Here is a 72,089-nt window from a genome sequence, read left to right on the forward strand (position 1 = left end):
ATGTGGTGAAAGGAAGGGATCTAGTTTCAATCTTCTGCATATGGCTAGCCAGTTATCCCAGCATCATTCATTGAATAGGAGTCCTTCCCCATCGCTTGTTATTGTCAACTTTGTGGAAAATCAGATGGTTGTAGGCATGTAGCTTTATTTCTGGGTTCATTAACCTGTTCCATTAGTCTATGTATCTGTTTTTGTACCAGTACCATGGTATTTTTGTTGCTGTAGCCTTGTGGTGTAGTTTGAAGCTGGGTAACCTGATACCTCAGGTAATGTGATGCCTTTGTTCTTTTTGCTTAGGATTACTTTGGGTATTTGGGCTCCTTTTTGTTCCATATGAATTTTAGAATAGTTTCTTATAATTCTGTGAAAAATGACATTGGTAGTTCGATAGAAATAGCATTGAATTTGTAAATTGCTTTGAGCAGTATGGCCATTATAATGATATTGATTCTTCCTGTATATGAGCATAAAATATTTTTTCCATTTGTTTGTGTTGTCTCTGATTTCTTCAGCAGTGTTGTATAGTTCTCATTGTAGTGATCTTTCACCTCCCTGGTTAGCTGTATTACTAGATATTTTATTCTTTTTGTGGCTATTGTGAGTGGGATTACATTCTTGATTTGACTCTCAGCTTGGACGTTATTGGTGTATAGAAATAATACTGATTTTTGTACATTGATTTCTTATTCTGAAACTTTATTGAAATTGTTTATCAGTTTTAGGACCTTTTGGGCAGAGACTAGGGGGTTTTCTTTTTTTTTTTTTTTCTTTTTTTGAGACGGAGTCTCGCTCCGTCGCCCAGGCTGGAGTGCAGTGGCCGGATCTCAGCTCACTGCAAGCTCCGCCTCCCGGGTTTACGCCATTCTCCTGCCTCAGCCTCCCGAGTAGCTGGGACTACAGGCACCCGCCACCACGCCCGGCTAGTTTTTTGTATTTTTTAGTAGAGACAGGGTTTCAGGTATAGAATCATATTGTCTGCAAAGAGAGATAGTCTGACTTCCTCTCTTTCTATTTGGACGCCTTTTATTTCTTTCTCTTGCCCGATCACTCTGGCTAGGATTTCCAGTACTAAATTGAATAGGAGTGGTAAGAGTGGGCATCCTTATCTTGTTCCAGTTCTCAAGGGGAATGCGTCCAGCTTTTGCCCATTCAGTAAGATGTTGGGTTTGTCCTAGGGGGCTCTCATTATTTTGAAGTATGTTCCTTTGATACCTAGTTTGTTGAGCTACTAGCTCATGAAGGGATGTTGAATATATATATATATTTAACATGAAGGGATATTGAATATTATCAAAAGCCTTTTCTGTGTCTATTGAGATGATCATGTGGGTTTTGTTTTTAGTTCTGTTTATGTGATGAATCACATTTATTGGTTTGCATATGTTGAACCAACCTTGAATCCCAGGAATAAATCCTACTTGATCATGGTGAATTATCTTTTTGTTGTGCTGCTGGATTCAGTTTGGCAGCATTTTGTTAAGATTTTTGTGCCTATGTTCATCAGGGATATTGGCCTGAAGTTTTCTTTTTTCATTGTTTCTCTGACAGATTTTGGTATCAGAATGATGCTGGCCTCATAGAATGAGTTAGTGGAGGAGTTTCTTCTCAGTTTTTGGGAATAATTTCAGTAGGATTGGTACCAGCTCCTTCATTGTATTTCTGATAGAATTTGGCTGTGAATCTGGTTGGTAGGTTTTTATTACTGATTTAGTCTTGGAACTCATTATGGTCTATTCACAATTTCACTTTCTTCCTGGTTCAGTCTTGGAAGGTTGTATGTTTCCAGGAATTCACCCATTTCTTTTAGGTTTTCTAGTTTGTATATATAGAATTATTCACAATAGTCTCCGATGGTTTTTTATATTGCTGTGGTTGATGGTAAGTCACCTTTGTCATTTCTGACTGTTTTTATTTGGATCTTCTCTCTTTCTTTTTCTTTTTTTCTTTTTTGAGATGGAGTCTAACTCTGTCTCCCAGGCTGGAGTGCAATGGTGTGATCTCGGCTCACTGCAACCTCTGCCTCCCAGGTTCAAGCCATTCTCCTGCCTCAGCCTCCCGAGTAGCTGGGATTATAGGCATCTGCCACCATGCCCGGCTAATTTTTTGTATTTTTAATAGAGATGGAGTTTCCCCATGTTGGCCAGGCTGGCCTCGAACTCCTAACCTCACGTAATCCACCCGCCTTGGCCTCCCAAAGTGCTAGGATTACAGATGTGGACCACCGTGCCTGGCCCAAGGTAGATTTTAGAGGCAGACACAGAGGAGGATAAAATGCTCTTGTCTGGGACCCAGAGGCCTCTCTTTTTCTTTATTAATGCAGCTAGCAGTCTATTAACCTTGTTTATTCTTTTACAAAACCAACTTGTGGTTTTGTTTTTCGTTTGTATAGATTTTTGCATCTCAATTTCATTCAGTTCAGTTCTGATTTTGGTTATTTTGTTCTGCTGGCTTTGGGGTTGGTTTGGTCTTGTTTTTCTAGTTCATGTAGGTATGATGTTAGGTTGTTAATTTGAAATCTTCTAATTTCTTGATGTAGGCATTTAGCACTATAAACTTTCTTCTTGTCACTGCTTTAGATGTGTCCCAGAAAGTCTGGTATGTTGTATCTTTGTTTTCATTAGTTTCAAATAATTTTTTGATATCTGCCTTAATTTGTTTCTTTACCCAGTGGTCAATGATGAGCAGGTTGTTTAATTTGCATGTAATCATACGGTTTTGAGAGATGTCCTTGATACTGATTTCTATTTTTGTTACACTGTAGTCTAAGACGGTAGTTGGCATTATTATTTTCTTTCTTTTTTTTTGGAGGAAGTTCAACTTTGAATTGATTCAGTTTTTTCCCTTAAAAAGCTGAGATACCCCAAATGAAAAAAAAAATTTTTTTGAGACAGGTTATTGCTCTGTCTCCCAGGCTGGAGTGCAGTGATATGATCATGCCTAACTGCAGCCTTGGATTCCTGGGCTCAGCTGATCCTCCCACCTCAGCCTCCTGAGCAGCTGGGATGATAGGCATGTACCATCATGCCTGGCTAATTAAATTTTTTTTTTTTTTGGTAGAGATGGGGTCTTGCTATGTTGCCCAGGCTGGTCTTGAACTCCTGAGCTCAAGTGATCCTCCTATCTCAGCCTCCCAAAATGCTGGTATTACAAGTGTGAGCAACTGAGCCTGGCTGAAAAACTGTTTTAAGTCAGGAGGGTCTTAAGCAACTTTAAACAGAACGTTTAAGCACCCCTCCTCCTACTGCCCAGAGGGATTTAGGGCTCAATAATAAAACTAAATTTGGCTTTAAGAAAGGTATACATAAAACCTTTTTTTACACATCTGAGCCATACATATAATTTTTGTATTTCTACATATATCAAATAATAAACATAAAAGATACAAAAGGATGAGTAGGGTGAAAACAAAATAATACAACATAGTTAAGATGAATCAAAAAGTGGGTACACTATATGCCATAAATGTCTTCTCAGTTATGAAGTGGGCTTCAGTTTTGGCTCTGAACTTCTTTGCAGCTAGAATAAGAAGAGAACACAATTAGTCACAGGTGTCACATTTTTATGAGGTGAAAGAAAAATAGTTGCTCTGAAGAAGGTTTCCAGACACTGAAGACGGGGAGACCATGAAGTACTTAGTGATGCAGTAGGCAAATAACACCTGTGAGAAACAATGTGATGGGAATTTGTTAATTTTTTCAAGAAATATTTATAGAATGTGCACATTATGTTTATCATGCAGGTACTGGGAATGTGCAATGGACTGATGTTTATGTCCTCCCGACAGATTAATATGTTGAAATCTAACCCCCAACTGCAAGGTTTGAGCCGAGACCTCTGGGGATATCTGATAGGGTCTGCCAAGAGGAGAAACTTGAGCTGGTTCCTGGAGGATCAGGGACAACCACGATAACAAAAGCAAACTTTTGTTTGGTGCTTACTTTGTCTATTCTAGGAACTATTCTAAACACTTTACCATCAAATGTGTTGGTTAGCTTATTTTAATATTCACAGCAGCTCTGTGAAGCAGGTAGTACTATTATAGCCCCCATTCTACAGATGAGGAAACTGAGACACAGGTAAGTCTGGCATCGTGCTGTGGATTGCCTAGCTGGTAAGCAATGGCAAGCAATGGAGGCCCCCTTCCACTTCTCCGTGAGGGATTGACTTCTACTCATCCTTCCAGTCTTCTCTGGGAGACCTTTCCTGATTCCCTTGATGAGGCTGAGTTTTCTGGTTGTGTGTTCTAACAGCATGCTGTACTTGCCCTGCTTAGAACTTACTACGTTATATGATTACAAGTTTATCTATGTACATTATTCATTCAATTTGTCAAATTATTTATAACTTACTGTGTTATTATTCTTACATATTATGTTATTTATAACATATAAATAAAAGTTATTTAATGTCTGTTTCTCCCTGGTAGACCGTAATCTCCATGAGTGCAGAAACTATGCATACATTTTCTCACTATTTGATCTTTCGTGCAAGAGTTTGGCACACATAAGGCACTCAATAAATATTTTTTAAGTGAATGGAGCCAGGATGGGGCTTGAGCTATAGGAAGAATTCATGGTAGAAACCTAAGGTGGCTGGGAATGAGAGTGGGCATGGGGTTTGGAGATATTTTAGGACAAACCTTCCACAAATCATACCGTCTATGTGGATTCCTCCTTAGGAATCCACATTGTTGTTTGCCTTAAAATAAGCTCTGACCAGAATTACCCACCCAGGAAGGTAAGCTGTTTGCCTTTCTGGGGCAGAGGCAAGAAAAAGGAAAGGAGAGTTGGAAGAGCTTTTCCTTCTATGATTGCATTGGCCTACTGTATGTTTCCTGAACCAGTATAGCAGTGCAGAATATGCCAGGACACATTTTTATGTCTTAATTTTCCTTTCCTCTCGAGTCTCTAAGAGATAGAGGCATAGAGGATCTCATGCTGAGAGGCAGCTTGTGTTACATTTTCCTTTGTTCCCTGTTACCCATTTTTGGAAGGCCCCTCACAGTTTGGGGCAGGATAGTGTGAAGGGTGGCTCCCACTGTCTGTCTTGCTGCAGGGTTGGCGGGGATGGGAACCGGTTTTAGTCTTTTGACATCCTGTCACTCTTCCTCTGTATCCTAAGCTGCTGTCTCCCAGTTTTCTATTTCCAGGGGAGGATGGTGGCTGAGTCTATATATGATGGGATTTTCTACTTCTCTTTGTCACATTTGACTCAGTGAAGGTGAGTTAATTAGACACATTAAAGAGTCTGGCAACTGGTAACTGGAGTTTTGTGGCCTTTGCTACTTCTGTACCCCTGAGGCTGTCAGGAATAATGTGGCTGTTTTCAGCTCAACTCCTCCTACCATTTGTATGATGAGGAACTCAGCTTTTCCCAGGAAGAAGAACTGGCTAAGGAAAGAGTTTACTGTATGTTCCCTTACCTTGAATGCCCCCACTAGTTTTATGAGTCAAATTCATTTATTTGTTCATTGAGTAGATATTTACTGAGTGCCTTCTGGGTGCCTAGGTCTATGATAACAAGCACTTATAAAGAAAGTAAAAAGGGGTTACCTGAAAATCATGGACAGTCAGTACCAAAGCAGTTGAGAGGACATAGAGATTAAATATTTTTAGAGTAATCAGAATAGACTTTATAAGAGAGATGGAGTTTTAGTGAGCCTTCTAAATATGGATAGGAATTTGATCAAGGGTAGAGTTGTGTGGAAGGGGAGATGCTAGAATTCTGGAATTCTAAGTGGAGGTGATTGTGTGAGCAAAGACCAGAATAAAGACTTATTTGGGGTCTGGCAAATGAATCAATATTACTGTAGCAAAGAGTTCATATGGTATTTGTGGTGGCAGGGAGATGTGTTTAGAGATGAATGCTGGGGTTAAAGAGTAGGAGCACTTTGGAGGTTATGTGGGGAGCCATCAAAGGTTTTACAGCAGGGATGAAATAGAATAAAACTTAAAATTCAGGAAGCATCTTCGAAAATAATTATCTTCTGGAGGGTAAATTAAAGGGAGGAGAAATTGAAAGCAAGGAGACCAATTCAATTCAAGCCCATAATATTAGCTAACACTTAAATAATGTTTACTGTGTAGCAGGTACTGTTCTATGCACTTCACCTATGTTAAATCATTTAATCTTCACAACAACCCTCTGATATTGATACTGTAATAATTCCTGTGCTACAGTAAAAAAATGAATGCATAATGAGGTTAAATGACTTGTCCAAGATCATATAGCCAATGAACAAATACAATGAGCTAGTATTTGTACTCAGGCAGTCTGGCTCCAGCATTCCATACTCTTAATAATACACTATCCATTCTCTTTGTATTTATTGAAACCTAACAACGTGCAGGAGCTGCTAGCAACATATAAACATAAATAAAATGCACATAGTTTTGTCCTTTATCACTTAGTTAATGGGAAATTATTTTCGTAATTCAGATGACCATTAAGATTTTCACTGTAGTGATGGTAATAGAAATGGATAAAAAGGGAATAATTGATAGAACTCAGTGCTAGACTTGTTGTGGGATTTGAGACCACTTACAATGTGGAAGCTTGGGCTGAACCTTCCTTCAATTTACTTATTTGTGATATTGGCATAATAATAATGATAGAGATCTGGCTTCTGGCCAAGATGGAGCAGAAAGGAACATATTGAACTTCCCATGTGAAATAACCAAAAATCACACACAGTATATGAAATAAGAGTTTGCAAGATCTTGAACATCAGGCAAAAAAGGACAGTAATCTTTGAGCGACGGCAAGAACATGAGGTGAACTCTATTACTTTACTGTCTTGAGAGAGATTTCAGGCTGCATTGCAGGGAATAGAAACCCAGGTAGATTCCAGCAGACTTCCTGAATTGAAGAGACAAAGCTGAGAGCCCAGGGAGACCAAAGAGATTAGAGTTTACAGGACAAAGTGACAGACAGGAGAGACTTGTACACAGAGAGAACTCTAGAGATTTGGAAAGGATTCCTTTTAAGTATTCAGCTGAGTACTTACAAGTGCATGTATGTGAAGAAACTACCCAAGGCTGGGGAAATAACTGCCTGAAAGGATTAGAGGTAACAGTGCCCAGAATTCACACAGGGACATAAACAGTGCCTATTCTCAGTAGGCTGACTGGAAACCTCAAGATTCAAGGACACTTGGTAGAGTACAAAGAAAGGTCTTCTTCAGTAGTGGGGAAAAAGTATGTCTAGAGCAAACATCACTCTGGTTCTGCAAAACAAATTTTAAAAGCAAGACACAAAAGGACTGAAGTGTTTCCAGGTAATTACGTCTCAGAACAAGGCTCACAAATATTTATGGAGAAACAATTGCCAGCATCCAATAAAGTAAAATTCACAATGTCTACCATCTAGTCAAAAATTACCAGGCAAGCAAAGAAGCAGGAAAATACATCCGTAATGAGGACATAAGTCAATCAGAATTGAGGTAAATGTAAGAATTAGCAGACAATGACATTAAAATCATTATTATAACTGTATGAACTATGTTCAAAAAGTTAAGTAGAGACATGAGAAATAAACAGAGGCCAAGTCCAGCTTCTAAAAATGAAAACTACAATGTGTGAGATGAAAAATACATTGGATGAGATGAATGGTAGGTTAGACTCTGCAAAAGGAAAGTTTAGTGAACTTAAAATCATAGCAATAAAAATATGCAAAGTAAGACAAAGGAAAAGGAATCTGTTTAAAAAAAGAACAGAGCATTAGTAAGCTGTGGAACAACTTCAAGCAGCCTAGTATACATGCAATTGGAATCCACAAAGGAAGAGACAGAAAGGAAAGAAAAAAGTTTGAAGAAACAATGGCTAAAAATTTCCAAATTTAATGAAAACCATAAATCGACAAATTCAAGAAGCTTACAAACCACAAGCAAAATAAACCTGAAGAAAACTATACCAAGGCACATCATAATCAAATTGCATAATCAAGGCATATCAAATCAAAACCACCATGTTTTAGTCTGTTTGAGCTGCCTTGATAAGATATCACAAACTGGGTAGCTTATACATAACGCTTATTTCTTGCAATTTGGTAGGCTGGTAAACCTGAGGTCAAGGCAGATTTGGTGTCTGGTGAGGCCCCACTTTCTGGCTTATAGACAGTGCCCTTTTCATTGTGTCGTCACTTGATGGAAAGGACTAGCTAGCTCTCTGGGATCTCTTTTACAAGAGGGCTAATCCCAATCATAAGGGCTCTCCCCTTATGATGTAATCACCTCCTAAAGGCCTCACCTTCTAATATCAGATTCATGATTAGCTGTCAACATATGAATTTGAGGGGGACAGAACCATTTAGATCATAGCACATGATAAAGAGAAAATCTTAAAAGCAGCCAGAGAAAAAGCCACATTATGGATAGAGGAACAGAGATAAGGATGATAGCAGATTTCTTTTAGAAGCAATGCAAATGAGAAGGCAGTGGCAACATCTTTAAAATACTGGGAAGGTAGACTGTCATATGTATATATATCTACATGTATCATAAGGTAAATGTATTTAATGTATATTTAAATATAATATATATTTGATATCTATACTATAAATCCTAAATCAACCATTAAAATATCAAAGAGTTATAGGTAATAAGCCAATAATGGAAATAAAATAGAACAATACAAAATATCCAGTTTATCCAAAAGAAGACAGAAAAAGAGGAAAAACCATATTAATAAAGACCGAAGTTGAAAGAGACATTGTCAGATTGGATAAAACAAGACCCAACTACATCCTGCCTACAACAAACACACTGTAAATAATAAAGACACAAACTTTATAGTACTAAATGCTTATTTTGCAAAAGAAGAAACATTTCAAAGTGGTGACTTCAGCTTCCATCTTAAGAAATAAAAGAAAGGGCCGGGCGCGGTGGCTCAAGCCTGTAATCCCAGCACTTTGGGAGGCCGAGACGGGCGGATCACGAGGTCAGGAGATCGAGACCATCCTGGCTAATACGGTGAAACCCTGTCTCTACTTAAAAATACAAAAAACTAGCCGGGCGACGAGGCGGGCGCCTGTAGTCCCAGCTACTCGGGAGGCTGAGGCAGGAGAATGGTGTAAACCCGGGAGGCGGAGCTTGCAGTGAGCTGAGATCCGGCCACTGCACTCCAGCCTGGGTGGCAGAGCAAGACTCCGTCTCAAAAAAAAAAAGAAATAAAAGAAAGAAGAGCAAAGTAAACCCAAAGTAAGTACAAGAAAATAATAAAGATCAAGATAAAATCAATTACATAGAAGACAGAAAAGTCCAATAGCAAAACCAGACAAACGATATAATAAGAAAACTGCAAATCAATATCCCCCATGGACAGAGTTGCAAAAATAGTTTGTTTGCTGAAACAAAAGTTCAGGAAACTGAATTCAAACAAATGGCAAATAAGCACATTAAAATATACTCATTATTGTTAGTTGTTAAGAAATGTAAATTAAAACCTTAAGGCACCATTACCTGTCTATTAGGATAGCTAAAATTAAAAATACTGATAGTATGAAGTGTTAGTGAGGATGTGGAAGAAATGGAACTCTAAAACACTAGTAATAGAAATATAAAATGATAGAATTATGTTGGAAAACAGTTTAGCAGTTTTTTAAAAAAGTTAAACATATACCTACAAAATGATATAACCATTTTACCCAAAGTAATTTACCCAAGGGTAATGAAAGTATATGTCCATATAGGCTGGGTGTGGTGGCCCATGCCTGTAATCCCAGCACTTTGGGAGGCCGAGGCAGGTGGATCACGAGGTCAGGAGTTCGAGACCAGCCTGGCCAAAATGGTGAAACCCCGTCTCTACTAAAAATACAAAAATTAGCCAGGCGTGGTGGCGGGCATCTGTAATCCCAGCTACTCGAGAGGCTGAGGCAGGAGAATCGCTTGAACCCGGGAGGCGGAGGTTGCAGTGAGCTGAGATCGAGCCGCTTGCACTCCAGCCTGGGCAACAAGAGTGAAACTCCATCTCAAAAAAAAAAAAAAAAAAAAATGTGTCTATATAAAGACTTGTACACAAGTGTTCATAGAAGTATTTATAATAGCAAAAAATGAAACAACCCAAATATCCATTAACAGAAGCATAGATAAACAAACTCATATACCAATACAATGGAATACTATGCGGCAATAAAAAGGGATGAACTATTGATATGAGCTACAACATGGGATGGATCTCAAAATAAGTATGCTGAGTGAAAGAAGCCAGGCAAAAATGAGTATGTAATGTATGATTCCACTTATGTAAAATTCTAGGAAATTCACATTAATATATAGTGACAGAAAGCATATCAATGATTGCTTGGAGAAGATGAAGAAGTGGGGAGCGGTAAGGGAAAGATTGTCGAAGGATACATACAAAGAAGTGTTTTTGGGAAAATGGATATGTTCGTTATCTTGATTTTGGTAATGTTTCATATTGTACTCAATTCTACTTCAATAAAGCTGTTAACATAGTAATGAAAACTTCAGTGATTAGTGAGATGACACATGAAAGTCCTTTACATGCTGTACAATACTATAGAACAGTTATTCTATACAAGGAATTAATTACATATAACTGTGAGGTTGTAAGTTTATGAAACTAGAACTGTGGTGGTAGGATCAGCAGAAATAAGAAAGGAATAGGAACTGGTTTGTAAAAGATTGTGAATTCTATTTTCCCAAATCTATGTAGGGAACATATAGGTGGAAACATATAGGTGAGAAAATCCAGGAGCTAGTTGAGCATGTGGAACTACAGCAGCAGAGAGGTGAATGCTACCACAACAATGTGCACATGAGCATGGAGGTGAGAGCAGAAGGCAGGAGAGTAGATGAGATCTCTGGCCAGAAAGCATGGAGCAAGGGAAGAGACGCCTGGGGACAGCCCCTGGGCTGGAACAATAACTAGGGAGGGGGCTATTTGGGATAGGGCAATTAGAGGTCATGCAAAATGGTGACCTTTGAGCTGAGCCAACCATATGAAGACGAGGAGGAAAAGTGTTCCAGTCTGAGGAACAGCAATTGCAGAGGCCTTGAGATAAGAAAGACCTAAACTGTTCTTGGAACAGTTCAGGAGGGCAGTGTGGCTAGAGTTGGTAAGGGAGAGGAAGGTAGTGTGAGACTGGGTTTGGCTGGTAGGCTGTGGTGAGTTTAGATTTTATTTTCAGGACAATAGAAAGTTATCAATGGGTTTTTAGAAAAGTCAATCTGGCTTCAGGCGAACAAGTGCTTATGGAGTGGAGAGGAGTGGAAGCTGAGATCAGCTAAGAAGTTCTTTGAGTAGTTCAGGTGGGGCATCCAGTGACTTGGGCTAGGTTAATGGCAGTGGAGAGGAAGAATTTAAGGTAGAAAGAGCAGGATTTAATAAAACCCAATGTGTCTAGGAATTTTATTGATGACCAAATCATTTGGGCCTTGAAATTTTAAGAGTTGGAAGTGAGTTAGGGATGGCCTAATATTACTCCTTGACCAACCACCTTATTTTCCACTCTGCTCTGTACAAATGCCTTAGCAAATAGCAATAACGATCTTCTCTCAAACTTGTGTGGTCCTTTAAAGCTTTCCGTGTGCTTCGTCATCAATGCTTCCTTTAAGGACATGGCCTCACCCAACCCTTAGCTCAGCCCATTGCTCAGGTGCTCTGCTCCAGCTGATCTGGTCTTATCTTGCTAGTCAGGTGCAGGGAATGGTGGTTCCTGTGTTGTAAAGTGGGACTCACGCGGTAGGGGCAGAGGCTTAGGTGGTGGGATGAAGCTGGAGAAGTGACTCCACTCCAGAGACTGACTCTGAGTACACAACCAGCCATCTTGTCTTAAGACAAGCCCAGGACAGCTGCCTCCTTTTCTGGTGACCTCCTCCCCACATTCCAGCCTGTTCACTCAGACTGTTCACGGTCCATATTATAATGTTTTCTCCTCAATGGGATCTTTCTCTGCTTTCCTCTCCTGACCTCATCTCTCATTCCTTTGAACTTCCCCACTGTTATCTCATTTCAGGCATTTATCTCAGCCCAATTGTTATTCTTATTTCCAACTTTCCTTGAGGTATTGTGTGTTTCACTGCTTTATTCCCCACAGCCCCACTTACATGTAGCTCGTGCATATAGCACAGTCCAGTGAAGGTTGTTGAACTGAACTCATTCAAGGTCAAATACATCCTTTGGACATGGTAGGTGCACAGAAAAATTAGAAGGGAGCTAAGATTTCCTGGTGAATGCTGATTCGTATATCTCTACACAGGTGTGATGATGAGACAAGCGGGGGCAGAAAGGAAGCAGAAGTAGTAAACGGAGCAGTTGGGAGTGCTTAGAACTAAGAAAGTCTGTGTGTGGCAAATGCCTTTAGAAAACTCTGACTGAGCAGGAGCCTGACCACCATCTTAACTCTTCCTCATTTAAAATTTAAAACTGTCTGTGGGGAGATACTCTCCTTTTAGGATCATCAATCTGATTTTGTTCCAGAACTCAGTTGGGAAATTCGGTTTTTATTTTAGGAATTTGCTAGAATATACTGTAGCAGAAACTGGCAAATGCTCACTAAACCCATTTCCTTTTCTCCCTGTGCACACAGCTCAACTACATTTCCCTGCCTCTCTTACCGGGTATGAACATGTGACCAAACTCTGGCTGTGGAGTGTAGGCAAAAGGGATGTGTGGCACCTCCAGTCCTGACCCACAAAACCTCCTACATCGTCATCCAGGCTCTTTCTCTTATTTGCCTGCTGGCTGCATGCCAGAGATCTGGTGGAGGGCAGCACTGCCCAATGGAACTTTCCACGGTGATGCAACTTTCCATATCTCTGCTGACCACTGTGATAATCATGTGCTCACTGAGTGCTGGAAATGGAGCGAATGTGACTGAAAAACTGAATGTTGTACTTTATTTAATTTTAATTCATTTAAACTGCCCCAGGTGGGTACGGCTGCCACATTGGGCACCACAGCTTTTGATGCAAGGAGTCTGGTTCCTGAGTGACTGGATGGAGCAGAATTTCCTGTTTACCTGCACTGCACAGTGAAGTACATGAGAAACCAGTATGGTGTTAAGACACCAAGATGCAGTATCTATGCCATAAAGTGAGGGATACCTGCTGATTCACCTATACTAAAAATTCATGTAGTATACATCTTCAGCTGGGTACCAACGTGGCTGGACAAACCCAGTGTCTAATGTCAAATCCAATTATCCACTGTCATTCTTAGAAGGAAAATCTAATCTTCTTTTGCCTCTCTTGAGCTCCCAATCTTTCTTCACCCTATTTTATTGGGAAAAAAAATGGAGGCTCCCCAAGCAAGCACTACTTCCTTTTTCCATGTAGGGTAGCAGAGTGAACTCAGGGTTCTGGTTTCCCCTCCATCATAACTCACTGTGTGACTCAGGCAAGTTACAGCTCTTCTCTGATTATTGGCTTTCTCATCTTTAAAGTTGAGATTTCTGGTTTTGGTTATTTTTCTAAAATGCTCTTTTCAAATATTTGCTCTCTCTCTGCACCCTTTGTGCTTTTCCTCCTATCTTGGAAGGGACGATCCTCACTTCCAGTGTTCCTGGTACAAGCCCCTTCCAGACCCTGTCGTGTTCCATTCTGCCCTCTGTCTTCAGCCTTAGAAATCTTTCCTGCTTTCCTGCCTCTTTCCTCTTTACCAATGATTAAGCCCATTCCTGCTATCACTACTGCCTCCCATTTCACTCACTTTCACCCTTTCCAGCCTAGATTTTGCCCTGATGTCTCTGCAGAGATGAATTTTAGGAATATCACTGTAATTACCCTCCCTTCAGCTTACAAAGGGTGAGCTCTGGGGACAGGGTGAGTCTCTCCTGTCTGAGCAGAGAAAAACACTTAATCCTGTTGCATGGCTCTTCTCCCTTCATCTATAAATTCTAGACTTTTACCTCCTACACTGCCAGGGTGTCATGAGAATTAAAAGTTTGTAAATTGCCTTGAGTTCCTCGGAGATAGCTAGCGAGTGCAAGGAATAAAAATCATTTCATATAAAGCTGTTGAAAAACAGGCAGGGAACTGGTTCACAGTCTCCCCCATTGGGTTATGATTATGAATGTCTCCGATGGAATATCACATTACGGCAGGACAAGTGATGCCTGTGTTCAGCTGCTAATTGTAATAAAGAGCTTAATTTGCACTTCTATCTATTTTTCATGTCACTGGATTGGGGAGTGGAGGTGACAGGGATGGGGATATTCAAGGGAGCTTTATAAGCCCATCCTTGAGTTGGTGATGGGGAGATGATTGTTCTAGCATTGTAAACAGTCAAAGCTAGACGGCTTGCTGCCATGAACTCTCCAGCTATTCTTTTACTTAATTACTATTGTTTTTCCTATTTCCTAAGACAGAGACTTTAAATCCATCATTTCTGCATCTACCCCTTCCTTCCTTTTGTTTTCCTTACTTTTATTTCCTTCCCTTCTCCACTTCTTTCCTTTCCTTCCTCTCTCCTCCTCTCCTCTCTTACCTCCCTCCCTCCATTTCTCCCTTCTTTCCTTCCTTTGTTCCTTTCCTCTTCTCTTTACCTTCCTTGCTTTCCTCTTTCCTTCCCTCTCTTCCTCCTTTCCTTCATTTATTTTACTATTATTCCTCATAATTTTGATGATCTACCATATATATTGAAGACAGTGGAGATAAAGTAGTGAATGAGATAAATAAGATTTTTTTTCTCATGTAATTTGAAAACTATGATGGTTGGCAACCAACCACACAAGGAATTCTAACAAAGTGCTATTTGTTCATTCATTGTTTCATTCATAAATCATTAAGGAGAGCTTACTATGAGCCAGGCAGTGTTCTAGGCACTTGGGATACATCAGTGAACGACTGACTGATAGTGGAGCTCTGATGGTCAAAGTACAGACTCCTCTGAGGATGCAAAGCAAGAGGCCTCTTCTTATCCAAGGGGTCAGGAGGGACCCCAGGGAAGGGATGCTTTGATGGTGAGAAGTTAGCCTGAGAACAAAAGGGGCAGGGGAAGTGTTCCAGCTAGCTGCTGAAGGGATCAGCCTGTGGAAGGTCAGGAAGAAGCTCACTCAGTGTGGCTGGCACACATCACGTGTAAGGTCAGAATGGCAAAAATGAGTCCTGAAAGCAAGGCAGAGGCTGATCCCCAAGGGCTGTCTGAGCCACAGACAGTTTGAGGTTTATTCTAGGTCATCTGAAGGACACTGAGGGGGGTGAGGACAATCAGGATCAGAGCCTTCCAATGAAACTTTCTGCAGTGATGGAAATTGGTCTCTGGCCAACATGGCAGCAGCTAGCCATGGAAACTATTTATTGCACGCTTGAATTGTGACTGGTATAACTGAGGAACTGAGGTTTAAATTGTATTTTATTGAAATGTAAATAGCTCACATGACTAGCAGCTAGCATAATGGACAGTACACATCAGTAGAGTCTGCTCATCATATCCAGAATACCATCGAATTCCTCCTGCACCCCCATGTAGGCCCTTCTGCAACTTTTAAGCCTTCCCCAAACACTGACGCCTCTTGTACTGATTGAATCTCTCGGTTAATTGGGTAACTATGTGTGTTCCTGTTTCTCCTCAATGAGTGTGCACACGCTCTGAGTGTGGACCGCTCTTGGGCTTTTGTGTTTGCCCCAGGGCAGGCCACATAGCCTGAGTTTGTTGAATACATTTTGTTCAATCAATTGATTTCTGTTTTCCTTCTTGGGCTGATGGGTAGAAAGTGCAAGGATGCAGATAGCAGTGTTGCAAATGGGCTGCCCATGAGGTCTGTGTGTCCCAGCTCCCTGAGAGTACACAGGGGACGTCTGTCGGTGAGAAGCCAAGCCGCGTGGCCTCTGGGAGCCCTTCCAGAGTCTCATTTGCCCAGCCCTTGGGTGTTTCTGTGCTGTGAGTAGGATGAGGCGGAGGGAGTTCTCAGCTTTCCTGCAGAAAGGCAAGCACCTGTCACCACCCTGAACACTTGGGCTGCTCCTTTGAGTGCTTTACAGTGACAGGAAGCTTGCTTTCCATTCCTGTATTTTCTCTGGACAGTCAAATCACTTTCCCACTGAGGCTTCTAGTTTTAAAATGATTAAAAACGGGCCTATTTCCATGCTTATGTTTTAGGCTCAGCTAGAGGCATAAAAGGAAATGTCCTCATAGTAATTGCTCTGAATGGATTTGGGGGTAATAGATGATCTGCCTCTTCCCCAGCTCCCCTCAGCCACAGCAGCCAAATGTGTATGAAGCTCCTGCCCCGAGGGAGAGCTGCTGCTCAGTGCATTGTTTTGTGTGGCAGCAGAAGGCCCATGACATGGTGCCCAGGGCTCGTTCTCTCACTGGAAGCACAGATGGTGTCGCCCCGTTTTCAGAGTCCACAGAGACTGGAGACGTGGTAATTTTAGTGTTGGAACAGGGATCCTGCCCTGGCAGAGTCTTGGTTCCTACTTGGGGAACGTATTTTCGTAGAATAACAGACTTTCAAATGTAATTTAGTCAGTGCTTGCGTTTTTTGTGTCCTTTTCTGGTGGTTGTCACTTGCAGCGATGTGGACTACATTACCATATGAGGCTGCCCTCTTGACCTCAGGACTGCTAACTCTTGCAACACACTTCCCTAGGTTGAGCTAAAATCTGCCCTTTGCAGTGTTCACTCCTGGATCCCAACCTTCCCCCTAGGGACCCTATAAAGCAAGCCTGATCGTCCCTCCTTCATGTGAACACCCACTGGTATTTGATGAAAGGTAAGAGTTCCTTCAACAGTTTCTCCGAGGATAAGGTCTCAATTCCTGTGGTCACCTTGGCTGATAGGCATTCGTTTCTCCCCAAAGAGTGGAGCACCCAGCGGTGGTCTTAGCGGAGCAGCCAGAGCACGGCCATAGCTGGAAGTTCCACTCCTTTGACACAGCCTAAGAGAACCGTGGGAGACTACAGAGCTCCAGTTAATCAATGCTCCTTATCTGCGGTAACGTTCTAGAAGGTCGCTGTGAACCCTCAGTTAGCCTATGCTAAGCCATTGCTCCTAGACAAAAAGGAAATACAGTCATATGTCAGTTAATGACAGGGATACATTCTGAGAAAGGCATTGCTAGGTGATTTTGTCATTGTGCGTGCATCACAGATATACAAACATAAATGATATAGCCTATTACACACCCAGGTTATATGATATAGCCTATTGCTCCTAGGCTACAAACCTGTATGGCATGTTACTGCACTGAATACTGTAGGCCCTTGTAACACAATGGTAAGTATTTGTGTATCTAATAAACATATATAAGCATACAAAAGGTACAATAAAAATATGGTATGGGCTGGGTGCAGTGGCTCACGCTTGTCATCCCAGCACTTTGGGAGGCCGAGGTGGGTAGATCACCTGAGATCGGGAGTTTGAGACCAGCCTGACCAACATGGAGAAACCCCGTCTCTACCAAAAAAACATAAAATTAGCCAGGCATGGTGGTGCATGCCTGTAATCCCAGCTACTTGGGAGGCTGAGGCAGGAGAATCACTTGAATCTGGGACATGGAGGTTGCAGTAAGCTGAGATAGTGCCATTGCACTAAAAAAAAAAAAAGGTATTATGATCTTATGGGAGTATCGTTGTATATGCTGTCCGATATTGATGGAAACATTGTTTTGTGGTGCTTGACTGTATAGGGTTAGGTTTCTGTGAGCCTCTGCTTACAACATTTTCATCAAATGATCAATCCATAAGCTTGTTTCATGTATGTTTTTGTTTAAAGACATCTTCTTTAATATACATTGTTGATTCATTAGCATTGAACTCTCAGCCAACAGCCCTATGGCTCATGCCTGAACCAAGCTTACGTAACACGTATATTTTCTCTGTGAGGCACATTGCAGTTTTCTTGCACTTAGGAACACTAGACAGCACTCAGTAGTATGTTTGGGGCCATTTTAACAGCACCATCACCAACAGAAAGTGCAAAAATGCAAAAATCATGGCACTAAGTAGACCACAAAAGGGAACCTTGTGTACAGCATGAGAGCTGAAACAAGAAGACATCATGTTACTTGTCTGAATTCAACTGGTAAAGAATGTGACTAATTTTTTGCCACCCTGCATAGGTCCACAGATGAGCTGTGAGTGTTGGTCTTGGGGTTACAAATCAATGTTAGTGAGCAGGCTAATTCACAAGTACGGAATCTGCACTTAATGAGGATGCACTGTACCATGACCCTAAGGAAGTGGAAAAATGGAGGTTGGCTTAATGCAGAGATGTGGAGAATAGTGCCACAGCAGCAATTTCCTGCATGCATGTGTCGCAGGGAGGTCCCATGTAGGGGCCTGTGTCTGTGTGTGTTTTACTTTTGGTCCCGTGTCCTCAGATGGACTCTCAGCTCCAGCAGAACAAGCCTCTCATTTCCATCACCCATGTCTGGCACAGTGTTTCACCCAGAGTGGCACTTGCAGATCTTTGTCACTGTGGCTGCTGAGGAGGAGATCAGTGCTGATTTAGAGCAGAAGGAGCTGAGGGGAGAATGAAATGCGACAAGGGATGTGCATAGGTCCTAAGAGATACTTCAAGTGAAGACAGAGAAGTTTAGGTTAATTCAGAAAATCAATGAAGAGGTAGTGGAAGGAAGTGAAGGAGGAGACTGACATGGCTGCAGCCACAAAAAGATGATTTTAGAGGAGACTGACTGTGCATTGGCATGGGACTGGTGAGAAGGTTGTTTTCCTTTTCCTAGGAAGGGCTTTCCTTGTTGAGAGCATGAGACCTTCACTGCCGTGTGAATGATCACTGCTCTTCCTAACAGTGCCCCTGAGCCTAGGCAGGGCTATGTGTCCACTGTTCAGATGAGCAAAGCGGGAGGGGGCTTAAGCCACCTTCCCAGGGAACAGAATCAGTGATGGCGCCAGGGTTCCCACTGTTGCTAACCTGACCACCTTAGGAGGGGCATCTGCTGAAGGCAGTGATCACCCAGGAGAGGAGAGGAGACACCATTTTTTTTTTTTTTTTTTTAATGAGAGGTTAGGAAAGTGAAAGAAGTTGAGAGAACCTATAAAAGGAGAGGTGTTGTTTTTGTTGCTTGGTCATGACAGCTTGATTCAGTTCAATAGACGTTTGTTGAGCTTCTGCGTGTCCTTCCTGCCACAAAGGATGGAATCATGGGCTGGACAGAGAAGAATTCTGGGCATGGAGGTCAGTGACAGTTGCCTGTAAGTAGGAGAGTGGGTTTAATCCATGAGTCAGGGAAGCACATCAAGGACTGGTAGTGAGGGCTCAGAGTGGTTGCTGAAAGCCATATGCTTTTGTGTAGTACGAGGCTTGAGCCTGAAGTCTGTTGCCTAGAGATGATTCTGTTCTGTTAGGCTGCCAGCTCAGCTCTTTTGCCCTGTGGCTCAACATCCATAGGTGCTGTGGAGGTCAGAGAGTTGGAGATACGGTGAGCTATAACACATGGCACTCTAGCAGGGGAAAAAGTCAAATGGACATGTAACTGTATAATTATAGTGTGTCTCCAGTGCTGTGTGATTACAAAGGAGGCAGAAATTGCTTCCTGTTGGAAGGTTGCCCAAGGCTTCATGAAGGAGATGATTGATGTGCTGATTGGCCGCCAAACTGCCATTGCCCTTACCTTTCCATCTCTGTACTTTCCACCCAGTTACTTAAGCCAAAAATCTAGAGGAGTCATCACCAGTTCTCTCCTTTCCTTAATCTTCCCCACATCGAACCTATCACCAAATTGCTTAGCTTCTGTCTTAAAAATAGAGCTCAACTCTCTCAATTTTACTCTTTATTCATTGCCACCACTGGAGCCCTGGGCACATCACCTGTGGCTGCGACTACTAAAAGAGCCTCACCTAAGGGTGGCTTAAAATTCTACTCATTTTCCTCTTTTATCAGCAGTTTTTGCAGCGGCCAGAGGAATCTCTCAAAAAATAATCCAAAATCCTGCCACTCCCCTGCTCAAAAACCTTTGTAGATTTCTGTATTAGTCAGGATCCAGCTGTGAAACAACTTTAGGTATTTCAAGCAGGGAATATTAATACAAAGATTTGGTTGCATAGGTACAAATAGAGATGGAAGGCAACCCAGGGCAGACAGCCGTTACCACCTTTACACTGGAGGCACCTGAGCCCTGGAACCTGGAACTTACTCAACCATGGTGAGTCCTGCCTGAGGGTAGCTGGGAATTCAAAGGGAGGGGCTGTCTGGGTGGAAGCTGCAGTGGCAAAGGAGACACCCCCATGGCCAACGAATGCCAGCTAGAGCCAAGAGGGAGAGGGGAAATACTCTGGCTTCTCTTTTCTTTCTTCTAGTCTCCCCCTGCGGCCTCCCAGTGGTCAAACCTTGCCAGAGCCAGTTCTCTAGGGAGTCTGGGGAATGCTGAAGGGTGGAAACAGATGTGACAGGAGTGCGGTGCAGTAAATTTCAGGCACTGGTGGAACTATTTATGCAGACTGGGTTTGGCTCCTAGGTGGAATAGAAGGCTGTTGGATTTGTCTGTCAGAAAGTACCATAGCACAGGAATCTGCTCTGCCACTCCAGATCTTCTCTCTCTCTCTCTCCCTCTCTCTCTCTCTCTCTCTCTCTGTGTGTGTGTGTGTGTGTGTGTGTGTGTGTGTGTGTGTGTGTAGTGGAGGGATAGACCTCTTTTGGGCCAGGGATTGGTGAATGAGGAAGAGCTTCTCTTGGCCTCCTGTTGAGCCTGGGAGGACAAGCACAGAATATTCTTACGAGCGGTCTGTGGCAGATCAGCACGGAAAGTGTAAGAAACAGGCAGTTTGGTACCTCCAGAATATAATCCCAGTGTCTTTTAATCTGGCATCAAAGCCTTTTAGGATCTCATCCAATCTTACCTTCCATGTTTCTCTAACTGGAATATTTTTCCTGACGCTCAACTCAAGACTTACTAATTTCACCCTCCATGCCTTTGTATGCTTTCATTCAATTCCTGTCATTCTTCAAGAATGGTTCAAACCTCACCTCTTCCAGGAAGCTTTCCTGGTTTCCTCCAGCACTCAACGATCTTGCTTTCCTTCTCAGAGCTCCTAAAAAGGTTAAGGTTGCTTTTACTACTTGGTAAGATCATAGTTTTGCCAAAGAAGGATAGTTTACCTCTCCAAAAATATTTCAGGCTCTTCCGTGGCCAGGGCAGGGAGTCATTAAGTTTATTCACCAGAGATGTCATCACTGTGTGCAGAAACACAGTGGATGCCTGACCAACATCTGTGGAATGGAAATGTATTCAGTCCTAAAGATCAAGTAGTCAGTGTTCAATAAAACAAAGGAGAAGCAGCTGAGCAGGTAGAAATGTGTGATCAGTGATCCCACAACCCCACAAAAAGGTGCTTAAGAAATAAGACAGAGCAATACAGTCATTGGAACCAAATGTGAGACTGTGACTCATAAAGAGAAAGGAGGCTGTCCCTAATTAACAGGAAGCTGGAAAAAAAGACAGTGGCAAGAGAGAGGCTGAGATGGGGAGCAGGCTGAGGAAATTTAGCATGAAGGTATTGTGTGATGTTGGCAGTTTTGAAATGTTATGTTTAGCAATGAGTAATACATAACTGATCTAGTGGAAAATGTAGGGCTGCTTTTTCAGGGAGGTAAGAATGAGATCTGTGAAATGATAAGGAGTTAATTGCAGATATCTGTGTTGGAAGTTATACTGTCAGTTTGCCAATGCAGGCATTGCCATGAGTATGAATGGCTTTTCTTTGTGGAGTGCTGGAGGCATAAACAGCTGCAGGTGTTGTTTACATGTTCCACATGCTTTCATGCTGAAGTGTGCTTATCAGCTAAATGCATGCTGTGGGAGAAGACTGCCGGGGTTCAAATCCTGGCTCTACGGATTACCAGTTATGGGATTTTAGGAAAATTGATAAACCTCTCTGTGTCTCAGTTTTCCTCATCTGTAAGATGGGGTTAATAACAGTACCTTCCTTACAGTGTTATCATAAGGATTAAATGAGATATAAAGGATTCAAGAGTGTCTAGGTTATTGTAAAAGCTGATAGGATGTTAGTTATTATTACCATTAGTTGTCTTTTATGTTGTCTTCAAGGCTTTGAGGATGGAACTGATGGAGGGGCAGGTTATCTTTTCTTTTCTTTTTTTCTGAGACAGGGTCTCCCTCTGTCACCCAGGCTGGAGTGCAGTGGTGTGATCTTGGCTCATTGCAAGCTCTGCCTTCTAGGCTCAAGCTATCCTCCCACCTCACATCCTGCGTAGCTGGGACCACAGGCACGTGCCATCAGGTCCAGCTAATTTTTTGTGTTTTTGGTAGAGACAGACTTTTGTAATGTTGCCTAGGCTGGTCTTGAACTTCTGAGCTCAGGTGATCTACCTGCCTCAGCCTCCCAAAGTGCTGGGATTATTGGCGTGTGCCACTGTGCCTGGCCGAGAAGGACTATGATTTCTTCTGATAGGGCCAGTGAGTACTCATTTGGACTCAAGGCCTTAAAAACCATTACATTTCAAATATTTGGAAAAACGTTTGCAATTTTCAACAAGCAGGTACCAAGAACCTCTTCCTGGGTTTGTGCGTTTGAAGAGCAGCTGGGGTTATGTTGTGTGACTGTCAGCCACCGTGGGACTGGGTGGGACTGAGTGCCTGAACCTGGGGATAGCAAGAAAAGTAGGGATTGGCTGCTGGTCTCTAGACAGGGCCTGTAAGGGATCCTGCAAGAGTGTGATGTGGTGATTTCTGTTGGCCAAAGGTGGCTTCTCAGTGGACGGTTGATTGCTGACTCAGTCCAGGTGCACGGAAGGTGCTTGACACAAGAATGGGAAGAGCAGTGGGGGAGTTTACTTTGTTGCCAGCCAGACCTGGGTTCAAGTCAGAGTTTGGCTTCTCACCACTTATGTGACTTTCGGAAACCACTTAGCATCTCTGAGCCTTGTAAAATGGGAAGTTTAAATAAAATAGCATATTTAAAGTGACTGGCACATAGGAAGACTGAGAAATGTGAATTGCCTTTTCTCAGTTTCTTCATCTGTAAAATTTGGATAATACAGAATATTTTGTGAGGCTTTTGTAACAATTTCAGATAACTTATTCATTCACTAAAATATTTTTAGTGTTGCCTACGTGCCAGAAATCCTTAAGGGCTTGGGGTATCTCATCAAATAAAATGGACACAGATACAGGCCCTTTTGTAGTTTAGATTTTAGCAGGGAAAGATAGACAATACACTAATGTAAACAAATACAGCTTCTAGTGTGTTGAAAGATGATAAGTGCTATGGGGGAAAATAGGATAAGGGGGCTCGGGAGTGCTGAGGGTGGGGTAGCGTGCAGGATTCTACAGGATGGCTAAGACAGGCCATCATTATTAAGGTGATACTTGAGCAAATATGTGAAGAAGATGATGGACTTACCCAGAATGATATTTAGGGGAAGAGCATTCCAGACAGAAGAAACAGTGAGTGCAAATGCTGTGGGAGTGAGCCGGGCATGTTCTGAGAGCAACATAGAGGCCAGTGTGGCTGGAGCAGAGGAAAGAGAGACTAGAAGGAGTTGGAGTCTGGGAAGTAACAGGAAGCCAGGTGGTGCAGGGCCTTGCCGATCACTGGGAGGCCAGCTGTGGCTGTTACTCTAAGTAAAAGGAGGGTACATTGCAGGATGCTATGCAGAGAGGAATGATGTGCTCTGCCTATTTAAGAGGCTCACACTGCACATTGGCTACTGTGTTCAGAATAGACTGTAGAGGGTTAAGGGTGAAAATAGGGAGACCAGTTAGAAGGTTGTTGCTGTGTCCAGATGAGAGATGATGGAGGCTTGGCTCAGGGTGGTAGCAGTGGATGGTGAGAAGTGACTCGATCTTTTTATATATCTTGTAGGTAGATTCAATAGCATTCACTGATGCTTGGATATGGGGAATAAGAGAAGTATAGGAGTCAAGGACAGCCTGAGCAACCAGAAGGATAGAGCTGCCATCAATTCAGAAGGAGATTGGGAAGCAGGCTTGGATGGGAAAGGTTAGGAGTTCACACTTGAGCATGTTGAATTTGAGTTGTATGTTAAATATCCAAGTAGAGAAGTCATGGAAGCACCTGGTTATATGAGTCAGAAATTTGGGAGAAAGATCTGAGCTGAGATATATATTTTGGAGTTGACAACGTATATGGTAATTGAAGTCACACGAGTGCATGAGGTCACCAAGGGAGTGAGTGGAGACAGGAGGGAAAAGGATCAGCAGCCTGAGGTCCTCCAGCTTAAAGAATCAAGGCAGAAGAAGAAGAGTCAGCAAAGGAAGTTGAGAAGTAATCCATGAGGTCAAAGGAAAACCAGGAGAGTGTTATGTCATGGAAGCCAGATGAAGAAAGTGTTTCAAGGGGAGCAAGAGTGATCAATTGTGTCAAATAATGTGATGAGTCAAGTGTATTAGCTATCTATCATTGTATAACAAATCACTCAAAAACTTAGCAGCTTAAAACAACAAAAATTTATTATCTCACAAAGTTTCCAAGACTCAGGAATCTAGGAGTTGATAAGGTGGCTAGTCCTGACTCAAGATCTCTTGCAGGTTGAAATTAAGTTGCTAGCTGTGGCAGCAGTCATCTCTAGGCTCAATTGGGGCTGAAGAATCCCATTCCAAACTCGCTCTTGCAGTTCTTGGCACCCCAGTTCCTGGCCATGTGGGCCATCTGAGTGGCTTCCCCCAGAGCAAGTGGCCCAAGGGGAAGACAGACTGCAGGAGAGCACCCCAGACAGAAGCCACAGTCTTTTGTACCTAACCGTGGAAATGTCACGCCATCACTTCTGAATGTTCTTGGTTACATAGACCAGCCCTGGTACAGTGTGGGAGGGGACCACACAAAGGTGAGCATCCCAGGAGGTGGGGTCATCTTGGAAGCTGGCTACCACATCAAGCATGACAAGAACTGGTCACTGGGTTTAGCAATGTGGAGGGCATTGATAATCTTAACAAAAGCAGTGGGGAGAAAAGTTTGATCAAAGTTGGTGTAAGAAGGGATGAGAGGAGGAGAACTGAGACAGTGAATATAGATGACTCTTTTGAAGAGTTTGCCACAGAGGGGAACAAAGAAATCAGGTAATAGTTGGTGAAGGAAGTGGTTTTTCTAAGATGAGAGAAAGAACAGTATGTTTGCACGTTGATGGGAGTAATCCAATGCAGAAGAGAAAGGTAACTGCTGGAGCATGGTCCTGAGTAGAACAATGTGGAATAATTCAGAGCTCCACTCAACCCAGAATAAAGTTTATGCTAAAACAGATAAAACTGCCCACTACATTCTTTTATAGACAAGGGGTATTAGATCTCAAGAGTTTAAGGAAAATAAATTACAGGAGAGAAATCTTAAAATTGAGAAAATTCTTTCCATTAACTAATTCTTCTTCTGGGACTTGGGTAAAGACTGGAGCTACTTTATTTTAGGAGTAGAACACATCTATCCAGCCTGCAGAAGATGCCTGGTTTGAACACCTCTGTAGTGAACCTGGCCAATGGAAGAGCTGGGACTCCCTTGCAAGCTGCAGACCTGGGAGGGTCAAGAGCATCAGTCCCCACTGATGCCTCCCATGCTCCCAGCAGGCCTCACATTATAGAATCCTCTCCTATTACTATGTCTCACCACAATAAAGGTGGATGGGAACTCTGTCCTGAACCCTCAAGAAACCCAGGCCCTTGCCTGGGTGAGTTTTTTGTTTGTTTGTTTGTTTGTTTTTTGAGATGGAATCTCACTCTGTCACCCAGGTTGGAGTGCAGTGGCATGATCTTGGCTTACTGCAACCTCTGCCTACTGGGTTCAAGTGATTCTCCTGCCTCAGCCTTCCAAGCAGCTGGGATTACAGGCGTGCATCACCACACCTGGCTAATTTTTGTATTTTTAATAGAGACGGGGTTTCACCATGTTGGCCAGGCTGGTCTTGAACTGACATCAAGTGATCCGCCTGCCTCAGCCTCCCAAAGTGCTGGGATTACAGGCATGAGCCGCTGTGCCTGGCCAGGGTGGGGGGTTTTAGCCTCTCATTGAGGTCACTAGGAAGACTCCAGGATAAAGGAGGAAAGTGAGAAAAACTTTTGAATGGACTACATCAGTGATGCTTAGAATCCAGCTCCAGGACCTGGTGTCCCTCCCCCTCATCCCGTCTTGTCCTTCCCTCTCCCTGCTGAGCTCCCCAGCCCTGGGGCTTCCACATGCAGCCCTTATCCTTCTTGTACTCCAGTCAGTTCTCACTGGCATTCTCCTGGTTCTCAAAATGCTTTTACCCTATTGGCTAGGGCAAAAAATGACCTGAGAGATCCTGGACACTCTTCTAGCAACTGTGCCAGAGCTGGTGGCCATCGCCTTTTTGCGGAGACAGATGCTCCTGTAACAGGAACAAATCCAATTAGCCAGCCTGCTGCTAATGTGCAAATGTCACCTTATTAAGCCAGTGTCTGCCTGGATAAGCCGCCTCTTTCTCCTGTCCCCACTCTGGAGCTAAGCCCTCCGCTGTTGCTTCAACCTCTCTCTCTTCTGAGGTCAATTGTAAAATGAAACTGCTGTCATCTGAACATCTATGAAAGCCACATGCTCTACCCAGGTGCCTTGGCTGAGGGGAGGGGCAGTTTAATTTCCCTTCCTTCTCCAAGGAGTCTTGAAGTGCAAGGACCCGCTCTGCCTTTTCACCATTTCCAGAAAAACAGAAACAAGGCAAAACAAAATCAAAACAAAACTTTGGCACCTATTTTTGGTGCCAAAACCTTAAATTAGATTAAGATCACATCAATTTCTTCCATAAGCTTTGTAGCTTAGGATGTGCATGCTCACACTTTATCTTATTTAACCCTCATAATAAATCTATTGGAGGAAAGGACAATTATCTCCATATAACAGATGAGAAAACTGAGGCCCAGAGAGGTTGGCTGACTTGCTCAAGGATATTAAGCCAGTAAATGGCAAAGCCAGGGCTGGAAGAAGGGCAAGAAGGGCCAGAAAAGCTGATTCAAAGTGCAGGAACTCTGTAGGCACCTCCTGGCTGCTGGAGCAGGGCATGCGGAGTGCCCTCCCTCCATGAGCTAAAGGAGGACTGGGTTCCATGAAGCACCATCATTGCTCTGTCATCCCCACCCAACCTGGTCACTTTTCACTATGACCACTTTCCATCCCATGTCCCTTTCAGGAACGAGGTCTGAGCAGTGCAACTGGACCTACTATAGACGTAGTTTCCACTGGCTTTGACTTCATCAAGCGAAAGCCAACACCCCTTTGAAATCTGTAGCCCCATCCCTAAAAATCAGCCTTTCAGCTTGAATCAAAAGGCAAAAGGCAATGGAGATCCAATTGGAAACAGAGCTCCCTTCTTCCCTTCCAGGCAATGCTGCTGTGTAGAAGGTTGCTTCAGAAATTCTGTCTACACTATGAGGACATAAATATTAGAGAGAATCTCCTCTGCCTCACATGAGCCTGGGTCCTTCAGTGAGTCCCCCCACCACATCCCCTCAATCCTTTGGTTCTTCCCAGTATTGTGACCTTTCTGTCCTTCCTCTCAAGTTGTAGGAGTTGATTCTTCCCAAAATAACCTGAGTAATGGCTTGCAGGAAAGTTACAATTAGCTTTTCACAGGGAAGAAAGCTCAGAGAGTTTTTTTTTTTTTTTTTTCAAAGGAAAAGAGGTAGAAGAAAAAAAGAAAAAAGCAAATGAAAAATCTTGTGGTCTTCTAAGTCAGTTGAGAAAACACTGAGTTATTTCCGTAGAGCTATTCTGGCAGGAGATACATTGATTTTTGGCCTCTCTTCATTGCTTTTATTGCTGATTACATCCTCTTTTTCTAGATTGTCCCAGGTGGCCACAGGTGAATGAATTGCGTTTCCTTACAGACCATTGATTTCTGTGTTGACACACATTGATTTCAGCCCAGAATAAGAAAGATCATCCTAATAGAGCTATCTAAAGTTGGAATAGTTGCTTGGGTGGTGGGGGAAGGAGGGTGGTAATGAAATAGTGAAATCCCTGTCAACAGAGGTGTTCAAAGACTGAATGACTGTCACTCCAGCAGGACTAGGATAGCTCAGGGGATCTTTCATGTTCTCACCCCATGTTCCGCATTAACACCTGAGATGACTGTTTAATATTATGTAGATACTACATGCCAGTGAGGACAGTGGTTCCCAAAGTGTCACTTGTTAGATGTTTCCCACAGGGTGGTATGCTTGACGATTTTCTTTGGTGAGGAATTTACTGTTAAAATAGTAAAAATGCAATTAGTACAACAAATCACAATTTCATGGATATCATTGCCTGGGACGAAGCTAAAAAAACCCATGCCGTAGTAATGGACATTTAGACTGTAAAAATTACAGGTGAGGCCCTAAGTGGTGACCTTGAACATTTAAGACCTTTATTGCTGAATTTTAGCCCTAACTGCTCTGAAGGATGAGTCGTACAGATGACCCAGATAAATAATATGGAATCTGATCTACTGTGGTTCTACGCTGTATCTCAGTGTTCCCCGACCCAGGGGTACGTTGTGAAGCAGATTTGAATCTGCTTCACAAAACTCAGATTATAAAAATCTAGCATTCATTATTTCCAGAACCTTGCTAGATTTCTGAGTTTCTAGCCACTTTAGTGGAAAACAACCTCATCTTTTTAAATTTATGTTTTACCTTAGCTCTAGCCAGAGATTTTCTAGTTAACTGATGATTTACCATTCCTTTGATTACATATGTCATTCCTTTGATGTATATACCGTCAGCTGCCTGCTACTCCTCCTTTCCTGAAGCTTATGTAGCCTGACGTTGGGGTTGGGCATCTGGGCTGCAGACCCCTCGGGAGGCTGCAGACTGGCGGTGGCTGCAGGGAAGAGGGCCCTCCTTGTCTGTGGGCACTGACACCTCTCCCCCACCACATCAGTTGCTGAAGCATCCGCATGCCCTACCAAGCATGTCCTATCAAGACAAGAGTCTCCTGATACATGAACCCTGTCTCCTCCTTGCCCAAGCCTTGAGACCCCTTTAGGACCATTGGCAAGATCCCCGTGCCCCTCTTTGGCTCAAGATTGTGTGCTGAAGACAGGAAATCTTCACAGAGCCTCCTGCACCACTCAGGAGACACAGGAGCTTTAGGGATGGGAAGGGGCCATCTCAGGCCCTCTCTCTCTGCCTCTTTCCAGTCCTGATGTTCTGTGTTTTCCCTTGGGGTACATTGAGCTCCTATTGATCAGGCACTTTGCAAAGCTGTCTCTGTCCAGGGTTTGAGAGGGTCACGCTTTGCTGTATTATGGCTGCAATGGCTTCCAATTGGTCTCCCTGCCTCTTCCACTGCTCTCCCACAGTTTGTCCTCACCGGCAGCTACACAGGAGTGTCATGCCTGCTTAAAACCCTCTGAAGGCTTCCCATTTCCCTCAGAGAAAAAGGCAAAGGCCCCCTGTGATCTGCCTCCTAACATTACATCGCTGATATCATCTGCTGCTACTCCTGTTCTAGCCACACTGTCCTCCTTGCTGCTCCTAGCAAGGAACACTCTAGGCATGCTCCCTCATTAGGCCTTTGTGCAGCTTTTTCTGTCTTCCCTATATCAGAATTGCCACTTCCTCACTTACTTCGAGTATGCTGAAATGTCACCTTCTCGATGAGGCCTACTCTGACCTCACTGTTTCAGTTGCAGTCCACCCTAACTCCCATCCTTCCTGCCTTGCTGACCCTGACATGATGCACAGTTCTTTGCTTAAACACCCTGTCCTCCAGGCAGCTTCCCCAACTCCCCAAGACCCTCTAGGGCCTCCCAGAGAACCTTATTTGTTTTTTCCACTTGAGCACAAATCAAGGTTCATGCTAGAATCTGTTTACTTTTCTGTTTTAAACTCCGGTGCCTGGCACAATGCCGGGCATGTAATAGGTGCTTATTGTCAATGTATTGAATAAGTAGATGGTTGGATGAATGAGTGAATGACTCAGTTCACTTTAAAAAAAAAAGCTTAAAGATTGTTGAGGAGATTAGCTAGTAAGGCTTGTAAAACCTCCAGTATGGTGCTTGGCTCAAAAAGAGGAAGTTTATATTTATAATTCATACGATAAAGGAGGGCTTCTTGTCACACAGCTTCCCTATTGTCTGTGATTCAACTAGTTCCAGTGAAAATTGCACTGATTTTTATATAGGAAACATCAGGCTAAAATGCTTGAAAGATGTGTAGCAGGAGGAAGCGGCAGCCCTCCACTTTGCAGCACTGGGTCTTTCTTATACCTGCTAGCAGACGCCCCTCTTCTTGACTCCTCTTGGAATTACTGCCTGGCTGGTAAGTGGCCCAGCTCTCTAGAACACCAACACCTTAGAGGGGGCCTATTTATGTCAGCGATTTTCATCTCCAATGAAGAACGTCACCCTGGGGGACTTGTGTTTGGTCTGAGAAGTAGAAGAAAGGTAGGATGGGCCACTTTGGAGCTTGTGTGTGATGATTGATGACCCAGACAATCTCATACTCCCGTTTTGTATCATTATATATTTTCAAAGAAGGTGATCTGCTAACACAGCTAAATGTATACCAATTTTTGTAACCAGATGAGGTATTTCTTATATAAATTTGCAAATCAGAAAAAATATTCTTTTCAGACCAGTTAACTTCCTTTTTGGATCGAAGAGTAGTGTTGCCATCATCATGGTGGATTTTGTAGAATATTATGGTGAAGACAGGAATTTGGTAACAGCTAGAGGGTGGTGTAAAGACCCTGGTAGCTGGGGGACAGAGGTCTAAGGTGGTGAGAGAGAGCCCAGGGGCCAGGGAAAGAGGTGGGAAGGGTCCCAAGACTCATTTTTCCCGTTCCTCCTAGTTTCCTCCCAGAGCAGAGCCATCACTTGATTCCCATCAGGCAATCACAAGATCACAAAGGATGATCCACCCCTATTTCCCTTACCTCTTGGGGCAGTCTGAGAGCTTGCTCTGTGATGATGCTGCTTGGAGAGGCCCAGGACTGTTGTGCCAAGCCTGAGCATATTCCATTCCCATGCAGCGCTGTGCTTAGTAGAAAGTGCTGCTGACAACAGCTCTGCTTCTTCTACATGGACCTGCTTAAAGACAAGGAGCCAGGCCGTGGGGGGGGGGGGGGGTGGGGGGGTGGAACTGGCACAAACATGCACCTGGTACAAACATGACACAAACATGCATGAACTTATTACCCGCCCTGCACATACATGTACTTATGTACCTGCCATCACTGAAACATACAAACAGTCAGGACAGGACTATTTGAGGGCCCATCCAATTTCAAAGTACAGCCTATACTATCCTTACTTCAACTTCCAGAGAGACATTGGGTAAGGAATCAGATTTTGAATTCTAGGTACAGTGTTACTAGCTATGTAACCTTGGGTAAGTTTCTGTGCCCTGTTTTCTTATTTACTTAATGGGAAAGATAAAAGTACTCACCCAATAGGTTGGTTAATAAACATGAATTTCGGGTCTTGAGTTCAAGAAATGGAACTCATACCATAATTAGAGCCAGCACGGTGCAGTAGATGAAGGCATGGCATTTGGAGTCAGTCAGATCTAGATAAGAGGCTCTTGCATTTAATGACTGTGTGACCCTAACCTTGGGAAAATTATTTAATTCTTTTAAGTCTCAGTTTTTCATTTGTAAAATTGAGTTCACAGTAATAGTTATTTGTTAAGATTTTTTTTGAGAATTAAGTAAAAATTTAAAGGATTTGTTGCATAAAAGCCCCTTATAGTATCTAGTATAAAATTAAAAACCCAATAAATATTAACCATTATTTTTATTGATGATGGTGGTGGAGGTGGTGTCTAGTATGACCCCTCATTCTCATTCTATCCTACTTAATTGCAGAGAGGCCTTTTACATATAATCCAATGCAGTGTTCACTTCCCCACCTCAAACTTACTGCTTGCCCAGTTGAACTTAACTTTATTCAGTTTAGGTTGAGTCATTTTTCCATTATTCTGAGGATTGTTAGAATTAGAATACTGACCAAGAATTTTATGTAAAAGTGAAGTCCCAGTGTGCATTTATAGAGCATGAACTACAACCAAAAAACATAGAGAGGGATAAGAAGACTCCCCCCCTTGCTGTGATCAGAACAATTAAATGGCTTTGTAGGCTTGTGGAGTATTTACAATCTTGTAATTGTGCAGGTGAATATGGGAACTCCCTCAACTAATGTGCTTTGGGGTGTAAGTAACAGAAAACCTGACTCAAATGGGCTTTGGCCAGTAGGAGCTGTATTGGCTCATATTGCTGGTGGTCTAAGGTGGGGTGGCTTCCAGGTTGATTGAATCTGGGACTCCCTCTCCATTTCTTGTGATTTTCTTGGCCCTCCTCTCCTCCATGTGGCAGGCTTATCCTCAGTTGGCAGTGACATGGTGGCAGCGGTTTCACAGTTTGCATCTGTGCAGAACCCTGTCCAGAGGCAGAGAGGGACCACTTCTTTTTCTAGCCTTCCCTTAAAAGCTGGGAGATTTTCCCTCCAAAATCCTAGTACATGTTACCTTATACTTCATTGGCTTTAAATGAGTCACATGCCCTTTTCTCAACTAATCACTGACAAAGGGATGTGGTTACCTTGACTGGATTAGTCTAATTAGAACCCGCCATGGAGCTGGAGCCCATCCCCCAAACTGTATGCACGGTGCATAAGGTTGGGGGATGGAGTGATCTTGAGGAGGTAAACATAGTGCCTACTAGAGTTTTCCTTCTTAGATCATTGGAGAGATGTGGGCACTTTCAATTGGATTGTAATTGTTGGTCTAATCTTACAAGTGCCTTGTGTCTTATTGCAGAATGTCAGGGAACACCAGTCTGTGTTGTGCACCTGGAATTGCCAACATCGTGCTCAGTATGCATTTATTGAGTTAAAAATCCTTTGGGCCACATTATCTCTAGAAAAGTGAATTTTGTTCTCAATGAATTCTTTGGCTTAAAAAGCAGGTTAATTATAACATCATTATTGGTAATCATGTGGTAAAATATGTAATAAATGACCAGAAAGAAAAAGCACAAAACAGAATAATCAGAGGGCACAGAGAAGAGAGTGGAATGAAGAAAAGATCCTAAAAGCTTTCAGAGATCAGATATGCTTTGGAGGCACAGGTATGCCCTTCTTCCATTTCTATCAGCTCCTGTGTATCCAGATACTAACCCGAGATCTTCCCACTCGTTGTCAAGCTTCTTTGTAACTTCCCACGTGTTTGATCACAGCTGAGGTGTGCACAAAGGCTGGGTTCTGAGATAGGTCAGATGGAATCTGACTAGAAGGGGCCAGACTTGGCAGCCAGATGGGGAACAGCTCAGGCCACCAGCACAGGAGTTCACAACTGGCCAACATGTGAGGTACTTGAGGGCTGTAAGGTGTCCTCCATGAAGACCACATTGTAGGCCCCATATGCCCGGCTTTGGGCTTTGTTCTTGTTTCCCTAGGTGGCAACTCAGACTGGCTCTCCTAGTCCAAACCATGTTCCCTGCTTAGAGCTGCAGCATGAGGGAATGCCCCTGGGCTAGTACCTGTGAAAGCCTGTGCTGCTGTTATGACCCTGCTCAGAGAGGAGATTTAATCTGCCAGCACAAACAGTGCTGTCCATAACTTTACTGCAGTAGCAACATACTCCCTTTAAAAGACAATTACCTCCAAGAAAATCACTTCAAGTAATCTTGGTCTGAGTGGGTGGGAGGGATATTACGAGACTCTAACTGGAGATCCCCAGTGCTACTGGGATTGATACTTGAGAATGTTTTGATAGAAAAGAGGCTATTGGAGAAGATTTTGCAGCATTGTAGATACCATTGTCTGAGCCTGCTGCTGCAGTGGTTTGGACAAACACCCTTCAGGGACTATATAGAGGCTTCTGGAAGTTAGCCTCTAGCCCTTCTCTATCCCAGTCTAGATAACTGTGGAACTTCAATTTGTTTCTCCAAGTCCAAGGGATTGTAGCATTTTATTTTCTTTCCAGTTATAACTATTACTGACTCCTAGTGACTTTTCCTTCCAGAGGCTATCCGAGGAATAGTTTTCTGTCCTAAGTTTTCTACCTCCCTTAAGTTCCTTAGAAAAGTATGGGAAACTGCAACATATCTTCCCTCCTCCGTACCTGTTTATCTTCCTCCCTCTCTCCTCCCCTTACTCTTTCCTTTCATAAGCACTTACTGAATGCTTACAATTGCAGCTGCTGGGGATACAGCAGTCAATAAAGCAGAAGGTGTCTCTGCCTTCACGTAGCTTCAAGGCTAGCTGGGAAGGGGTAGTCATTAATCAAAGGACTGCAGAAATAAATATGTCTGTGATGTAAACCTTCTATATAATTGATGAAGACCCACCAACACTTAATATTTTTGAGGTCTTGTTTTCCAAATCATCAAGATCCTTTGGTATATTGATTGCCGCAACATTTAGAGTTTCTCCTTTTTCTTTTATGTAAAAAAAAAAAAAAAAATCTGATTACCTATCTCTCTACACATTATGATGTAGCAATTTTTTGGCAATCAACTAATTCCCTTCCACAGGTAGACTGGCCAATATTCCATGTATTTGACATATTTGTAAGTGTTTGCATTTGTATTTGCTTTTGTGATTATAACACAATGCAAATAGCAATAGGGTAATAGAGATTGCCAGTGCTGATATTGGTTTTCTCCTTTTCTTCCTTGGCATGCATGTGTACTACATTTCTGCTCTCCTGTGATTAAGCAGGACCAGGTGACTGAATTCTGGCTAATGGAATGTGGAGAATTGATACACACCACTTCTAGGCCTTGCTCGTAAGCCTCATGCAAAATCTTCCAAGTGCTTTTTTCTTTTTCTTTGTCTCCCAGCTGGAGAGAAAAAGAGCTTAGGAAGACTCTGAGGTCCAAGGCTTGGGTGTTAGCAGGACCAGTTGCCTGTTTTTGTAAATAAAATTTTTATTGAAATATAGCCATATCCATTTGTTTATATATTGTCTATGCTGCTTTCACACTGAAAGCAATGTGAAAAGGCAGAGTTGTGTAGTTGCAGCTAAGACCTCATGGCCTCCAATGCCTAAAATATTTACTATCTAACCCTTTAAGAAAAAAATTTGCTGAACCCTTCCCCAGGGGATGGCGGAGCCACTGAATGAAAGGAGCCTGGTTCCCTGAATGACTATGTGGAGCAGTCTCTCTTTCCCATCTTCCAGGGCAACTTGCATCATTAGACAGTGATATTAGAGAGAAATAAGTTTTTATTTTATTAAGCTACAGATATTTTGAGATGTTTTGAGGTTGTTTAATACAAACATAAGTTATTTTATATAATAGAAATGGTAGCTAATTTTTATGGCCAGGTGCTGTTCTATGAGCTTCTGTATTTAATTCTTACAACTTTATGATGTATCTACTTTTTTTTTTTTCTCTTTTTTTTGAGATGGAGTCTCGTCCTGTCTCCCAGGCTGGAGTGCAGTGGTATGATTTTGGCTCAGTATAACCTCCACCTCCTGTGTTCAAGAAATTCTCTGCCTCAGCCTTCTGAGTAGCTGGGATTATAGGCACCCGCCAGCATGCCTGGCTAATTTTTTCATATTTTTATTAGAGATAGAGTTTCACATTCTTGGCCAGGCTGATCTCAAACTCCTGACCTTGTGATCCACCCACCTCAGCCTGCCAAAGTGGATGTATCTACTCTTAATGATCATTTTACAGATTAAGATAAGCAAGGCTATGTAATTTGCCCAGGAATTCAGTTGGTGAGAGTGGAGCTGGGATTCATACCTAGCTCCAGAGTTCAGGGTCCTAACTTCTATTTTTTTGCCCTATATTTACCTAACTTACAGTTCCAAGTTCCTCCCCAGATACTATCTGGATTCTTATCATAGGCTTCTGTAGGGCAGGTTATATTATTATCCTCATTGTTTATGTGAGAAAACTGACCTAGAGAAGTCAAGCTAAAGCTTGCTTGATTAGCAAGTGGCAGAACTGTAACCTGAACCCAGAGCTTCTGATACCGGACTACGGACTCTTTCGACTCCTCCGCAGAGACTCAGGCTGACTTAGTGCACACTCCATGTTTGAAGCTGAGTGCTTTTCTTGAGTCCTGGTTTACATTCAGAATGCACCAGCCTGTTAAATTGCTGTTGAACATTAGCCCATCCTTGAACAGTCACCATAACAACATAGGCATGTGGAGAGGAATGTGAGGTGGGCAAAAACTGATGCCAGTCCAGGGCAGAATAGAGCTTTGCATAGAGTAGGGGTGGGTCAGGGAACTCTTCCTGGGTGTGTTTTGCTGTGTTTTTTTCATGATATAGACTGGGAATGGTTGAGAAGGACACTGTTCTGGCAGCTTTTAACAAGCTGACTCATCCAGGACAACACCTCTTACCAACTTAGCACAACCTCTCAGGCTGACACACTGCTTTTAGGACAGTGTTTAAAGACATGATTCCTAGGGGGAAAGGGTGTCTATTAACAATGCAGATTTCTGAACCCACCCAAGATCTACTGCATGAGAATCTCTGGAGAGACATTCAGGAATCTGCATTTTTAACCAGCAATGTAGATGGTTCTGATGTACACTAGAGATTGAGAAGAGCAGTCTAAGGAAGTCATGGCAAATGAAAATCATGCCCAGGTTTTACTCCTCCTTTTGCGGCCAAGTAGCAGGCTGGCTCAGCTAAGAAAAATCCCTAGATTAATATTTATTTCTGCATGGGAAATATTTCCTTTCAGAGTGGGTGGGTGAATATGCTGAGTAGGTCATTCCCTGCCATTCCTATTGCTGGGCAGGAAACCCATTTAACCATATCAGTTCTCTCTCAAGAGAATCATTTTTACAATTAACTCAACATGATATATAAGTTGTAGAGTATCATATCTAAAAATTCATTCCATCTTATAACTTTTAATTTCTAACAGGTGGGAATTAGGACATTTTTGCCCTCATCCAGCCTATAGCAGACAGAGGGTACGGAACCAGGATAGCTCAGAGCCAGCTTGGGGACACTTGTATGCCTACCACTCACCTCATAGTACTCATCAGTTCCATTTCTGTCCACTGTCTCTTAGCCCATGTGCTTGGTGGTGCATGCAGTGGAGACTTCTTTGCTGAACTCAGAACTTTCAGGGAATGAAGATAGTAGACTTAAAAAAGCATAAGTTTCATTGACTTCCTGGTGTATCCACTTCTCACAAGATAGTTAGAGGATGCACATGTTCTGGGGGAATCAGAAAGAGAGTGGTGGAGGGGTGGGAATAGGATGGGCATGCACCCAAGAAGAAGAAGATGAATGTCCTCAATGTGGCAGACTCATCTTTAAGGGTCTGAGAGGCACAGATAAGCCAAAGGGGTGCATGGACCATTATTTCTAAAACAGTCAAAAACAGATGAATTATAAAGTAAAACTCTTGATAGAGTATAAAGGGAAAGATGGTGCAAAAGACATAATATTTCTTCATGGACAAAGATCTTGACTTTGACTCTAGAAGGGTGACAGGGAAGACAATTTCAGAAGTAGGCAGGAGTGTAATTATGAGCACAAGTGTTTTTGGCAGTGCAGGGTGCTTGAGTGGAGGTGGAGGAGGAGAGCCCTTATTCTGCCATCCCACTGTGCCCTGAAAAGCAAGGGAAGGGTTTTTCTGGGGCTGCTGGATTGCACTAAACCCTCTTCCTCCTCAGGATCCCCATAATTTAAAATCACACCCTCTGTCCACTAACCAAACTTAGCAATGAAGAATAAGAAGAGAAATAGGTAGAAAGCAAGGGTTAGAGTCAGACAGGTGCCCTCAAAGCTTTCATTAGCTCATTCTTGGGCAAGTTTTGCAGAGCTGGTCTTATAATTTTTAATTTCTAAGCAGGCCCTCTTTTCCCTCCATTCAGCTGTGTTGAGTGTGAGCTACAGGACAGCAACTTTGCTCTCAGGAAGCTGCTCACCTGGGTCCACCCCTCGTTCTCTTTTGTAGATCTCCATTTCCTGTTTTTGCCTGGTTCTCTGTAGAACCTGCTTCCATGGGCATAGGCTGAATGACAATAATGGAGTCCAAGAAATGCAGTTGAAAGACCAAAGTTTACAGATAAAGTTTTATCAGAACACAGTCATGCCCACTCATTTACATATTCTCTAGCTGCTTTCATGCTACAACAGCAGAGTTTGAAGAGTTGCAACAGAGATTGTATGGCACGCAAAGCTCAAAATATTTATTTTCTGGCCCTTTGCAACAGAGATTCTATGGCGTGCAAAGCTTGAAATATTTATTTTCTGTCCCTTTGCAGTGTTTACCAATCCTTGCTCTAGAGAGTTTTATACTGGCATTTAAATGCTAGCCTTAAGTAACATATATCACTTCCACTCACAACTCACTGGACAGAATGGTCACATGGCCCCACTCAACCATAGAGGGCCAGGAAGTACATCCTACCAGGGCAATAATCAGAATATTTGGCAAACAGCACTAATGGTCACCATAAGCACCTACTCTGAGTTGAACTCAGTACTAGGTGCTGGGTATAGAAAGATGAACAAGACAAAATTGTTGATCTCAAGGAATTTAAGGAAGGCCAGAATTTGGGGATTGGGGGGGGAAGGCTAAGTATAGATTCAAGTATCCTTTCCTAGAAGATATAGACTAACTTGTCTGAATTGCTTGAGATCTCAGCTTGGTGCTAGCCAGAACTGGGGACTGGCCGGCTTGGCAAGCAGTGGAGGTGACAGATCCTCCTGATGAACATTTGTATCAATAATAGAAGGGTTGTTTAACAGAAATTCTTAAAGGAAAGATGAGATAATTTCATGTTTTGATATTCACAACATAAAGCAGTGCATATTATTGCTGTTGCAATTTTGGCAAAGATGTGATTCAAATTGGCAAAGTGTCTGGGAAGAGGAAATCATGTAAGGAGAGAGGGTGGGATAAGTCAGGAAACAGGTGGGGAGCCAGGTACTGGTGGCCTGATGAGACCTGGGAGGGTGGCCCAGGAGCCTTTGTCGCAGAGAGACACAAGGGAAAGGAGGCTGCAGCCAGCAGAGCCTGAGAATTCTTGGAGTTGCTGGAGATGCTAAGGCCTGGGGAGGGAGTGGGAGCAGCAGGGGAGGGGTGTGTGCGTGCATGTGGTGAAGGAGAGACATTTAAACATCGTAGGAATGAAGGATAAATTTAAAATCCCTCAAGGGGAGTTGAGACAGAATGACAACGTGAGGAACATGAATCACTCTTTCCAGGGACCCACCCAGCTGTTGGCATGATTTGGAATACATTTTCTCCTCCTTACCAAACTCATTCTGGACCCTTTATCTTCCTTCTCCCTGATGCCTTGATCTGGCCTTGGTGGCCAAGTACCTAGTGCTGGCTATCATGTCCTGGGAGGTTCAAGCTCAAAAGCATTGAGGCCATAGGGTGTGGTGCTGGTAGGGTGAGGAAGACCAGTCCAGATGCTGAAGATGGAGAAAGGGACAAATAGAGAAGGTATTTTAGGGCTTCAGGGACGTCCGAGTCTACTGAATGCTCCCATCAGGCTTTATCACGTATGTGCTAAGATCATCCTCTCATCCAGCCTTTTTGTTTCTATTTGTTATCTAAGCATAATGAGGAGGGGGGCTGGGAGAGGCATTTATGGATTCTGCTTCATGTGGTAGAGACAGTGTGATCAATATAGTGGAGAAAACCATAAGCTAGGACTTGAAATCTGAGTTCTCTCCCAGCTCTGCTTTTTATTGGCAGTTTGATCCTGGGTGGGGCTCTCTACTTTTTTGGACCTCAGCATCCATAAATTGATACGGTTAGATCCTTAAGATTCCTAACCATTGAAATAGTCTTTGTTTTTGTGACTTGCAATTTGACTTGCAGTCCAACCCAGGGAAGGCGGAGTGGGAGATGTGTCTGGAGGTCAGTGTTCTGGGAGGATGCCACCCTGGGCGCCCAGCACAGCTCCCAACATGTAGTGGGTGCTCAACCATCCAACACTGGTTGAATGATCTGGAGGCCAGGGTTCCTCTGAGCATGTAGAGCATGGGACACTTCTTAGATGCCATTTGTGGTCACTAAGATGTGTAGTTGGGAGGAATTCTGGTTTTGGGCTCCTGGCTAGGAGGGAGGCAATAAGCAGGTATCTTGAAAAGGTGGTAAGTTCAGGCCCTCTCAAGCCACAGGGACTGTCCCTCCAGTACTTAGACCTGCTATGGGGACTAGCAATGTGTGAGTAACTTTTACGTCTCTCATTAAGTTAAACCTTTGCTAATTGGAGCATGTCAAGATCTAGTAGCAGCCACCCACCTGGACTGCTGCTTTCACTTGGGCAGGACCATGAGGCGTAAAACAGGGAAAACACCTCAATGGCTTTGGACTCAGCCTTTAGGGGTGTAGTAGTGGAGGAGAGGTACACAAAGGAGGAGAGAGGAGTGACCAGGGAGGCAGGAGGAATCCTTTGGTTTCCCTAAATCCTCCCTCATGCATCTGCTCTTCCTTTTGCCTGTATTCTGTTCCTAAACTGGCAAGCTCTGTTTAACCCAGCTCCAGGGTCCTTTCCTTCACAAAGCCCTCCTGACCACCCCCAGCTGGGCTAGGTGCCCCTCTTTTTTTTTCTTTTTTTGGGACAGAGGCTGGGCTGGAGTGTACTGGTGTGATTTCAGCTCAGTGCAACCTCTGCCCACCGGGTTCAAGTGATTCTCCTGCCTCAGCCTCCCAAGTAGCTGGGATTACAGGCATGCGCCACCACACCTGGCTAATTTTTGTATTTTTAGTAGAGACGAGGTGTCACCATGTTGGCCAGGTTGGTCTCGAACCCCTGACCTCAAGTGATCTGGTCGCCTTGGTCTCCCAAAGTGCTGGGATTATAGGCGTGAGCCACTGCGCCCAGCTAGGTGTGACTCTCATGCGCTCCTCTGGCAATCAGGCCTACGCCAATCATAGCACATCCTGTCATGTGGTCATAGTCGATGTTCTTCCTGTCTCTCCCGTGAGGATGATGTGGACTAAGTCCAGCTCATTTGTTGTACCCAGTGCCTGGCACAATGCCTGGCACATGGTAAGTTCTCAGTCAATGCTGATTGAATGCGTTATGTCATTCAGAGGCCAATCTGGTCCTATCCTCCTTGGCATGGAAAAGGAGATTGATGATGCCAAGGGGAGCAGTAGGGCATCCGAGTCACACATGGCCCCAGATCCTGAGGCAGACACAGGCATTAAAAAAAAAGGAAGGAATCTGCATACAGGACCCAGTTCTCAAGAAGAGTCCTTCTTAGGCTGGGCTCAGAGGCTCATGCCTGTAATCCTAGCACTTTGGGAGGCTGAGTCAGGAGGATCGCTTGAGCCCAGGAGTTGAGACCAGTCTAGACAACATGGGGAAACGACATCTCTACAAAAAATAAAAAATTTGCTGAATGTGATGGCGTATGCCTGTGGTCCCAGTTACTCAGGAGGCTGAGACGGGAGGATCACCTGACCCTGGGAGGTTGATGCTGCAGTGAGCCGTGATTACGCCATTGCACTCCAGCCTGGGTGATGGATCCTATCTCAAAAAAAAAAAAAAAAAAAAAAAAAAGGAGACCACCTTGTAGCTTGGTCCCCCCAGGAGCGCGCTTGGGAGGCAGGGCAGCAGATGGTGGGTGGGAGTCCCCCAAGAGTGGGCCCTGGGAAAGGGGCTAGAGGGATTCTTCCACCAAAAATGTGAGGGAACAGCCAGCTAGCTGTCCGAGGTGGGGCTGAGATGTGCGGCCCTCAGAGTTCTCCTCTTCTTATTGCAGCACCTTGAAACCTTATCACCGGGGCATATCATTATTTCTTTAACCTCTGTCTTCTGCAGTAGACTGTAAGTTTATGAGAGCAAGAATCCAGTCCACTTTGTTAAAAATCTGGACACCTGGCGCCCAGCCTGGTCCACTGCGGATGCTCCTGATTTCAACATCGTTTATTGAGCTCCACTGTGTGCCAGTTTGTGGGTCGGGCCCGGGATGTAGCACTGAGCAAGCCAGAAGCCTTGGCCTGGAGGGCAATGCCATTAACCTCTTTCTTTCTCTGCTCTATTTCCCTGTGACCTTGGCCCCATTCTCCCTCCCTCCCTCCCTTCCCCACTCCTTGTCTCTGCCCTCCCCCTCCCACAGAGCAATGTTCTGTGATGGTGCCCGAGATGCGTGGACTGAGCCCAGACCGCAGGCTTCCCGAGCCCGCCCCCTGCCCGGCTGTGAGGAGCCCTGAGCCCGGGTCCGCGGGCCGCCGCCGCCACGTCCTGGCCCTGCCGGAGGAAGAGGCATGGCGGCCCCAGCAGTGCGCTCTGCTCGAGGCCGATGCCTCGGACGAGGTGGGCATGCTGCCGGCCTCCCCGCGCGCCGCCTCCGGCTTCGACAACTTCTTCACGGTGCAGGAGGGCGAGGGCCCGGGCTGGGAGGGCGCCGTGGCACTGGAGGCGGGCTCCAGCCCTTTCCTCCCGGTGAGCCCCGAGGTCATGAAGCGGCGGCGCGGGGGCCTCATCGAGCAGCGCGACATCATCAAGGCCCACGAGGCGCACAAGATGCAGAGCACCCCGCAGGCCCGGCGCAAGGAATGGGAGTGAGTATGGCGGGGATGCGGCGGGAGGGCATGGCTGGCTGGGCCTGGGGTCGGGGTGAGGTCCTGGAGCGGATGGGCCCCCTGAGGCCACCCTGGAGGGTCGGGAGATGCTTTCAGCTGTGCTGCGACTAATGAGGGACTGGATCCTCTGGGTGAGGTCCTTGTGGTCAGCCCCAGATCTCACCACCCGGCTGTAGGCCTCGTCCAGCCTCACTGAGGCCTTTGGCTGTCAGATGCGGGTGAATCTGGCTTGCCCTCAAGGCTCACTTGTTTTACTAAGAGCCTGTGGAGAAAGAACTGGGGTCTGTTTCATTCTCTGAGCTTTCCTGAAAGCCAGGGAGAATCCTTCACAACGTGGATCAACTATTTCATCTTTCCTTCAGGAACTGCAGCTAACCCTGCCTTTTTAATATCCTCCTTGGATGAGTGATTACATTTTGGGCACATCTCCAGTGGATGGAAGAAAATGACCAAGATCTGTGTGGCCACTCCTGGCTTTATTTCTGCTCTGTTTGTGTAGGGCAAAAGGCCGACTTTAATTTACACCTGTTGAGAATTTTGGCTTTTTCTTCTCAGGAGTCCTAAATTAAAGGAAGATGGTATTTCACTTAATTCTCGGTTGCCCCAGGTTTATGCTCCATAGAAGGACTTTGTTTTGCCCTCTGGATGCAGTTTATTCTGCATGCTGGCATGCCCTGTGGTCTGTATGTCTTTACGTCTTCTTGCTTTAGATTGTTGACTTGCTAGATGTCATCAAGTGCAAAGAGACTAGTCACAGGTGTATTTTGATGGTGGTGGTCGTGGTGGGATTTACCTACTTGGTTTCAGTAAATGTTCCGGATGATGCAAGTAGGGGTAAATGAGCTGGTCTCTGTTTCATAAGGATGTTCATGTTTGTTAGTTAATTCATTCGTTCAGTGAGTCCGAATGTATGCCAGGCTCCTGGGATTCAGAGAGGAGTTGGGCATAGGCGGTATTCAACAAATCTCTTGGTTGTTCATCTCTCAGCATTATTAGTGTTTAGAGCCTTGCTTACCTGTCTTTAAGTGCCAGACAACATTCCAAGCACCTTACATATATTCACTCATGTTAATCTTTACCATAACTATGAGGTAGGTACAGTTATTAGCCACATGTAACCGATGAGCACAGAGAAGTTAAGTGACTTTCTCAAGGTCACTTGGATGACAACCACATTGTTACTGTGATTTGATATTAATTAGTGATTTGAACCCTGGCAATCTGGTTGTGGAATCCATGCCTTTAACCATGATGGCACAGTGCCTTTCATTCTAACTCTCAAAGTACTTCTCTCAACAACCTATTGAGGTGCCATGGTAAGAGCACTAGTGTGGGGGTTTGGAGACTTGGGTCTAATTCCCAGGGTGACCTAATTAGTGGTGTGACCTTGAGTAAGTCACCTCATCATGGCTTTGAAAAACAAGTAGAAGGGAGTAGATGGCCTTTAAATACTATGCAGCCCTGATAGCTGGTCTTTCTTCATATTTAGAAGTTTATTTTTTAATGCACCTCCATCTTATCTTTCTAAAAGGACCCTGAACAACTTGAGGGCAGAGACTGTCATACACATTGTTCATGTCACTCAATGCCTATCATCTGGCCTAACCCAAGAAATCCCACAATGCTCAATGAAAAACTAGCTTTACCATGACTAGCAATGTGGAAATAACTTTTATGTCTTTCACTAAGTTAAACTTTTACTACTTGGAGGATGTCAAGATCTAGTAGCAGCTGGGGTTCTGGTGGGGATGATTGGGAGACTGTTTTCACTTGGGCAGGTCCATGAAGAGGTGAACCAGGGAACACACATCAGTGGCCTTGGGGAATGTCGGCCTTTAGGGGTGTGGCAGTGGAAGAGGAGCACATGAAGGAGGTGAGACAGAGTGGAAGGAGGTGGGAGGGTAACCAGAGGGTAAAGGGACAAAGAAGTGAGGAAAATGGTGTGTTCAGAAGGAAGGTCATCATCTCCATAGAATGTTGCTGAGAGGCCAAATAAAATGAAGATAGAGAAGGAAACACTGGCTTTGGCAACACAGAGATGACCTGAATGGCAGTAGTTTCTGTAGGGCGATGGGGTCAGTAGCCCAGTTGGAGTGGGTTGAAGAGAAAATGGGAAGTGATAGAGACAGTGATGTTGCCCCATCCTTCTCTGCCCCCCAACACTCACAACCTCCTCGTGGCTTTTCCCCTCACCACCCAAACTCCTTAGCCTCATGGCTCTGTATATGCCTTAATTTGATCTCCACACCCCTCCCCAGCTCTCCAAACCCTAATGTTACTGAGAAAAGAGGGATTGCTGCTCGAGGCGCTAGAAGCCTATACTATAGCACTGGGTTTTTGAGAAGAGAAGCTTTTTATTGCATGTCGACTCACAAGGAGACAGGATGTCAAGCCCAAATCTGTCTCTCTGTCCTTGCTTCAAGGCCATATTTTCATTAGAAAATGTTCAAGGGATTAGTAGGTGATTGGTGGAGGGAAAGGGGAGGTCTGGAAAGTCCTTGGACATGCTCAGTTATCTCTTCATGCTACCTCATGGGTTGCATGTGAAAATTCTTAAGGACTTAATATGCAACACATCGTGGAAGTTCAGCTGTGACGTCAGCAAGCTTGTTCTGCACAGACTCCAGTAGGCCAGGCCATCTTAGTTCCAACCGATGTCAGCCAGTTTTTTCTTGATCTCACATTGCGGGAATTTCAGCATTTCTGCAAGTTGTTTCTTTTCTTATCTGCCATTCTGCAAGCTCAAGAATATCTGTTAGTCATTGTTTTCTTACTCATTGGGGCACAGTTTCAGCTTCATCTTTTCAGCAGGTTGTTTCTTTTCTTATCTGCTTTCCTGTAAGCTCAAGAATGTAGTCACTGGCCTCTTTAACTCTTTGGGGGCATGGATTCACTAATACACTGTCTGGCACTCATGTTCCATCATCAGCAAAATCCTGTTCATCCTCCTCGCCTTCTCTGGAAGTCCCTTCTTCCACGCTGCCTTGGACTCTGGAGTCTAGAGAAGCAACTTGCTCCTCACTGTTGCTTCCAGACCATTACTCCCCTCTTCTGTCCTAAAAATGCCAGCTGTAGAGTGCATGTCATCAGATAATACCACCTGCTACCCCTCGTTGCCACCATCTACAGACTACCGAGTCACTTGCTTCGTTCCAGGAAGAATGGGTTAGCCCTGGGTTTATTGCCTTTCTTCTCCACATCTTCAGCTGCCGGCAGTTCTTGGTGATTTCAGTATCCACATAGCGGACCCTTCCTGCACCCTGACCTCTTGGTTCGCTAGCCCCTTCTGTTTGGTGACTTTGCCTTCTTGCTTCGTGCTGACAGCTCACCTCCATGGTCTGCCTGGACCTTGTCATAACTGCATTGCTCCATAATCTCGGTTTCAAGCATCCCATTGCGTGATCACTCCCTCTTTTCTCTCCACTTCACTCCCTCTAGTGCTCATTTCCCAAGATTCTTTAATTTCGCTGCATCCACAAGCCATTGATCCAATTACCTTTTCACTATTCCCTTCCCTAGTCATGTCACCATTTCCCATCTTATCAAACTGAATTCCATTGTAAGCACCAAACATATTTTCCAGATAAAATAGCGACCTTTCAACTGAGGTCTCCTCCTGCCTCTCAATCTCTTTCTTCTACCAACTTCTAAGATAGAATGAATCATCCACAAAGGGCAAGAATGCTGGAGCTCAATTTGGTTTCTAGTGCACTTCATGCTTTCCCATCATTGTAATCTCCTTATTTTCACCCTCACCTTTGTTGTCCCTCTGTTGCTTTGTTATACCTTGTCTGGCAAAACTTCAGCCCTGCTAAATCCCACTTGCCCCATTCTTCATGTACACATGGGCAGGTGACCATGGCTATAGAAAAAGTCACAACCACATGGATTGACCTCACTGTGAATTGATGACTACCATCTCCAGTTGGCCCTTAGTCCTGCCCAGAAATCTTACTACTTTTCCCTTTTCTATTCACTCTCACCCTCCTCTACAGATTGTTTCACATGCTTTTCCCTTAACTCTCAAATCTCATCATTTCCTGCTAGCTCGCTCCTAGCTCATGACTACAATTGCCTTCCTACTTCACTGGGAAAATAGCAGCAATCGGGAGAGGCATGTACAGGCTGCATCCAATGCACTGACCACCTGCTGCATCTTGGCCCTGGTGCCATGCCTTTACCTTCTGTTACTGTGGACTGACCACCCCTTAAATTCCATGTGGGGTCTGGTGCCCATGTAGAGCAAAACGAGCCCCTTTGTTTATTCTCTCTCCATTTTTTTTTCTTACATTTTTCTCCGGAACCCATTCCAATCAGGTCTTTGTCCCAGGCAAACAAACAGCTGTTGACATGGTGACATTGGCCTCCTCAAGGCAGAATCCAATGGGTGTTCCTTCGTGTCCATCTTCCTTGACCTAGCAGTATCATTTGATCACTTCCTCTTTCTTGAAACTCTTTGGTCCTTATTTTTAATATTTTTTTAGAGACAGGATTTTGCTATGTTGCCCAGACTTATCTCAAACTCTTGGCCTCAGATAATCCTCCTGCCTCAGCCTCCTGAGCTAGGAGTACAGGTGAAAGTGTTTTGTCACATGGCTTTTATGATACACACTCTTGGTTCTCCTGTGTTGCCGGTTGCTCCTCAATCTCTTGCTAGTTTCCATTTCCTTTTCCCAATCCTTACTAAACACAGGATGTCCCAGGGCTCAGTCCTCAGCCTGTTCTCTTCTCACAAGTGCTAACTTCCTAGTGCTCTTGTCCAGTCCCAAACCTTTGGTTAGCATCATATACAGCTGACCTCTAACTTTCTATCTGTACTCAGGACTTCTTCCCTGAATTTTAGATACCACTCACTTATTCACCATCTTTACATCCATCGGCATCTCAAGCTGAACATGTGTAACATCAAAATATTGATTTCTCTCCAAAACTGCTTCTCTTGTAGTTTTCTCTTTCATTAAACCTACATTTTTTTTCTGTTGCTGGGGCCAGAAATGTTGAAATCATTCTTATTCTCACATTGACACTCAATTCTTGCCAATCCCCAGTGTCTCTCCCTTCAAAATGTATCAGATCACTATTCACCACCTCTGCTGCTATCTCCCTGGTCCAAGCACCTTCTATTATTTTTATTCCACACACACGTATATGGTACTAGATGCCCAGTGCTATTCTAGGCACTTTACAAATATTAATTAATTTATCCATGTAATAATTGATTGCATCTGGTACCATTATTACCATTATTGCCCCAATTTTTGCACTTGGGGATAGAGAGTTTAAGTCACTTGCCCAAGATCATAATGTCAACCACCTCTTAATGAGCCTCCCTGCCTCTGCCCCTCCCTGATAGACTCTGTTTCCCCAGCTGCAGCTAAAGATCCTTTCTTTTTCTTTTTTGATTTACAAAGGATTTACAAAGATAGAACAAGGAGTTTCTGTCCAAGAGTCTTAAGAAATGTTTCATGTCAGTCCTTAGCTCAGTACATGATTTCCATCTTCTCCCTCTTCCCCCTGCCCAGCCAGCCTCCTAAAGCTGCATGGGTGTCTTTGGTTTGATTTCTTCATCTTTCTCATTCTGCTCTGGCTACACTGGTCCACTGTTACTCCTTGAATGTACTCAGACCTCCCACATCAGGCCTCTGCCCTTTGCTGGTCCCTTTGCCTAGAATGCTTTCCCCATTTACCAGGATGGCTCCTCTCTCGTTTCATTTAGGTTTCTGCTCAGAGAGAACTTCCTGATCACCCTATTTAAATGGCATTCCCCCATTGTCTCTCTCCCTCTTTATTTTGCTTTATTTTTCATCATAGCCCTTATTCTTTCCCCAACGGACACACAAACACACACACATACATACAAGCACGGATATTTTGCACGGAAGTGCACGCTTTTTGAAAGCAGGGCCTTTGTCTTACCTTCAGGGTCCTGAACAGTGCCTAGTGTGCAGTTGACTCACAATAAGTGTTTGCTGAAAGAATGATGAAATAAACATACTGGGGGGACTTGATATCTATTCTAATCAGCTAAGTTCCAGGGAAGGAGGCAGCTGAGTTCCCTGGGTCAACTGTGTGGTTGTGCAGGTTGCTGACTGCACAGAGTGCTCCAGTTCTCCAGTTGAACAGTCAGCAGTGGAAGTGGGGAGTCTGTTCTCTGCCCCACTTCAGGGCTGCTCAGGATCTGCAAGCACTTTGTAGAGATGGAAATTTTATCTCCCTCTGTCTCCTGCCTTTCAGCTTCTCCTGACTTATGGTTTTTAGAAGGATCCCCTTGGCTGTAGGACAGGGGCAGCCTGGTCCTTTCCCGGGGCTTGGATTTGCTACAGTGGGAAATCAGGCAGGGTTCTCTGTGGGCAGCCTTGACAGCATCTTGCTCCTCCCAAGGCCCTGTCCACTACTTATACAGATGAAAGCCGGGACATATACCACCAGCTTTACAAATCCTGTCTCCTAGACACTGAGTCAGGACCCTGCTGATGAGTGAAACAGACTAGAAACCAACCTAGGAGGTCTCCTGCATTTTTTTTTTTTTTTTTGTCTTTAACTGGGTAAGCCAAATGTTGTTGGGAGAAGGAGTACTTTAGGTGATTTCAGATGAAGCAGATTTTCTTGGGCAGAATGTTGTTTTCCTAAGAACCTATGTAAAGGTTTCCTCAGGCCCACTTTTTTAGGTGACGAGGACTTCTTGGTTAACACCAAGTGTTTCTTGTGTACTAAGTTTTATAACTTTAGCAAGTGGGCATGTCACAATGTTTTACTAATACTTTAATATAGTTCTCTCCAGCTTAAAACATTTTTCATACACATGATCTCATCTGAGCCTCACAGTGACCTCATGAATTAGCTTTATTGTTTCTAATTTACAGAAGAGAAAAACGAGCTCCAAAGTTAGAGGTGGTACTAGGTCAAAAACCTATGTCTTAATAATGACTGCCACCATTTATTGAGCACTGGCTATATGGTAGGTGATTTACATGTATTATTTATTGTAATGGAAATAATAGGTACCATGATGAAGAACAGAAACATTTTGTATGGCACTATTATTACATATGGGTCTGGAAGAAAGGAAATTATGTGTAACTTTCAAGTCTGCGTAGGTTGGTATGACTTACTCTATAAAGAGGGAGGGGGTATTTCCATAATCATAGTGCTTAGCACACTTCATTGTAATTGCCTGTTTACATGTCTGTGTCCCCCACTAGATTGTAAGCAGAGAAGTCTGTCTGCTCCCCATTGTGTCTCCTTTACTTAGCACTGTGTTGGGCACATAATAGACACTCAGTAGACATTTGCAAAATGAACAACAATAACAACAACAACAACAACAATGTAATTTTTCATATCAGGAAACTGAGGCTTGAAAAGGTTAAGTTACCTGCCCAGTATCACAGAGCCAGTGAGGATTCACTCCAGGTCCTCTAATTCCAAAGCTCATGCTTGTTCTAGTGAGCCATCCTACTCACTGGTGTCCCTATAGTAACTGGCACAGCACTGGGTAAATGACAGGAACTCAGTTCGTGCTTGAATTCTTGCAGTGCTACGTGTAAATTGTGGGATTGGGCAGGTTGTAACCTCCGCATTTTTCTGAGTAGAGGTGAGAAATAATACCTGCCTTGCAGGCCTGTTGTAAAGTTTGACCACATTTATTAGATCATATAGTCTGGTGGGGGGTCCTCAAAATGTTGATGAGCACCAGGGTTATTCTGGGCCTCTTCTCTGCCTACAGTCTCTCTGGGTGACCTCACCAGGTCCAACTGTCTGCAGATGAATCGCAAATGTAAATTTCCTAAGAACTCTTGACTCTTGTAGCCAAATGCTTGTTTGGCATCTCTGCACTGTTGTCTATCTAGTCAGCTTCTAAAACATAACGTGGCTAGAACAAAACTCCTGATCCTCGTCTGATCCTGTCTGGCCCCTCATTTTTCCTTATCTCAGTAAATGGCACCACTATTTCTCCAGTTGTCTGAGCCAAATATTCTCATTATCTTTTATTTCTCTCAATTTTTCATTTCTGATCAGTGGTAAGCCCTGTCAACAACATCTCCCAAACATATCCCAAGTCCAAACACTTCTCCATCCCCACTGCTACCAATCTTTTCCAAGCCGCTATCCTTTGGACCATTGCAATGGCCTCCTAACCTGTCTTTGCATCTTTGTCTCCCTAGAATCTGAGAATGTGTCTATTGACACAACAGGCAGGGACAATCTGAACTCCTTTTGCTGGCTCATAAAGCCCTACCCCACCTGAGCTTTGCTTAATTCCTGGCCTCATCTACTCTCTCCCTCCTTCCCTGTGCTCCTGCCCACTTGACTTTTATTTAGGCTATGCCTGTTTATGTCTCTACCCTGGCTCCTGCCTTTGCCTGGAGTATTTCTCCAGATCTCAACAGGGTTGATTCATTCTTGCCCTTTGGACCTTAGCTCAAATGATACTTCCTCAGAGAGGCTGTCCTTCATCACACAGTCTAAAATAGACACCTGGTCACTGTGTCATATCACCTATGCAGTTGACCACCTACCCCCACAAGAATGTTGGTGCTGTGAGATCAGTGATTTGACTGCCTCGTTCACTCCATATCCCCAGTGCTGAGGGCAATGCTGACACATAGGCCTTCAGTAATTATTTGTGAATGAATATTTATGAATGTTCTATAACAATGGCTATGGTTATAGTTACGATCTATGTGTTCACCTGGCCTCTGATAGCCCTAGCCATACCGAACGGTCTAGTCCAGGAAGCTCAGGACACCAGGGGCTCTAGGTCTAGAACAGGGCCAGCCCCTGGGGTGTGGAGATTCATGACCGGTAAAACACAGGTTGGTTAACTTACAGGTTGTATAAGAACTGTCCTCCTTCAGGTTATTGTTTGATCCCCACACAGCCATGTCTTATTTGACTTTGGGTAAAATATCCAACCTTTCTGAGCCTCATTTTGCTCTTTTGCTAGATTGTGGATGAGTACAGCAACCTTTTTGAGTTGTTATGAAGGAAAAACAGCATGTAAAGTACTTAGTCCGATGCTTGGTTGTTTTTCTCCTTGATATCTTATTCCTCACCTTCAGGAGCCTGTCACTTGCCATTGCTTATAGTTTAACCAAAACATAGATTGTGAATCTAACGATAGAAGCCTGCAACTTCTTATCTACCGAGAAAGTATACAAGAACTGCTAACTCATGCCCCCATACTTAGCAACATAGCTTTCTCAATTTTGAAAGGATTAGAGTCATCTGTGGGTCTTAGGAACCAAAAACATTGATTCAACTCCAAATAAAAGTAGCAAACATGTACTTTTCCACTACTATAATAACCCTAATCCCCTTAATCTTACCCATCATTACTACCTTAGCCAACCCCTATAAAAAAGGTTCATACGTAAATTACGTAAAAACATCTATCGCATGTGCCTTCATCATCAGCCTCATCCCTACAACAATGTTTATATGTACAGACCAAGAAGTCATTACGTCAAACTGACAGGCATCAGAGATTTGCCGAAGCCCATGGTGCAGAGGTTGCAATTAGGCTTGGGATCAGCTGTATACATCAATGGACCACAGCAGCACGTGGGAGATTACAGGAGGGAATGCACAGTGCCTGGCACAAGGTCAACAGTCAGTGCATATGAGCCATTATTATGATCATCATTATTATTCATCTGGTCTAGCTGCCTCATTTACAGGTGAGGAAGCTGGGGTCCTGAGAGCCTGGGTGACTGCTGGTGCTTTATGTGAAGGTCAGTGGACTGTGGTGAGTGACAAGGTAGGAGGAACCAGTCCTGGAATTCCCACCCACTTCTGTCTCCTGTGCCCTGCAGCTATGCTAACTTAGTAGGGGTGATCACATCCAAACAACAGTCTTATCAGCATTCACACCACATTCAGCATCAGCAACATATTCTGTAAGGCAACACCTGTCTCAACCTTGAAGCTTAATAGTTGAATTTAAGGGCCATTGGGCCAAGTTTTTTTTGCTGGCCTTTTGAACCACAGTCAGCCTCATGCAGATCTAGTCAGACTAAGTAGAGACCTCAGTCCACATGCTGCCACCTGCTGCCAGCATCAGACATCACTCGGGTCGTTAGAATACAGGAATCTGTGGAACTGCTATTGCCAAAAGGGTGCACGGCAGAATTTGTTCCATTATATATGAGTGCTTTGTTGAATTATCAGATATTTTAATTTTATTTAAATGTGTATATTTTTAGAGGGGGCAGGAAGTTTCCAGGTTACTGTATTCGCCGCCATTCCCTACTGCCTTAGGGCTAATTCACTCATTTAGAGGACTGACTTGGTCCTGAAGGCACCTGAGTTTGCAGGTCTGCAAATTCCAACCTTCTCACTCAGAGATGAGGCATTTCAGGATCCTCAGCTGTAGTATAACAGGGTTGCAGAAGCCTGAACATATGCCAGTGGAACAGAAATCATGAGCCTTCAACACACCGGGTTATCACTAACCAACAGCACGTTTGAAAACCACCAGCCAAGAAGAGACCTGGAGCATATGCCGTGCTTTCTTGGAATTCTGAACAGAGCAGGAAGGCACAGAGAATCCAGAGCACTGGGCTTCCCTTGGAAACTGACCGAATTTGGGTGATTTCTAGAGATTTGCTTTAAGATGACCCTTTGGGGAACTTCAGCACACACCCTTGAATTTTCTTTACTTGTCCTCCCCGGATTAGAAAAAAGAGGCTGCTTCTAGATCTGGTCTCTGGTGACTCGCCTTTCGCCTCAAACCTTCCACAGTTCTAGAAATGCTTCCCTAGAGAACTGGGTTTGAGAATAAACAAGGTGGTGCATGAGTAGTGCAGGTTTCTGTGCTTGCAGCGGAGACTGCCTCTGACAAGGAGGGTCCTGTACTGGGAAGAAGGGGACTGGCCCCCTGCTAAGTGCGTGGCGACTCTCATCTCTTGCAGAGAACAAATGCATAACCTCTCTGCCACTCACTTTCTCTTTCTGAAGCCACTGGATGCCCTGAGAGAAAGCAGAGGGTTTCCATCTTTTCCAGAGCACAGTGCTGGGAGCAAGGGCTCAGGGAGATCGATTGTCCCAGTTCTTCCCTTCTAAGGCAGGCCTTGGGGGAGGAGGCCGGGGAGGGAGTTTGTGACTCTGCAGCCTGGTGCTCAAGCCGGATCGGCCCCTTCTATACTTCCTTTTACGGCACCATCAGAGTCTCCTCCCTGTTTGGAGGCTCAGGTGAATCAGTCCCCTCTCTCCCACCCTGCCCTTGCGCTGCGCTGCCTCCACTCTGCCCCCATGGCCATATCTGCAAAAGGAGGCTCTTCAGTCTTGTGAACATGTCAAGATACGGAGATTCTGCCCTCAGCCACCTTTTTGAAGAAAATGGGAAAAGCGGCGCCCTCTAGCGCCAGCTGCGCAATTTGTCACGTTTTCCCTCTTCTTCAGAAGAGATATTTTTTCCTCTTTTATGGGGCCCCCAAGTGGTTATTTCTGTGTATTGCAGCCGCAGTCTCACTGGGATGCTTTCCGCTGTGTAGCTGGAGGGGCTGGGGCAGCTTGCTGGTCAGCACTCACATCACAAGAAAGGAAAGAGAAGCCAGGAGGAGGAAGGGCCTTGGCAGGGCATGGTGAGCGTCCCGAGACTCCCACAGCAGTCCAGGGCCTTCCCCCTCCCAGACCACTGGCAACACTTTGCTCTCTTTAAGGACTTGCCTGGTCCCATGGCTGCAAATGCGTCAAAGGCGTTTTCCTCTGGGATATGAGGGAATGGCTGAAGACACGTGCAGAAAAGGAAGTGCTCATTGTGGAGGAGGTGAACATAATTGAAGGAATTTGCTTTGGCCTTTTTGGCTGAAAAAAATACTTATGAAATTGCTGAACACCACACACACACACGCACACACACACATGCAGAGTTAGACACCTGTAGAATTCCAGGCACCAATGAAAAGACCTTTACAATTAATCTCACAAAACTTCTCATTGAAGGTGCAGATGAGAAAGCTGAGGTGCAGAGAAGGAGGTGGGCGTGGGGCACCCTTCTGAGGACCCCACCTCAGCCACTCTTACCCCAGCCACACTGTCCTCCTCTTCTCTTCTGCTTTTAGCTCCTTTAACCGTCCTTCTCTTCCTCTTTTTCTTTCGAAGCCCATAGCAGGGAGGGAATGAAGGCATGCAGGGCTGGCCTGTGAATGAGGAAGAGGGCTCATCCTCCTTTCCCTCTCTCCCTGCCCCCGCCTCTCCTGGGGACCTCCTTGCAGACCCTCTGCAGCTGTGCTCACATCCCACTACTCAGCCTCACTGCTGTTCTAAAAAGGCAGCATCACTGCCTGCTGATCAGGTGATTAGGAACCTGCAATCCTTCCGAAATTTATAAAGAAAACACAGAGGAGTTCAGTAAATTCTGTTTCTGCTCTTGGAGGACAGACCAGTGGTCAGTTCTGGGGACAGTGCTCCTGGTGTGGAGACAGTGTTGTCTGGACACACCCGGCTTGGGTGTACTGGGATCAGATGGTCAGGTCTAACTCCATCCCTCTCCTGTCACTCCTTCTCAACCATTCCCCAACCCAATCCTACCCCATCTCAACCCTTCCCCAACCCAACCTCTCTCCATCTCAAGTCCTCCCCATTTCAACCACTACCCATCTCAGGCCTTCCCATGTCAACCCCTAACAATTAAACTCCTCCTCATCTGAATCCTTCCCTAACTCAACCCAACTCATCTCAACCCCTTCCCATCTCAACCATTTCCCATCTTAACCATTTCCCATCTCAACTCCTTCACAACTCAATCCCTTCATAACTTAACCCCTTCCCGTGAAGTCCCTTCACAAATCAACCCCTTCACAGCTCAAGCCCTTCCCATCAAAGCCCCTTCACAACTCAACGCCTTCACAACTCAACCCCTTCACAAATTAACCCCTTCACAACTCAACCCCTTCTCATCAAAGCCCCTACAAAACTCAACCCCTTCACAACTCAACTCCTTCACAACTCAACCACTTCACAACTCAGCCACTTCGCAACTCAACCCCTTCCCATCTGAACCGCTTGACAACTCAAACCCTTCCCATCTCAACCCCTTCACAAATCAACCCCTTCACAACTCAACCCCTTCCCATCTCAACCCCTTTACAATTCAACCCTTTCCCATTTCAGCCCCTTCCCATCTCAACCCCTTTACAGTTCAAGCCCTTCACAACTCAACCCCTTCACATCTTAACCCCTTCCCATTTCAGCCCCTTCAGAACTCAAACCCTTCCCATCTGAACCCATTCACAACTCACCCCCTTCCCATCTCAACCCCTTCACAACTTAACCCCTTCACAACCCAACTCCTTCCCATCTCAACCCCTTCACAACTCAACCCATTCCCATCTCAACCCCTTTACAATTCAACCCTTTCCCATTTGAGCCCCTTCCCATATCAACCCTTTTACAGTTCAAGCTCTTCACAACTCAGCCCCTTCAGAACTCAACTCCTTCACATCTTAACTCCTTACCATCTCAGTCCCTTCAGAACTCAACCCCTTCCCATCTGAACACATTCACAACTCACCCCCTTCCCATCTCAACCCCTTCACAACTTAACCCCTTCACAACCCCACTCCTTCCCATCACAACCCCATCACAACTCAACGCATTCCCATCTCAACCCCTTTACAGTTCAAGCTGTTCACAAGTCAACCCCTTCAGAACTCAACCCCTTCATATCTAAACCCCTTCCCATCTCAGCCCCTTCAGAACTCAACCCCTTCCCATCTCAACCCGTTCACAACTCAACCCCTTCCCATCTCAACCCCTGCACAACTCAACCCCTTCCCATCTCTCCCTTCACAACTGAGCCCCTTCACAACTCAGCCCCTATACAACTCAACCCCTACACAACTAAACTCCTTCATGTCTCAACCCCTTCACATCTCAACCCCTTCACAACTCATCCCGCTCACAACTCAACCCCTTTTCATCTGAATCCCTTGACAACTCAACCACTTCCCATCTCAACCCCTTCACAACTCAACCCCTTCACAACTCAACCCCTTCCCATCTCAACCCCTTCACAACTCAACCCCTTCACAACTCAACCCCTTCATAAATCAACCCCTTCATAACTTAACCACTTCCCATCTCAACCCCTTCACAACTCAACCCATTCACAACTCAACCCGTTCGCAACTCAACCCCTTCGCAACTCAACCCCTTCCCATCTCAACCCCTTCACAACTCAACCCCTACACAACGCAACCCCTTGACAAATCAACCTCTTCACAACTCAACCCCTTCCCATCTCAACCCCTTCACAACTCACCCCTTCGCAAATCAACCCATTCGCAACTCAATCCCTTCACAATTCAACCCCTTCGCAACTCAACCCCTTCGCAACTCAACCCCTTCCCATCTCAACCTCTTCACAACTCAACCCCTTCACAACTCAACCCCTTCACAAATCAACCCATTCACAACTCAACCCCGTCCCATCTCAACCCCTTCACAACTCAGCCCCTTCACAACTCAACCCCTTCACAACTCAGACCCTTCACAAATCAACCCCTTCCCATCTCAACCCCTTCACAACTTAGCCCCTTCACAACTAAGCCCCTTCACAGCTCAACCCCTTCACAACTCAACCGCTTTTCATCTTCACAGCTCAACCACTTCACCACTCAACCCCTTCACATCTCAACCCCTTCACAACTCAGCCCCTTCACAACTCAACCCCTTCCCATCTCAACCCCTTCACAACTCAGCCCCTTCACAACTCAACCCCTTCACAACTCAGCCCCTTCACAAATCAACCCCTTCCCATCTCAACCCCTTCACAACTTAGCCCCTTCACAACTAAGCCCCTTCACAGCTCAACCCCTTCACAACTCAACCGCTTTTCATCTTCACAGCTCAACCACTTCACCACTCAACCCCTTCACATCTCAACCCCTTCACAACTCAGCCCCTTCACAACTCAACCCCTTCCCATCTCAACCCCTTCACAACTCAGCCCCTTCACAACTCAACCCCTTCACAACTCAGCCCCTTCACAAATCAACCCCTTCCCATCTCAACCCCTTCACAACTTAGCCCCTTCACAACTAAGCCCCTTCACAGCTCAACCCCTTCACAACTCAACCGCTTTTCATCTTCACAGCTCAACCACTTCACCACTCAACCCCTTCACATCTCAACCCCTTCACAAATCAACCCCTTCACAACTCAACCCCTTCCCATCTCAACCCCTTCACAACTCAACCCCCTCACAACTCAACCCCTTCCCAACTCAATCCCTTCCAATCTCAACCCCTTCACAACTCAACCCCTCTCCATCTCAACCTCTTCCCAACTTGACCCTTCAACATCTCAACCACACTCATCTCAACACATCCCTATTTCACCCTCTCCCCATCTCAAACCTACCCCATCTGAACTCTACCCATCTCACCACACCCATCTCAACCCTCACCCATCTCAACCTCTGCCCCATCTCGACCTCACTCATCTCAACTCCTTCCCTATCTCAACCCCACTCATCTCAATCCCTCCCCATCCCAACCCCGCCCATCTCAATTCCACCACCATCTCAACTCCTCCCCCATCTTAACCCCTCCTCGCCTCAATCCCTCTCCATGTCAACTCCCTCCACCTCAACTCCTCCCCCATCTCAGCCCCTTCCTCATCCTAACCCCTCCCACCTCAACCTCTCCCCATCTCAACTCCTCTCCCATCTCAGCCCCTCCCCCAGCTGCCATCTGTTGTGGTTGCTTCTTTCCCCTGTGTTTATACTTAAGCTGGGCAAAAGTTCCTCCTCCCTTCTTCCCTCCTCCCCTTCCCTCTTTCTGTCATGAACATGAAATTATATTACACATATAGGTCTCTGTTTTGCTCTTATTCTTTTAGTTTAAAAAAACTAACAGTATATGGTATGCATCTTTCTTTGGCCGTTTCTGGAAAGATGTCCATAACATCTCTTTCACGCTGCAGAGTATTCCTCAGCATGGCTGAACTGAAGTTTATTCCAGCAGCCCCTATCCATGGATGTTCCCAGTTGCTTTGCAGTTACCAGCTGTGCTGTAGTAAGCCTCCCCTACCTGCCTTTAGGACATGCACTTTCATTTCAGTAGGGTCAAGTCCTAGAAGTGGAGCTGTGGACAAGTCTTTCCCATGCTGTGCCCTCGCTCCCCAGAGGACTGGCACTTCTCTCAACACCCCTCCTCAGCATCTCAGCCTCAAATTGAAATGTGAACTTTCACAATCTATGTTATCTCTCTGCCCCCACTGGAGAGGCCCAATGAATTAATAATGTGGCAGCAGGAAACAGACAGATGGAGCTATTAATTGTTAGTCCATGAGCCCCCCTCTCAAGGTCCTAATAACCATGCTGACAGCTTCGGTTTTATCCAGAGCCAGGGCAAGGCTCTGGGGACACTGTGGCTCAGCTAGGGGCATCCGGCACAGAGTGGAGAGCCCTGGTGCCTTTCTGGGTGGGTGGAGGGGTGCTTGCAAGAGGCTTGTGAATTCAGAAGTTCCTTCAGGGATCCCTTTGTGCCTGCTGGGGGTGGGGGAGAGAAACAGGCTAGGAGTGGGGGCAGGAATGGGAGTTTTAGTGTACAGGTGGTGATGGTTGGTGTGTGCTGCTCTTGGGCCCAGGTGGTGGGTTTGTGATTCTGGTTCCGCTGCAGGACAGTGACACTCACCAAGCTGTGTTGGGTGTAGTTGTCTCAAGGAGGTGCCTGCTTTCAAACCAAGGTTCCCTTGATGGGGAGGACTGACCCCAGGAAGACTGCCTGCATGTCAATATTACTCTAACCCATGGCCATCTTTCATAACATGCACACTCCTGGAAAGGGTATCATTAAATCTGGCATTGGTGCGTGGCCAGGCTCACATAGCGTTGCTCAAGAAATGTTTCTGTAAAAGAGGCCGGGTGCTGTGTCTCACTCCTGTAATCCCAGCACTTTGGGAGGCTGAAGTGAGTGAATCATTTGAGGTCAGGAGTTCAAGAACAGCCTGGCCAATATGGTGAAACCCCATCTCTTCTAAAAATACACAAATTAACTGGGCATGGTGGCACACGCCTGTAATCCCAGCTATTCTGGAGGCAGAGGCAAGAGAATCGCTTGAACCTGGGAAGCGGAGGTTACAGTGAGCCAAGATCACACCACTGCATTCCAGCCTGGGCAACAGAGTGAGACTCCATCTTAAAAAAACAAAAAAGAGGCCGGGCGCGGTGGCTCAAGCCTGTAATCCCAGCACTTTGGGAGGCCGAGACGGGCGGATCACGAGGTCAGGAGATCGAGACCATCCTGGCTAACATGGTGAAACCCCGTCTCTACTAAAAAATACAAAAAAAACTAGCCGGGCGACATGGCGGGCGCCTGTAGTCCCAGCTGCTTGGGAGGCTGAGGCAGGAGAATGGCGTAAACCCAGGAGGCGGAGCTTGCAGTGAGCTGAGACCCGGCCACTGCACTCCAGCCTGGGCGGCAGAGCAAGACTCCGTCTCAAAAAAAAAAAAAAAAAAAAAAGAAATGTTTCTGTAAAGGAAACTGCCTATAGGAAGCTGCATGACCTTGGCCAAGCCTCTTCACCTCTCTGGGCCCTTTTTAATGTGGATTAGAGGCGGCCCTTATTTTTGGTTTGCTCCATACTGGGCAGCCAGAACAATCCAGAACACTAGCCAGGACTTGCCTCCCAAGGGTGCTCCTCTGTTGTGGTGCCTGCCTCTCTGCCCAGTCTCTCTCCATACAGTGGAGGCTCTGAGTCTTTCCTACTCTGAGCCGTCATCTCCACCAGCGTCTGTGCTTAGCTCTCCCATCTCAGGTGTCTCTCAAGAAGTTTCAGGCAGCAGAGTTGGTGGAAGCTGAAGAGTCATTTGAATTAGGGTGCCTGGGTCTATTGCTCAGGAGCCTAGGCACATCTCTTAACCTTTCTGGGGCTGAGGACACCAGCGTTCAGGGTTGTGTGAGGTGCTTAGCGTAATCATTACTAATGTTTGTTATTAGGCTCTTCCCCCAGGCTGTGGCTGGGAAGGCAGAACAGTCATTTACACAGTAAGCTGCCCAGTGACCCTGCTTTCCCCATTCCCAGTCTGTTTTTAAAAAATATGGGTGCCTAGACCCTAACCCTCAAAGATTCAGATCAGTTCATCTTAGGTGAAGTTTTAACAGGAAGATGTATATATTTGACAAACTCTTCAGCTGATTGATTAGTTTGAGAACCATTGATTGAGACCCATGGCAACTGGGCAGGTACCTTGTGTTCATGGGACCTGCCCAGCCAGACACAGCCTTTTTCAGGAGCAAATCCCCCTATCTGCCTTCTGGGACATAGCAGACTGTCTGAGATCATCTCCTGATGACCTCTCCATACTCTTTTCTGGGGCTAAACTGCCTTTCTGGATCAGTTAGAAGGCAACTGGAACATCTCTGAGAGGCTCTGATCTCTGTACCTGTACAGGAAGGGGACAGAGCTCATTCTATGACAGTCTCACCAACGCACCACAGTGTGGCAACCTCTCACTGTGAGGCATCACCTGGAGTTCTTCATTTCATGACCAAAAAATTAAGGAGTGTGGACAAAGGGTGAGATTAGAATGAAAGTTTAATAAGCAAAAGAAGAAAGCCCTCTGCCACAGAGAGGGGACCCGAAAGAGGGTTGCCTTTTTACAGCTGAATTCAAAAGCTTTTGTAAGAAACTCTCCTCATCTCTGTAGCTGTTTGTGTAACTCCCCTTATCTGTGCAGCTGCGGGCATGTCCTTAGGCAAGCACAAAGTACAGCTTCTCTTGTTCGTGTAACTGTGGTTGTGTTTTGGGTAAGCCCCCCACCTCCCTGTGCAAATTCCCATGGAGTCCACTGTGTACATGCCCGAAAAGGGGAGGAAACGTTTTTGTGGGAGCCCACTGATTACACCAAGAACAAAGGCTGCTATGTTGGGCCTTGCTTGCTTATCTGTGCAGCTGCAGCCTGAATTTTCCCCAGGCTGCTCTATTTGTTCCTATAGCTTGATTTTTTAGGCTGTCTTTCATTTTAAAATAATTTTACCAAAGACAAGCTTTAGCTGTCTGCCCAACTAGATTTCCTTTTCTCCTCCTTCAACTGGATCATAACTTAGGACTTTGAGGCTAAGTCCTGGGATAGTTGGATGTAGATGGGGCATCATCTGGATTTGAACCCAGCAATTCTTAGCTGTGTGATGTTATATAAGTTACTTAGCTTTCCTGAACCTCACTTTCACCATCTATAGGACAACATGTGCTTTGCAATAATAACATCAGATTTCTAGAAACACATACACATGTATACCGCCAGGAACAAATTTGCCTGTAACTTATTTTATTGATTTCTTTTACATATATGAAATAGAAAAATGATATTCCAAAGAATTATACCTCTCTATTTTTTGAGGAAAAATGTTTAAAAAAATTAAATTCCAATTGTGCAAGTAAAACAAAAGGTGAATTGGAGCTTGCTTTAAAGTAAATTTCAATAGAAGATTGCTGTTGTTTCCCTTGAGTAAGAAGCTGAAATTGCAGAGTGAGTTTTGATGTGGTAGTGTGTATGCTATCTTTGTCATCCAGCTGTTTGACTCAGTTTTGATGGTAACCTATACTGACCATGAAACTCAGAGGTAAGTAATTTCACCATTTCGAAGACACCACAGCTCTTGACGTTTTCAAAAGGTGGTTCCCAAAATAGGAGTTCTTTTGAGATGGCATTGGTATATTCTAAAGTGATGGATGCCAGAGATTGGCTGGGTGGCTTGATCTGGGTTGCAGACAGTTAAAAGTTAAAGAAAAGTGGGCTAGCTTCTACTTCCTTCATGACCTGCTCCAGGATATGAAGAGACATGCCAGTGGCCCTGGTGCTTGATGTTACTTAACACAGGTATCATTTCCACTTTTTCCCTCTACTCCAAGCCACAGGAAACTCATTTCAAGGGCACTTGGCTTCAGGGAGGTCTCTGCAGTTGCATGGAGCCTGCTTTGTCTGACATTCTGCAGGATTCTTTAGTACAAGGATTTTGACTGGGGCAAATCAGAGATTTGGGCAAATTCCTGCATTTTAAAATAGTCTTCTCCTAAAACCGTTTCATTCTATGTGATGGACAGATAAGAGATACAGGGCTCCTGTATCAGAAATGTTATTTGACTTTTGGAGTACAGTGACCTGAAGAACAAATTGCAGTTTTATTTTTCTCATTATAGCAAGTCAGGAGGAGGCAGCCTGGGCCTGGTGAGGCACTTCTCTGATGTCATCAGGGTCTGCCCACCCTGCCATCTTTAGTGTGGTTTCCTGCCTCACCGATCGACCGAGTGGCAGATCTGAGGGCAAAAGGAAGCCTGATATTGGAGTCAGCCCCCCTTGGAAGAACTTCCCCTACAGCCCGTCTAGTAACTTCTGATGACACCTCCTTGGCCTGATCTGTGTCACTTGACTTCTAGCTGCAAATGGGGCTGGAAGATGTGGTTGTACTAGTGAAGCCTTCAACTGTGCCTTATAGTATCAGGGTTTTGTTTGGAAGAAAGGAGGAGAAAAGGGCTATTGGGTAGGCAACTCTCAATGTCAGCTACAAGAACCTTGTCAAAACCAAGAAACAGTACAGCACTGCTGCTTTATGTTGGGCAATGAGAGTCAAACCAAAACTCAGGTAAGCTTTGTCCTATTGTAACTGTCCAGCTTCAGCTAGAGCTTATGTAAACACAGAATATGCCCCTGAATGAATTGGTGGGATCTAGTTTAATTTTTATCAATGGGAGACTTCCAGACCTCATTCCATGGTGATGGTTACACAGAACATCACACACCACCCTACACAGGCTTGAGTTGAAACGATACATGAATGAAAACATTAAAAAACGTTTTCACAAAGACAGTTTTCAAAGTAACAAAGGACACTGGGAAAAAAATCCTTTGGTTGTTTCAAGTGTACAGAACATCAGATAACAATAACGCCAACTTTCCACAGAGAAACCAAATGTGTCATTTAAATGCTTCCAGAAGTAAACGTTTGATGTGTATGTTGGGTGAGGAGGCAAGGGGATTGGATAGGGTGGTGAAGTCTGAGTTTTGGTCTCCCCTCTCTCACTAACTAGCTATGTGGCTTTCACTAAACAACTCCAGCCCCTTAACCTTGCTAGCTGTGTTTTTTTTTTTTTTTTTTTGATTTGCCTAGATTTTATTTTATTTTATTTTGAGACAGAGTTTTGCTCTTGTTGTCCAGGCTGGAATACAATGGCACGATCTCGGCTCACTGCAACCTCTGCCTCCTGGGTTTAAGTGATTCTCCTGCCTCAGACTCCCGAGTAGCTGGGATTTCAGGCACCCACGACCATGCCCATTTATTTATTTATTTATTTATTGAGACGAAGTTTCGCTCTCGTTGCCCAGGCTGGAGTGCAGTGGCATGATCTCAGTTCATGGCAACTTCTGCCTCCCAGGTTCAAGTGATTCTCCTGCCTCAGCCTCCCTAGCTAGGATTACAGGCATGCACCACCATGCCTGACTAATTTTGTATTTTTTTTTTTTTTTATTATACTTTAAGTTCTAGGGTACATGTGCATGACGTTTATATCATGTATAACTCCCCAATGCAATCCCTCCCTCCTCCCCGCTCCCCATGATAGGCCCCAGTGTGTGATGTTCCCCTTCCCGAGTCCAAGTGATCTCATTGTTCAGTTCCCACCTATGAGTGAGAACATGCGGTGTTTGGTTTTCTCTTCTGTGATAGTTTGCTAAGAATGATGGTTTCCAGCTGCATCCATGTCCCTACAAAGGACGCAAACTCATCCTTTTTGATGGCTGCATAGTATTCCATGGTGTATATGTGCCACATTTTCTTAATCCAGTCTGTCACAGATGGACATTTGGGTTGATTCCAAGTCTTTGCTATTGTGAATAGTGCCGCAATAAACATACGTGTGCATGTGTCTTTGTAGTAGAGTAATTTATAATCCTTTGGGTATATACCCAGTAGTGGGATGGCTGGGTCATATGGTACATCTAGTTCTAGGTCCTTGAGGAATCGCCATACTGTTTTCCATAATGGTTGAACTAGTTTACAGTCCCACCAACAGTGTAAAAGTGTTCCTATTTCTCCACATCCTCTCCAACACCTGTTGTTTCCTGACTTCTTAATGATTGCCATTCTAACTGGTGTGAGATGGTATCTCATTGTGGTTTTGATTTGCATTTCTCTGATGGCGAGTGATGATGAGCATTTTTTCATGTGTCTGTTGGCTGTATGGATGTCTTCTTTTGAGAAATGTCTGTTCATATCCTTTCCCCACTTTTTGATAGGGTTGTTTGTTTTTTTCTTGTATATTTGTTTGAGTTCTTTGTAGATTCTGGATATTAGCCCTTTGTCAGATGAGTAGGTTGCAAAAATTTTTTCCCATTCTGTAGGTTGCCTGTTCACTCTGATGGTAGTTTCTTTAGCTGTGCAAAAGCTCTTTAGTTTAATTAGATCCCATGTGTCAATTTTTGCTTTTGCTGCCGTTGCTTTTGGTGTTTTAGACATGAAGTCCTTGCCCATGCCTATGTCCTGAATGGTACTACCTAGATTTTCTTCTAGGGTTTTTATGGTATTAGGTCTAACATTTAAGTCTCTAATCCATCTTGAATTAATTTTCGTATAAGGGGTAAGGAAAGGATCCAGTTTCAGCTTTCTACTTATGGCTAGCCAATTTTCCCAGCACCATTTATTAAATAGGGAATCCTTTCCCCATTTCTTGTTTCTCTCAGGTTTGTCAAAGATCAGATGGCTGTAGATGTGTGGTATTATTCTGAGGACTCTGTTCTGTTCCATTGGTCTATATCTCTGTTGTGGTACCAGTACCATGCTGTTTTGGTTACTGTAGCCTTGTAGTATAGTTTGAAGTCAGGTAGCGTGACACCTCCAGCTTTGTCCTTTTGACTTAGGATTGTCTTGGCAATGCGGGCTCTTTTTTGGTTCCATATGAACTTTAAACGTTTTTTCCAATTCTGTGAAGAAAGTCATTGGTAGCTTGATGGGGATGGCATTGAATCTATAAATCACCTTGGGCAGTATGGCCATTTTCACGATATTGATTCTTCCTATCCATGAGCATGGTATGTTCTTCCATTTGTTTGTGTCCTCTTTGATTTCACTGAGCAGTGGTTTGTAGTTCTCCTTGAAGAGGTCCTTTACATCCCTTGTAAGCTGGATTCCTAGGTATTTTATTCTCTTTGAAGCAATTGTGAATGGAAGTTCATTCCTGATTTGGCTCTCTGCTTGTCTGTTACTGGTGTATAAGAATGCTTGGGATTTTTGCACATTAATTTTGTATCCTGAGACTTTGCTGAAGTTGCTTATCAGCTTAAGGAGATTTTGGGCTGAGACAATGGGGTTTTCTAAATATACAATCATGTCATCTGCAAACAGGGACAATTTGACTTCTTCTTTTCCTAACTGGATACCCTTGATTTCTTTCTCTTGCCTGATTGCCCTAGCCAGAACTTCCAACACTATGTTGAATAGGAGTGGTGAGAGAGGGCATCCCTGTCTTGTGCCAGTTTTCAAAGGGAATTTTTCCAGTTTTTGCCCATTCAGTATGATATTAGCTGTGGGTTTGTCATAAATAGCTCTTATTATTTTGAGGTACGTTCCATCAATACCAAATTATTGAGCGTTTTTAGCATAAAGGGCTGTTGAATTTTGTCAAAAGCCTTTTCTGCATCTATTGAGATAATTATGTGGTTCTTGTCTTTGGTTCTGTTGATATGCTGGATTACGTTTATTGATTTGCGAATGTTGAACCAGCCTTGCATCCCAGGGATGAAGCCCACTTGATCATGGTGGATAAGCTTTTTGATGTGCTGCTGAATCCGGTTTGCCAGTATTTTATTGAGGATTTTTGCATCGATGTTCATCAGGGATATTGGTCTAAAATTCTCTTTTTTTGTTGTGTCTCTGCCAGGCTTTGGTATCAGGATGATGTTGGCCTCATAAAAAGAGTTAGGGAGGATTCCCTCTTTTTCTATTGATTGAAATAGTTTCAGAAGGAATGGTACCAGCTCCTCCTTGTACCTCTGGTAGAATTCAGCTGTGAATCCATCTGGTCCTGGACTTTTTTTGGTGGGTAGGCTATTAATTGTTGCCTCAATTTCAGGGCCTGCTATTGGTCTATTCAGGGATTCAACTTCTTCCTGGTTTAGTCTTGGGAGAGTGTAAGTGTCCAGGAAATTATCCATTTCTTCTGGATTTTCTAGTTGATTTGCGTAGAGGCATTTATAGTATTCTCTGATGGTTGTTTGTATTTCTGTGGGGTCGGTGGTGATATCCCCTTTATCATTTTTTATTGCGTCTATTTGATTCCTCTCTCTTTTCTTCTTTATTAGTCTAGCTAGCGGTCTGTCAATTTTGTTTATCTTTTCAAAAAACCAACTCCTGGATTCATTGATTTTTTGGAGGGTTTTTTGTGTCTCTATCTCCTTCAGTTCTGCTCTGATCTTAGTTATTTCTTGCCTTCTGCTAGCTTTTGAATGTGTTTGCTCTTGCCTCTCTAGTTCTTTTAATTGTGATGTTAGAGTGTCAATTTTAGATCTCTCCTGCTTTCTCTTGTGGGCATTTAGTGCTATAAATTTCCCTCTACACACTGCTTTAAATGTGTCCCAGAGATTCTGGTATGTTGTATCTTTGTTCTCATTGGTTTCAAAGAACATCTTTATTTCTGCTTTCATTTCGTTATGTACCCAGTAGTCATTCAGGAGCAGGTTGTTCAGTTTCCATGTAGTTGAGCGGTTTTGATTGAGTTTCTTAGTCCTGAGTTCTAGTTTGATTGCACTGTGGTCTGAGAGACAGTTTGTTATAATTTCTGTTCTTGTACATTTGCTGAGGAGTGCTTTACTTCCAATTATGTGGTCAATTTTGGAATAAGTGCGATGTGGTGCTGAGAAGAATGTATATTCTGTTGATTTGGGGTGGAGAGTTCTATAGATGTCTATTAGGTCCGCTTGGTGCAGAGATGAGTTCAATTCCTGGATATCCTTGTTAACTCTCTTTCTCGTTGATCTGTCTAATGTTGACAGTGGAGTGTTAAAGTCTCCCATTATTATTGTATGGGAGTCTAAGTCTCTTTGTAGGTCTCTAAGGACTTGCTTTATGAATCTGGGTGCTCCTGTATTGGGTGCATATATATTTAGGAGAGTTAGCTCTTCCTGTTGAATTGATCCCTTTACCATTATGTAATGGCCTTCTTTGTCTCTTTTGATCTTTGATGGTTTAAAGTCTGTTTTATCAGAGACTAGGATTGCAACCCCTGCTTTTTTTTGTTCTCCATTTGCTTGGTAGATCTTCCTCCATCCCTTTATTTTGAGCCTATGTATGTCTCTGCATGTGAGATGGGTCTCCTGAATACAGCAGACTGATGGGTCTTGACTCTTTATCCAGTTTGCCAGTCTGTGTCTTTTAATTGGAGCATTTAGTCCATTGACATTTAAGGTTAATATTGTTATGTGTGAACTTGATCCTGCCATTATGATATTAACTGGTTATTTTGCTCGTTAGTTGATGCAGTTTCTTCCTAGCCTCGATGGTCTTTACATTTTGGCATGTTTTTGCAATGGCTGGTACCGGTTGTTCCTTTCCATGTTTAGGGCTTCCTTCAGGGTCTCTTGTAAGGCAGGCCTGGTGGTGACAAAATCTCTAAGCATTTGCTTATCTGTAAAGGATTTTATTTCTCCTTCACTGATGAAGCTTAGTTTGGCTGGATATGAAATTCTCGGTTGAAAATTCTTTTCTTTAAGAACGTTGAATATTGGCCCCCACTCTCTTCTGGCTTGTAGAGTTTCTGCCGAGAGGTCTGCTGTTATTCTGATGGGCTTCCCTTTGTGGGTAACCCGACCTTTCTCTCTGGCTGCCCTTAAGATTTTTTCCTTCATTTCAACTTTGGTGAATCTGGCAATTATGTGTCTTGGAGTTGCTCTTCTGGAGGAGTATCTTTGTGGCGTTCTCTGTATTTCCTGAATTTGAATGTTGGCCTGCCCTACTAGGTTGGGGAAGTTCTCCTGGATGATATCCTGAAGAGTGTTTTCCAACTTGGTTCCATTTTCCCCCTCACTTTCAGGCACCCCAATCAGACGTAGATTTGGTCTTTTTACATAATCCCATACTTCTTGCAGGCTTTGTTCATTTCTTTTTCTTCTTTTTTCTTTGGTTTTCTCTTCTCGCTTCATTTCATTCATTTGATCCTCAATCGCTGATACTCTTTCTTCCAGTTGATCGAGTTGGTTACTGAAGCTTGTGCATTTGTCACGTATTTCTCGTGTCATGGTTTTCATCTCTGTCATTTCGTTTATGATCTTCTCTGCATTAATTAGTCTAGCTGTCAATTCTTCCACTTTTTTTTCAAGATTTTTAGTTTCTTTGCGCTGGGTACGTAATTCCTCCTTTAGCTCTGAGAGGTTTGATGGACTGAAGCCTTCTTCTCTCATCTCGTCAAAGTCATTCTCTGACCAGCTTTGATCCGTTGCTGGCGATGGGCTGCGCTCCTTTGCAGGGGGAGATGCGCTCTTATTTTTTGAATTTCCAGCTTTTCTGCCCTGCTTCTTCCCCATCTTTGTGGTTTTATCTGTCTCTGGACTTTGATGATGGTGACGTACTGATGGGGTTTTGGTATAGGTGTCCTTCCTGTTTGATAGTTTTCCGTCTGACAGTCAGAAGGACTGTCTGTTGGTCTGTTGGAGATTGCTTGAGGTCCACTCCAGACCCTGTTTGCCTGGGTATCAGCAGCAGAGGTTGCCGAAGATAGAATATTGCTGAACAGCGAGTGTACCTGTCTGATTCTTTCTTTGGAAGTTTCCTCTCAGGGGTGACGCCACCCTGTGAGGTGTGGGGTGTCAGACTGCCCCTAGTGGGGGATGTCTCCCAGCTAGGCTACTCAGGGGTCAGGGACCCACCTGAGCAGGCAGTCTGTCCGTTCTCAGATCTCAACCTCCTTGTTAGGAGATCCACGGCTCTCCCCAAAGCTGTCAGACAGAGTCGTTCGCGTTTGCACCACCCCTGCTCTTTCCCCTAATGGACTGCAGCTGTGGGCTGTCCGCAGAGGTAGAGTCTACAGAGACAGGCAGGTTTCCTTGAGCTGCTGTGAGCTCCACCCAGTTCGAGCTTCCCAGCGGCTTTGTTCACCTACTTAAGCCTCAGCAATGGCGGGCGCCCCTCCCCCAGCCTCGCTGCTGCCTTGCGGATAGATCGCCGCAGACGGCTGTGTTAGCAGTGAGGGAGGCTCCGTGGGCGTGGGACCCTCCCGGCCAGGTGTGGGATATATTCTCCTGGTGTGCCTGTTTCCTTAAAGCGCAGTATTGGGGTGGGAGTTACCCGATTTTCCAGGTGGTGTGTGTCTCAGTTCCCCTGGCTAGGAAAAGGGATTCCCTTCCCCCTTGCGCTTCCAGGTGAGGCGATGCCTCGCCCTGCTTCAGCTCACGCTGGTCAGGCTGCAGCAGCTGACCAGCACCGATTGTCTGGCACTCCCTAGAGAGATGACCCCAGTACCTCAGTTGAAAATGCAGAAATCACCGGTCTTCTGTGTCGCTCGCGCTGGGAGTTGGAGACTGGAGCTGTTCCTATTCGGCCATCTTGCTCCGCCCCCGCTCAGTTTTGTAATCTGTAAAATGAAAGGATTGGTCTCAATCAGTGCTGTCCAATAGAAATATTATTTGAGCCACCTGTATAATTTTAAGATTTTTAGTAGGCCGGCGCGGTGGCTTACACCTGTAATCCTAGCACTTTGGGAGGCCGAGGCGGGCAGATCACAAGGTCAGGAGATCGAGACCATCCTGGCTAACATGGTGAAACCCCGTCTCTACTGAAAAAACAAACAAACAACAAAAAAAAGATTTTTAGTAGCCATGTTAAAAAAGCAAAAAGAAGTAAAATCAATATCTTTTATTTAATCCAATGCACCACAAATATTATCATTTCAACATAAAACCAATAAAATTATTGAGAAAGTATTTCACATTTTTTTTGCACTAAGTCTTTGAATGCTATGTATAATCTACCCTTCCAGCACATCTTAGTTTGGACTGGCCCAATGTCAGGTGCTCAGCAGCTGCACACCTCTCCTGGCTCCTGTTTTGAACGGTGCTGCCCTCCAGAGCTCCAAGGTTTCTTCCAGTCCTGACCCTTGAGGATTTTCAACTTTCCTTCTTGACTCAGCTTTGAGTGTCTTGGCCTCTTTTTCCATCCCCCAACCTGGGGCTTACCTCTCTTCAGGCATAGGGTGAAAGGATCAAAACCCTGAGGGACACCCCACCCCATCATTTCTTTCTGCACTGTCTGCTCTCTGTCCTGTGCTTTCCTGATTTGGAATCACTTTTCTTGCTGCTTTTTCTCTGGCCGAGATCCCTCCCAGCTTGCCTTATCTCTGCCTGGTCCCTGAGGGAAGGCATTTGCAGCCTCCCATTCCTGCTTTGTCTAGGCTGTTTCATGTTCTCTTAGTTTTGCATTCCATTGCCTTTAAAATCTTCAACCACTTAAAAAATGTAAAATATACATTTTTTTCTCTCATTACAAAAGACGTGCTCATTGTGAAACAATTGAGAAATATAGAAGCTTATAAAGAATAATATAAAAATCACTCATAATCCACTCACTCCAACCTAACCACTGCTAATGTTTTGATGTGCTACCTCTGGTCTTTTTCTAAGTATTACATATACATGTAAATGTGTTCTAAATTTCTTTTTCTGGAGATTTTACAGAATATATAGTTTTCTATTCCATTTCTTTCACTTTTCATTATGCTGTGAGCATTATAACAATATCACTAAGTATCGTTTGAAAACACGATTTGTAATTGTTAATGGCTGAGGTTCAGGGAGAGATTTTGATGCTATTATGTTGCCGTTAAGCGAGGGACTTAGATAAACTTAGTACCTGCTTTGCTTCTCATTCCTCCTTGTTAAAGAGCTCTTGACCAATGTAAACAGCAATAGTCAAGAAATAACTACCTTATTAACAGCTCAGCAAGCACTGGTGACCGGCACGTTTGCATTTCCATGCTCATTGGTCCAGGTGAGGCTTCCTGGTCCCATTCCTGGATTCTGAGATGAGCTGGACTTGTGGAGCAACCCTGGGCTTGACTTTCCTACTTGGCTCGGACTGTCTTTGGCAAATGACTTAACCGCTCTGGGTATGTCCTTATCTGTGAAGTGGTGGTTATAATAGCGCTCACCTCATAGGTCTGTTGTGCAAATTAAATGCTTATCATAGTTACTGGCAGATAGTAAATGATCCATAAATGTTAGTTTTACCATTTGCCTATTTTTGGACACTTAAGTGGTTTAATTTTTTTACCGTTATAAATTAATCAATTTATCAGTAACAAATATTTATTGATTACTTACTACTGGCCAAATTTTTTCTTTAAATACTGGAAATTACAGGGGTAACCAAGACCAGGCAGGTGTCTGATCTCATGGAATTTAAATTTTAGTGGGGAGACATGATCAATAAGCAGGATAAGTTTGGATATGGAAAAGGCTATCAATCAAATACAGCAAGATGATGCCCTGAGCTTCAGGTAGGGTGAGCAGCAAGGGGCTTTCTGAGTAGGTGATGTGTGAACAGACACCTGAATGACAAGGGGGAGATCTGGGGAAGAGCAAGTTAAAGATCTTGAAGTGGAAGTGAACTTGAGTTCAATCAAAATTCAGAAGGAGGGAGTGCAGGGGAGATGGTGTGGTGGGAGGGGCTACGGGAGGTGGGCAGGAGCCACCTGGTCAGGGATCGCTTTGGAGCTCAGGGCGAGGAGT

The sequence above is a fragment of the Trachypithecus francoisi genome, unplaced genomic scaffold, assembly GCF_009764315.1.
Source record: "Trachypithecus francoisi isolate TF-2019V2 unplaced genomic scaffold, Tfra_2.0 Lachesis_group5, whole genome shotgun sequence".
NCBI lineage: Eukaryota > Metazoa > Chordata > Mammalia > Primates > Cercopithecidae > Trachypithecus > Trachypithecus francoisi.